The following is a 60,948-nucleotide window of genomic DNA, read 5'->3' as shown; positions in this document are numbered from 1 at the left end:
GTATCCAACAGGTATGAGTGTGGTACACACACATGTATGCATGTAAAAATTTCATATACATGAAGAAATATAATCTTTAATAAATTATTTATGTATGAGTGTTCTATCTGCATATACACCTTCCTGCCAGAAGAGGGCATCAGATTCCACTACAAATGGTTGTGAGCCACCAAGTGGTTGCTGGGAATTAACTCTTGAGAGCTCTCTCCAACCAAAAAATGAATAAATTTTAAAAGAAAAGAAAGAACCTTGTGCTTTTGAAGATGAAGCCTTCTGACTTTGGCCAAGACCTCTGTGGTATCATCCTTTCTGCCCAGTGCCTGTGACATGGAAATTAATAGCCACGAGGCCGCTCTCGAGTTGCCCTGAATATCCGGTGGCCCAGCTGCAGAGTTGGCATGTTGTGTAAGAGTTTCCTCCTAGATTGAAATGTTCCATCCTGTCGGAAGCTTCTAGCCAGGAAGCTAAACAATTCAAAATAGCTTCAGGAAGTCCCTGAAACTGAACACATTCACCAGACCCCTTCCTGACCAGACCCAGAATAAGCAATAAAAGCTAAGGGAGTCCTTCTCAGGTGAGCCAAGCTGCAAAGACTTGAGACAAGTTGAGCTGCTTACAAGAGACTTAAACCAAATGAGTCACTTTCTAACCTGCTGAGCTGCCTTCAAGACTGTGCAGCGTGCTCCAGGCTCCCCAGCTTTTGTGAACAGTCATCTGTGCTGGTGTTGACTTTGGTGATGCGGCTCTCTGTGAGGCATTTCTGCTCCTGTAAATAACCCCTTCCACACAGTCCTGTAAGTAGTCCCAGCAAAGCTCATTGGTTCACTAAGCTGGACTTTGGTGGTATCTGTACTTGGTGGTCTGTCTGTCATGAGTAGATGTGCATGTTGTGTCTCCCCAGGAAGTTCTGTCACACAACATGGTGTAAAGACCATTACCTTCTGGAAGTGAGACAGGGGGCTGAGTTGGGACTGCTGAAGATGAGCCCCAGAGAACCCAGGCCACCCTGAGAGGTATCTCCATCTTGTTTTGCTGACTTGGGGACTTCGCCTATGGTGAGAGAGTTGCTGCTGGTGGGGTATGACCCAGGATCTCCCGCAGGAATATTTTGGATGGGTATTGGCTCAGGACACAAGACCGAGTTCTCAACATAAAGGAAATTATTTGCCCCAAAGGGACAAAAAACAAGGAATAAGAGACAAAGACAGGAGATAGGGGACGAACAAGGGAGAAGGGAAGGGTTATTTGTTCCAGGGGTGGATGTGGGAGGAGACAGATGCAGGCCATAGGGAAATGGCGGTTTATAATGGTAAAAGGGGGAACCCCGTGCTAGGATGAGGTGTTTAATTTTAATTGGGCATGTTAGTTACGGTAGCCAAAGGAGACTCTTGTTGTTGGACTCAATACTTTGGTAGCTGGAGCTCGGTAGTCAGCCTCAGGATGGGGAAATGACCAATAAAGGACCAGACCTTGGGGGCTAGCTTCAGGAATGTAATCTAACGGTTTTTCACAAGAGCAAGGCCTGCCAGAGCCATGTTTGCCATGCTGGGGCCGTCTAGTGTTCCTACAGCGTCACCCCATCTCCAGGGACCAGCACGCCCCTGAGGCCCGTCCCCATGCAGGAACAAACCTCAGATGTTGGGGCCAGGTCTTAGATAATGACTGGGTGGCCGTCGGCATGTCCCCAGAACTCTAGAACTATGGGCTACAGAAGTCACGCTTTCAGGGATGCCTGACTAGTGCCCTGTCAGAGCAACCTAGAGTGTGGTCTTGCTGCAGATGGCGGGGCTATGCCTGGACAGCACTGAGTCCCTACCCACTTCCCTGCCATGCTCCTTCCAGGGAACAAGGAGTGCCCTGTGTATTCCAGGAGCAAAGCCATATCCCAGTCTTTGTCCCGAACCTTATTTACTTATTTATTTTTGAACACCTAGAGGAATTTTTCTCTTTTTTCCCCCGGAGTACTTTTTGAATGAGAGGGCTATCTGTTTTTGCAAGTGGGGCTGTAGGTGGAAGGAACGCTGAGTCCTTTAGCACCACCTACTGGCATCATTGGGAGTTGCAGCTGGAGAGGACCTTCATCAGAATTGTTACCTGGAGAGTCCTAGGAGCAGGGAACGGAAGTCGGGCTAATAGCTTCCACACATTAGCACCAAAGCTAAAAGTTCAAGTGTCATGGCCTTGGGAAAAATGTAAGTTTTTTACTTCAAAGATCCAGCACGTGCAGAGTCAAAGTGGCAGTGTTTAGATGGAGCCTGAGTCCAGCCACTTGTTGCCCCAACATCCTCCTGTCACTGCCCCCAGAGATGCCCACTCCAGCTACAAAAGTGGCTTTGCAGGCTCTGAGTTTGGTATTATCACACCCGGGAGTCTTGGGATCTTGGGCACGTGTGTCTGTCTACCCTCCTTGAAGGTTCCCAGGCTGCTCTCCAGGCCTGGTTGTTCTGTCCAGTCTGCCTAAACCCACAGTTCAGAAGCTGTGGGTTAGCAATCTGGGGGTCCAGCAGGGTCCGGCAGCAGCTGCTGCTGCTGGAGGCAGGGTCTGAGGGTGTCTGCAGCGGGGAGCATGCAGGGGCCAGGAGCTGAGTCAACATCAAAACCCGGGGGAAGCTCTGGACCAGGATGAAGTACATCACCACAGCCTTGGGGTGGGGAGCAGTGGGGTGTGCACAGCCCCTTCCTTTATCTCTCTTCAGGGGCTAATGGCGTTGAGAGCCCCAGGTGTAAAGCTCCACCCACACTCCACCCACAATCCCGCCTGGCCCAGCAGCACAGATAAGGCCCCTCCCTGACACTGAGTCTCCCAGGTGCTGTGCAGGGATTTGCGGGGAGGAGTCAGGGTTTCTCTGGCAACCTGTGTACAGGTCTGCCTCCCTCCCTGACTCAGCCCTGGGCTCCTAGACTCTTGGCCCTTTCTGGCTGGGCTTCCAGTGAGTGAGTACCTGGGAGGGGATCCTAGCAGATCCATGTCCAGTCCCCATTCTCTAGGGGAGGGTCCGGGAAAGGGTGGTATGGCAGAGGCGGGCAGGAGGAGACTTGGGTTTCTCAGCTTCCTCAGCCTGAAGTATTCTTGCCCCTCCATTCTGCAGGTTTGCTCTTCACTGGGCTCAGGCCCCACTGTTGGGGACCCCCCCCCATTGTCATGTCAGTTGGAGGGCTCTTGGCACTACAGCTTGGCTGAAAGTCCTGCTTGAATGCCCTCAAGAGGGCGGGGTTCTGTGTGTTGAAAGCTAAGGGAGCACTGGATGGAACCCCAGAGCTGTGCCTCCCAGACCCCTGTTCTGGCCCTTTCAGGGAGGGTCGCCCACAGGCTCCTTTCATAGTATGCTCCCTGGCCAGGACCTGGCATAGTCAAGCCGCTAGGAGCAGAGCTCTGAGGGTTGCCATTCCAGGAAGTGGTATGGAAAGTGGATCACGGCTAAAAGCGAGGAGCCAGAGCCTGGTGACATGCAGGAATAAGTCTGAGTGCCCCAGTAGTGGCCTGCTGAAGAAGTGTGGTCAACAGTAGCCCTGGTCAGCAGGGGCTACTGCTGTGGGCTATGAAGGTGGGGCAGAGGAAGGGAGGGTACCAGTACTGGAGGGGCCAGCAGGCCTGTACTTCCTGTGGAGCAGGCTTGTGCTGGTGTGGGTTGGGGTTTCTTCTTGTTGCCTTCTTCACTCTTGTCGACATGGGTCCCCAGTCATCTCTCTCCTTGGTGGGGCAGGGATAGCGTCTCCCGAGCTTTAGCGGGGCTGCTGTGTCACGGTTGCTAAGCAGAGGGGCTTCACGGGAGCTGGGCTCTAGGGGTGGGGGGATAGAGGAGCATTCCTGGCATCTGTGCCTGCATCTTCTGCCAGCCACCTCCTCTGAGGAGAGGACAGCCATGTGTCCACTCCACTTGTCTGCTGCATCTCCATCCTTTCAGCGCCTCCTCCTGCCTGTTTAAACGGCAGCATCCTTCCCAAGTCATCGCTATTGTTCTGGCTCCTTTCCACCCTTGCAGCTGCCACCTCTGTGTGGCCTTTGTCTCCTGGGGCTCAGATCAGACTGAGGCGTCAGCTGACTTCCCTGGAGAGCAGTCGGTGTTGTAACAGGCTGGGGGTGGGGGAGCTAGAAAGATAGGCTCGCCAGATTTAGTGCACCCAAATCAGACACCCACACCCCATCCCAAGCCATGGAGCAGGCTAACCCTCGTGTGTGTGTGTATGTGTGTGTGTGTGTACGTGCATGCATCTGTGTGCTATGTGTATGTTGTGTGTCATGAAAGAGAATTGTGTTTATACACAGGGTGCCCCTACCATCTGCCTGTTATTCCCAGCTGTGACCTGCTTTGGCCTGCAGAAAGAGTAAGATGATTTTGTTAGAAGCCTGAGGCTCCACTCCTTTTCCTGGCCTTCAGCACTCTAGTGTGTTCAGGGTAGGGCTGTGGCAGCCGGAGGTGTTGATCGGGCTGTAGTCCAGGCGGTCATGTTGGCAGTTGGGTGCCATGCCAACGTGAGGACGCCAGACTTGAGTCAATGTTGCTGCAGAGTGCGCTGAGGTATCAAGCCCTAGGGGCCCCCAGGGTGGTGGGTGTGGTGCTCTACTCCCCTCCACAGTTCACTGGCTGCCCCCAGACTGCGCTGGGTTTTGCTCTTCCAGGGAGGAGGCGGTGAGAAATAAACAATGGGACTAATTAGAGTCGTTGCAGGTTTCCAGAAGAAAGCCCCTCCCCACCCGCTGCCACCTGCCCACCCAGACTGTAGCCTAAGCATAGCATATGCTGCGGGCTGAAGCTTGTGTACTTTTCGCAGTCGCAGGGGACGGAGGGGAGGTGTCTCTTGGGCTATGCTGCCGAGTAGCTGTCACGCTTAGCTGTACCTGTGTGGTTCATGGAGAAACCGGACAGCGAACTGGGTCTGGGCCAGCATTCTAGGTCCTGGCATGTTTTCAATTATTATCCTATGCCCAGCCAGGTGAGCACCTTCTAATCTGTGCACTTCTGACCTCACAGGAGCTCTTCTAAGGCTCGGCCCACTCTACTGAGGAGCATACTTAGACTGAGAGCTCTGAATGACTTGTTTGAGGTCACTGGACAAAAGATTGTTCTGCTGGATGTTCCTATCCCTTCCCTGACAAGAAGCTGCTCCTCAGGTGAAGTTCTACATGGTCCCGAGAACCCTACAGGTGGCTGCTGCTGCTGCTGCTGCTGCTGGCCGCGAGGGCGTGGTGGGTGGATTGTGGGAAGGATTTAGTATTCTGGACTATGGCCCAGCCAGGACCTTAGAAATGTGACCTGGTCCCTCCGGTACAGTGAGCTTCACAAGGGCGTCAAAGTATGACGCAAGGTCAAACTCACCAGTGGCTAGCAAAGCGCCTCACAGGGGACTCTGGGAATGCTGTAAAAGGACCTAGACAGTCTGCCTGCTAGCCAGGCTGTGCTCATCCCTAAGGGGGCCCTGCCCTTTGAGGGAGGCAGAAGGGGATGTGGTCAGTAGGATGGCAGGGGACCGCCCTCCCAGAGAGCTGAGGGAGGATGCAGGAAGGATGGGGATGTATGGCCTCTGAGACTACACTTGTACTTCACAAGGATGGCGGCAAAGTGAATGAGAAGTGCCAGGAGCCCAAGAGCAGGTCCTGAGGTTCAGACCTCCAGGCCTTGCGATGTGTTTCCAGGTTGGCTGGGATGCTGCTGGCACTAAGAGCAGGCGTGGCCTGGGGGGGGGGCATTGCCAACCTTTTCCTGGGCGATGGTTTGCCCAGAGGCCACAGTGCCTTACAACTAGTTACCCTATGGCAGACACAGTGCAGTTCTGTCCGGTCAGCTGCTGGAGCAGTCCTGGGGCCGGACGGGCAATCTATGGATTTTATCCTGCCATGGACTGGATATCGGCAGAGGGCACCATGACTTTGACCTTGGCCTCGGGGTGAACCTGGTCTGTGAGAATGACTTGGTGGCGGCCTCCACTGAGCTGTTTGCCAAGGCTGAGGGAGACAAGGGAGGGCAGAGTGCCAAACCCGTGGGGTGGCATGGGAGACAGAGAGGGATAGGAGCTCCCACGGTGGGTGGGAGCCAGCCTGCAGGGGCTGCTGCTGCTTTTGTTCACTAGATTTTATTTTTCTGCTCAACAGGGTTTTGCTTTAATAACTGCAATAGTTGGAAGCAGCAGTCAAGTACTTGCTATGGCTAATCAGCTGTGTTTACGGTGTGGTTTCTTCCAGACAAGTTGAACCCCAATTAGTGGAAACAGCTCAGCCCCAAGGCAGCTTTATGTGGGTGGGAAGTAGGGATGCTAGTCCAGCGAGAAAATACAGGCTCAGAATCACCCTGTTCCTCTGCCTCTAGAAGAACACAACAGGACCTCATGGGCTCCCTGGTGCCAAAGGTAACCATGATTCAAGGGTGTTGTGTGTCAGATCTTTTCCTTGGGAGACGCAACACTCACCCCTGGTAGGGAGCCCACGACAAACCAAAGTAGGGATGTCACCCAAGTCCAGCTTGAGGAAACAAGGAGTTTTACTGGGGTTGCTTTCAGGAATACGGGTGAGGGGTCACTTACAGGAGCAGAAATGACTCAAAGACAGCTAAATCACCAAGGCCCACCTCAGCATAGCTGACAGCTCACACAAGCTGGGAACCTGGAACACACTGCACAGTCTGGAGGCAGCACAACAGGCTGGAGAGCATCCTTTCCAAGTGACTCTTGTCTAAAACTCTTCTAGGCTTCTTGGCTGGTTTCTGCTTCTCCCAGGCAGCTGTGCTTTGAAGTTTGGCTACTCTGAGAGAAGTCTTTTATTGCTTACTCTGGCATAAGGGGCCTGGTAAATCTGGAAGGTTTCAGGTATTTCCTGAATTTATTTTGAGTTGTTTGCCTTCCTGCCTAGAGAGCTTCAATATTGGTTACAACTGTTACATAAACCTGGTTTGTTGGTGGTGGCACATGCCTTTAATCCCAGAACTCTGGAGGCAGAGGCAGGCAGATATCTGTGAGTTTGAAGCCAGCCTTGTCTACAAGAGCTAGTTCCAGGACAGGCTCCAAAAACTGCAGAGAGGGGCTGGAGAGATGGCTCAGAGGTTAAGAGCATCGCCTGCTCTTCCAAAGGTCCTGAGTTCAATTCCCAGCAACCACTTGGTGGCTCACAACCATCTGTAATGGGGTCTGGTGCCCTCTTCTGGCCTGCAGGCATACACACAGACAGAATATTGTATACATAATAAATAAATAAATAAATAAATAAATAAATATTTTTTAAAAACTGCAGCGAAACTCTGTCTTGAAAAACCAGAAAGACAAAAACAAAAACAAAGAAAGCTATTACATAACATAGTTCCAAGCCCCTGGAGATTTGATAGCCCTAGTGCTTCAGGGCTGCCCCCCCCCCCCAGTCTTACAGGCAGCAAGGTTGGAGACAGGATAGTAAGGCTGCAGAGGCCCTTCTGGGAAGGCTCTCTGGAGCAGAGAAGGCTAAAGCAGACTTCTCTGAACCCCAAGGGTGGTGTGGTCATTCCCTGTTATTTTGCTTCCTCATGGCCTGGCTTGGGCTAGCATGCCCCAGTCTGGCATAATCCTAGCTGGCTCTCCAGTCAGAAGTACATGCCACCTCTTGGAGCATGTTTGAAAAAGCCTAGAAGGCTTACATGTTTTCCAAACATCTAAAAATACCTGATACCACCCCGTAGTTTGCTCATAGAGACCACTGATCTCTTAAAATGTTATCTGGAACACATGAATGGGGTTTGCTCCAGGTCTGCCCATGGGAGCAGATGAGATCAGGCTGGATGACTCTAGGTCAGCAGTCAAGTCAGAACCATGTAGTTACTACTGCCAAGAGGAACACTTGACTGTACTAGTAGACCTGGGCCCCCAGGTGGCAGGGCTCACCCACCACATCCACTTGCCTCTGTCCCAAAGCAATGTTAGACCCCTGTCATGGGTATGCTGCTCTCCTCACTAAGGGTATCACACCCACAAACCTTTCTAGAAACAGCCAGCTGGAATGCCTCTTCTCCCTCAGTCTTGGGAAAGCAGTAGATGGAGAAGCTGGCACCAGATCTGTCCAGGGCCCTGGGACTCAACTCTGGGTCCCATCTTTTCTGTGCCAGAGTGTCCTGGCTATGAGGGAGAGCCTAGGAGCTGGTGGGATACAGGTAGCCTCCGCTCACAATCAGGCAGTCTGTTTTTGGACTGCTGTCTTCGGGGGTTTGTGTCCCTTTCCCTAGATCAGACCCATTAGTAACAGTCTCAGGGATGGAGTATAGCACAGAGGTAGAGGCTCACCCAACATATGCAAGCCCTGTAAACCATCTCCTGCACCGTTAAGGAACAGAAACATCAAGTCTTGGATATTTTTCGTGCTGTAGCCTTCTGTTCTCTGGGAACTCTTAGGAAGAAAAGCCCCAAGTCCGGTGGGATTCCTGATTCTGTCCGCACCTTCCTTCCCCAGCCAACAGGGAGGAGGAGATAGGCAACAAAGGGCCTATGAGGTGCCCACAGTCCTCTGGGTAGGGCGTGGTCCCTGGTGTCCAAGGTTATCCTGCTTAGAGCTGGGCTTTGAGTTCTTTGTTTTTGGAACTGTGCTAAGCACAGGGATTACCAACCCCAGAACCCAATCCTTCCCACCATATTGACTTTCAGAAATCTCTGTTGAATGTGTGCTCCCCAGAATGTCAGGGGCAGCTGGATGCTGGCTAGAGCCACATGTAGGGGTTGATGCCCAGGCCGTCACTCAGTGACACGGGGTTATTATGCTGTCATGGGTCACCTGGAATTCTCTCCCACCCCATGAGAAGCAGCCCTTCAGGAAGTCCCACAGCCATTGTCTAACCAGGGCTAATACTCATTGTCCCTACCCATCTCTAATGACTGTTCTGAGGGCCAGAGGACCCAGACTGGACCGAACCCAGAGCAAGGCAGTAGCCAGTCCATGATGGGCACTGGGTGGTAGACCTACCGGCTACCATGTGACTATACCGTTAGACCTGGGCCCCCAGGTGGTGTGGCTCATCATCCATACCTTCCTGCCTTGGTGCAATGCCAACACCACCCATGGGTGTGTTGCCCACCTTCCGAAGGGTAACCTGGCAGACCTGCCCCAGGCACAGCCAGCAAGAAGGTCTCTACTCCCCCAAGGCCTCAGGGAGAATGGCCAATCGGAAGGCCACCATCAAGCCCAGGTAGTGTTTGTGCGGACATGGACAAAACTATCAGCACTGGTACTAGTCCTGGGTCACCTTCCCCCAGGGGCGGCGTCTTTGTGGGAGGTGGGAAGATGCGGAGATGTGGGTCTCTGATCAAAACCTGCTTGTGCCGTTGGGCTTGGCCTGGCTCCTCCTAACCTCAGTATTTTTAATCCATAATTTGAATTTATCATGGTATCAACCTTAAAAGGTTGTGGTTAGTGTCTGAGAATGTCAGGGTGTGTCCACGTGGTGGTGGCGTTTTTGGTCTCCCCAGTCTTTCTCAGGCTTGAGGTAGAGATAGGGAGAAAGGGGTGCTGGGGATTCCAGGACTCCACCTGAGATCTTCCTCTGACTGGTTGTGCTGTCACTCTCTCCAAGGGAAGAAGAGCTCCATCCTCATGCAGCCAAGGACAGCTTTCTGAGGTGGCCTATGCTTTCCCAGAAGCTGGGGCCTCCTGGGGCAGCTCCCTCTGTGGCCTGGTCTGATTGTATCAAGGAGCCAAGCCCCTACATGAAGACCTGCAGCCTGCCCGTGTGGTCGCCGTGCTTGGACACCAGGGATGCGAACAGCTCAGTGTCATCTGGCCGACTCTCTGGCTCCTCAGGGGGACATGATTCATGCGCACTTTTCCATGGGCCCTGGAAAGAAAGGCCACCCCTGGTGTTGGGGCCCCAGCGTCAGCCCAGGAAGACTAACCCTCGTCTGGAGCAGTTGAGGGACAAGATCCGGGCCCAGGCACAGTGGCAGGCTAGTTGCGCCTCCTTGGGCACCTCTGTCCCCTCTAGTGCCTCGTGCCTCTACAAGACCTCAGCAGGGCTCCGGAGGAAGACCCCGAGGATGACCAATGACCTTCCGGTGGCTGCTTGCCCAGGTCAGTGGCTGCTTTGCCCAGCGGGTGTGGACCGCAGACTGTGAGAAAAGGGGAGGGCTGGTTCCAGGAAGGTAGTGTTTCAGACTAGACTATGGTGGTGACCGAGGCACACGGGACAGACAACCCTTAAGACAGACACCTGGGAGCTACATGTCGTGTGGGAGGGATGGAGCCTTGGAAGACAGAGACCCAGAGGGGCTGTGGGAGATGAAGAAGGGACCTAGTTTCCTGGGAGTGGGATCTTTGTTTTGTCTCTGCAGCCTCGGGGGCTGTTTAAACAGACCTGGGTGCCATCAGGTGCAACCAGCAAAGACCACCTGCTACCCACAGCAAGACAGGCTGTGTTTTCTGGAGCGGGAAAGGCGGGTGGCAGTTAAATACCTCAAGAGCTTCCTGAAGGAGACACTGGAAGCCAGGCAGCTGCTTAGGGGTTTCTCTGGGGAGAGAAGGATCTCTTTTCTAAGGCAGCAGGTTTGTTTTCAAAAACTGTGGTAAAGTACAGAACATAAAATTAGTCATGTTACTGTTTTAAAAAATCATTACATTTATTTATTTGCGTGTATATGTATATGTGTGTGGGAGCATTGCCACGGCCCAGCTGTGGAGGTCAAGAACGGCTTACAGGAGTCAGGGGCTCTCCTTCTATCATCCATGCTGGGAATGGAACTTAAGATGTGGGCCTTCACAGCAAGCACCTTCACCTGCTGAGTCATCCATCGCACCAGTCCTGTCTTTACCATTTAAGAGTGTTCTGTTCACTGTAGGCACCTGCTTCTTGTTATGTAGCCGTCACCATCATCCTTCTCTAGAATGACCCACTCTCCATTCCAACCCCAACAGCCCTATCCCCTCCCCAGCCCCTGGCACCTGCCTCCTGCTTCCCGTCTCTATGGGTTTGATGACTCTGGGCACCTCATAGAAATGGGAGCCCAAAGGACTTGTCCTTCTGTGACTTTCTTTCAAGGAGTTCTTTTTTTTGGAAAGTACAGTTAAGTACAGAGGAAGTAACAAAGTTCGTCACAGTCATCATGTACCTAACCCCCATGACTGCCCTGCTCTGCTCTCTGAGATGCGTCTTAGTATACACTGTGATAAAATATTGGGGAATAAAAGAATCTAGAAGAGGAGGATTTTCTTTGGCCTGTGTTTCAGAGGGCTCTGTCCACGGTCATCTATTGTTTCTGGGCTTGCTATAAGGCAGAGCATCATGGTGCAAGGGCATGGCGGAGACACCCTGCACGCATGGTGCGAGGGCGTGGCGGAGACACCCTGCACACATGGTGCGAGGGCGTGGCAGAGACAGCCAGTATGCGTGGTGTGAGGGCGTGGCAGAGACAGCTTGTGTGCGTGGTGTGAGGGTGTGGCAGAGAGAGCCTGCACACCACACAGTGAACTTGAAGCAGAGACAGAGATAAGGACCCAGGGATAAAATGTACCCTGCAAAGACACACTCTGTCCTCCTATCAAGCTCCCCTAGCCTATTTGGCTAGAAACCCATCAGTGGATTAACTAATTCCTAGAATTAGCATTTGGTCACCTCAGATGCTGTCACCATTTGGGATCAAGACTTCAACACAGTAGCTTTTGAAACCTTTTAATATCAAAACCATACCATTCTGCCCTGGACTCTGAGGTCTTACCTCAGAGCAAAAATCCACTTAGCCCATCTCCCAAGAAGCTCAAAGGTTCTAGAATTGCTAAAAGATCCAATCAAATTTTCCTCTGAGACTCAAGGCAGAAAGTTTTGTTTTTTTAAGATAACAATGATATGGGCCAAATATGTCCATTTCAAAGAAAACAAAGAAATATCAAGGAGGTCTTAGGCCAAACTGAGATTGAAACTATCAGGAAAATATTATATCCTATAGCTTAAATTTTTTTAAACATATGTAATGTTTTGCCTTTGTGTCTGTGTGCACTACATGTGTGCCTGGTGCCCATGGATGCCAGAAGATGAGCTCATATAAACACATCAGTATGAGCTGCCTGTAGTGGGTGCTGGGAGCCAAACCAGTATCTTCTGCAATAACAGCAAGTGTGCTTACTCACTGAGCCATCCGTCCAGCCCCTGTAGTATGTAGTTCATGTCCAGCATTTAGGGTGCACGGGAACATGGTGTGAGCTCCAAAGGGCTTGGCCAGTCCCACCTCTAAGCCCTACTTGCTGCAGCTCCTGCATTCTCTCTCCTGGGCTGGTTGTGCTGCTGCTGGCAGCTTTCCTCAGCACGTCTACTGCCCTGGAAGCTTTAACGTCCTGGGGTCTCTTTTGCAGCTTAGGTTTCACCTTCGGAGCTTCAGACTCCATTCTTCCAAGGGCAAACAATTTGCAGGACTCTTGACCTTGCCTCCCAAGACTTTGCTTTGAAATCTCATCAGGAACCTCCCCAAGTTCATTATCTCTGTATTCTCTGTGCCTCAAAACTAAGATCACATGGACAACGCTAAGGTCTGCCACCAGCCTAGCTGTAAGTGGGCCCACTTGGACTTTGGCTTCAGTGGCCTTTGAGTGCCTAGGTGGCCCTCTGCAAGCAGGCTGCCCCAGCAGCTCTCTCCTGGAATTAGTCTTCATGCAGATCATCCTCGGCTCCAACTTGGCGAAAGGCTCTTTTCGGGTCAAACCGAAGGCTTTTCAAATCCTTCTCTGCTTCTTGCTTCTGATTTTCACTGCAAACCTGGCTAAAAGCCAGCGATACCCATGCTATAGCCTGAACACTGGGTTGCTTAGATTTTTTTCCTCTGAAATTAAATAATTCATCACCTTTAAACTCATTCTCATACACAGTCTCAGAGAGAAAGCAAAGTGGAGAGTTCTCTGCTACCATACAATACACGAGGTCTCAAATCTAACTCCTTGCAGAACCCAGACTCTCAAGGGCACAGGCTCTATTGTTTGCATTGCTGTCAGTACTGTGGCCTCTGTGTTTATGCCAAAGTCACCTCATGCGATGACTAATCTCACTTGTCAGTTTGATGAGCTGTAGAATCACCTGGGCAATAGGTTTATGGGAGATAAACTTTAAAAAAAAATCCTTGGGGCTGGAGAAATGGCTCAGCAGTTAAGAGCATTGCCTGCTCTTCCAAAAGTCCTGAGTTCAATTCCCAGCAACCACATGGTGGCTCACAACCATCTGTAATGAGGTCCGGTGCCCTCTTCTGGCCTTCAGGCATACACACAGAAAGAATTATTATTGTATACATAATAAATAAATATTAAAAAAAATCTTAAAAAAATTCCTTGGGTAGGAGAGATGGCACAGTGGTTAAGAGCCCTGGGTGCTCTTCCAGAGATCCTGAGTTCAATTCCCAGCAACCACATGGTGGTCCAAAACCATCTATAATGAAATCCAGTGCCCTCCTCTGGCCTGCAAGCATATTTGCAGGCAGAACACTGTATACATAATAAATAAATCTAAATAAATAAATAAATGGTCCTGCCGGATGGCGGTAACACATGCCTTTAGTCCCAGCTCTTGGGAGGCAGGGGCAAGTAGATGTCTGTGAGATCAAGACCAGTCTGGTCTACAGAGGGAGTTCCAGAACAGCCAAGACTGTTACACAGAGAGGCCCTGTCCTGAAAAAACCAAACCAAACCAAAATAAAACAAAGCAAAATCCTCTCTGTGTGCCTGATGTGTGTGTGTGGAGGTATGTGTTCCATGGCAAGCGTGGGAAGGCCAGAGGGCAACTTCGTGGCATTGGTTCTCTCCTTCCATCGTTATGAGAGCTACGCGGATTGAACTCAGGCTTGCCATGGATATGTGGTTTTACCCCCTGAACCATCTTGCTGGCCCTAGGATTATCTCAGTGGTATTGAGTTGTCCGTGATGGGTTGCACCATTCTCTGGGTTTGGGTTCTAGACTGTGTCAAAAGAAGAAAGTTTGCCCGTTAGATGGCTCTGCTCATAGTTAGCCTGAGAAAGCTTCCAGAACAAGATGTTTATGCTGGCTTTGATGAGACTTCTGTGTGACTTCTTAGCTGGTCACCATGGTATGTGGCCAGATGGCCTTGTGGGATGTGTTTTTCAGCCTGAGGTGTCGAGCAGAGAAACAATTCAAAGGCTTCCAGGGGCTCTAAACTGGAACTCCATTCTGGAAGTTACTTTGTTCTGATCTCTTCTTTCCATTCTCCTGGCTCAGGCATTCTTCGTGCAGCTGAACACAGAAGCAAAGACCGGGCACCTCTCAGCCTGAGACGGGGGCTCTCAAGGATTCCCCAGCACCATGCTTCAGGTGAGTGGCCCTAGGTTGGACCCTGAGACTAACAAGGATACTTGTGGTTAGAAAGGACTCTGGTTAGAAGGGGTCAGCCAGGGAGTTAGCGACATCCCACTATGCTTAGGAGCCTGGGTTCTTACTCTCTGCCTCTCCAGCAGAGGAGTCATGGTAGGAATGGAAGCAGGTGCTGTCTTCCAGCAAAGACATCTTTTGTGCAGAAAAGGGCCAGGTCCTTCCCACAGCCTTGTAGGCCCTCCCCGTTCTGAACCCACACCTTGAGATCCCTTCTAACTGTGAGGCTTGCTATTCCATTTTGTCGCTGGAAGGCAGTGCTCAAGATGACCTTGCCTGGCCCTGGGAGGTACTGAAGGATGGGTGGTGGGGCTGAAGACTTTTACATCCCGACAGCTATGGTTTTGCTCCACACTTCTGATCAACAAAAAAGGAGCCTGGATGGAGAGATAGCCAGGAGCCTCAACCCTGTCTGAGGATGTTGGGCCCAGGGGCTGCTGGTTAGACTTCATGTTAGACTCTGTGTAGATATTTAGGAGGTTTTGTAGATGCAAGGGAGGGGATGGGGAGGGAGGGGCATAAGTGATAGCTAGGGTAAAGGCTGGTCAGTATTCAGCTGGCACCTGTTGGACAGCAGGCACAGGTGTATTGGGGCGCGCCCTGCCTTGTGGTTGCGGGTCAATGGTGAATGTGGGCAGGGTCCCAAACTGGCTGAGGGACAGGTCAGACAGGACCTTTTTGAGCCTTGCCCTATCTTCTCTTCTGCCTTCCACAAAATCCTGTTCTATCAATTGTCAGATAAGCCATCTTTTCTTCCATACCATGAGTGTAGACCTGCTGGGCTACAGGGCACGTACAGAATGCAGAAGTCACAGCCCTCCCAGGCCCACTGGTCCCCAGCTCTTGACTGTCACACTTTCCTTTCCTTTTCCTCTGAAAGCTACATATGCAGGAAAGCCTCAGACCTACTATTCTGCTTCCTATCTCTGTAGCTCTGATGACGCTGGGCATGTCACATGACAGGAATCCCACAGGACATGTCCTCCTCCTCCTCCCTCTTCCTCCTCCTGCTTCTCTTTTCCTCTTTCTCCTCCTCTTAGTGCTCTTCCTCTTTCCTGTTTAGACAGGACCTCACTAGTAGCTTAGGTTGGCCTTGAACTTGTCTCCTGCTTCAGCCTCCCAAATGAACAAGTTCACCCTAGTTGGCCACTGAACTTACTGTGGAGCTTTGAAGAGGCTCTTCCCCATCAAAGTGATGTCAACATGTCTGTCAATCATAGTGGACTCTTCATTTCCAGCCTCCATCTTTCTTCCCTGGTAGTGGTCCTGTCCAGGGCAAAGATGCTATACCTGGATTTCCTTGGGGCTTGGTTCCTTCAATCATTCATTCACTCAGCAAACACTAACCCAGGCCCTGGGGTCAAGGTGAGCGTGTTGCCTGCTTGCAGGTTGTCTGATTAAGGTTTCCTGCTCCCTCTCTCCCCTTCTCTTCTCTCAGTTCCAAGGACAAACATTAAAAGGATCAGAAGTGCTTCTTACAAAAGAGAGACTCCAAAGTCATCTGTCCCCCGCAGAACTGTCAAAGGCAGAGGTGAGATTTGCTACTTGGGACCACAGAGTCTGTGATTCTAGCTGGTGAGGGTGACACCAGGCTCTTGATTCTGTGTTGGGGACATGGCTGCCAACTCTACCACATGCAAGGAAGCTTGGGAGTCTTGGGATCTGAGCATTCCTTGTTGTGAAGCAGAAGTCCACAACTCCCCAAGTGATGTGAGCTGTCCTTTAAGCTCCTGCAGATGGGAATGACATAAAGCCATTTGGCCACATGCCAAATGTCATCTTGTTGCTCTCTCAGTAACATGCTGGAAAGATGGGGAACGTGGAAGCCCTGGCTCTCCTCTTTGTCTGAGGTGTGTGAACACTCTGCTGTGTGCCTTCCCTGATTTGGGATCCGGGATTATAGGTGAAAGCATGTTTGGGCAGTGGGGGTGGGGAGGCTCTGTGAGCTGCCTGCAAGTGTTCCGCCCTGACCCATGTGGCTGTCAGTTTTATGGCAGGTCCTCAGGGGATCTAGATAGTAACCTGTAGGTGGCAGGTGAGCCAGGTGGGCTTCTATCTAGGGTACCTTCTTTATTGAACTTGGATCCTTTTTTGTTTGTTTGTTTGCTTTATGAGACGGGGTTTCTCTGTTTCAGTCCTGACTATCCTGGGACTCGTTCTATAGACCAGGCTGGCCTTGAATTCACAGGGATTTTCCTGCCTCTGCCTCCTGAATGCTAGAATTAAAGGAGTGTGTCACCACTGCCTGGCCTGAGCTTGGATCCTTATAGATACCCAGCCTCCCAGTCAGGGTGCTGCCTCTATAGCTTGTGGGGGTGAACTGATGGGCTCCCTCCATCTAGCTAGATCCATGAACCCCAAATAAAGGCCATATGTGAATGTGTTCAGATGTTGGGGGATCAGGAAGAATCTAGGATGTCTTTGAGACATGCTGAGAGAGAGGCAGCTTGGCTCCCATTTTGTAGATGTGGGAACTGAGACCCAGGGAGGTTTGGCAGCCTACTCAGGGTCACACGGGCGGAGACATGGGCTTGACCCATCTAGCTCCAGGCCTGTGTTCCCTGCTAGAGAGCCAGGTGTATTTAGAAACCATGCCCGAGCCCTTGTCGAGACCTCCTGCTCCAGCGATGGGCTCAGCAAAACCATTAAGACTTCCCAGGTTGTTGAGATCACTTCCCACCAGGGTTGAGGTCAGTTTGTCAGGACTAAACATGAAGGCCACACAGGGCCCGCAGAACTTTCTCCCTGCCTTCAGTTTCCCCCACCCCTATGAAGTCACCATTCTGGAGCCACCAGCATGGGTAGTATGGCCTCTGTGTACACCTCGATTTCAGCTCAGGATCCTGCCGCCTCTGCTCCCAAGCAAAGCTATGTCTTCCAGAATAACGAGTCCCTGCCTAGCCCACTGCGTCTTAGCAGAGGGTACACACAAGTCTTCTAGCTAGCCAGAGGTGATACAGGGTGGGGAGGACAAACACCTTTGGCACCCAAGTGTGAGAGATACGGACACTACAAGAAGGTTCTGGAAAGGTGCCCTGAAAATGCATAAAATACAACCACCTTCGCATCATCCTCTCCCCCCCCACCCTGCTTTCTGTTGTTTTGTTTTAATGGCTTGCTTGAAAAATGACCTGCCGTCTGCCTGACACAGGGTCAGAGGGCGTGCCACCGGCTGCATTCATCATCGTCGTCACCTTGTCACCCCGATCGTAGTGACCATTAGTTTCTGTCAGTGACGAAGCCACAGCCGGACTAAGGAGAGATGAGTTTGGGTTCAGGGGTCAGAGCCACAGGACTTGGGAATTGGATGAATTAGAAATTTGCTGTAGTTAACAAAAAATTAAATCACAATAGATATAAAATATTCATCCATCCGGGCCAAAGGAAAATGAAGCCCGATATTTAATTTCAGATTATATCACCTCGCTTTGCATTTTTTATCATAGATTAGGTCGGTCTGGAGCTTTGACAGGGCACTTGGGGACTCCATCCATTTCCACAGATTAAAAATCCTCCCGTAAAAAAATTAATTGCCATTAAACTGCTCAGCAGAAGAAAAAAATGTGCCCATCAGGACCCATTTATCGACCAGGACTCCTCGGGTGGGCTAATGGGGAGGCTGGATGACCGTGAGAAGCCAGTAGGGGACTCTGGCCCAGCGCCTGGCAGAGAGAGCACATGACCAGGTGGATGCGGCACATAAAGGCAGGACCGAGATGCTTCTTGGGAAGCTCAATCATCCCCCTCCCTACTGAAACCCGGGTGTGACCAGCCCGGCCAAACACCTCACCCTAAGACTGCAGAATTCGGCTCCTATTCTCACCTGCCTGTGAAGGCAGGAACTATGCTAGGCCCTGTCAGGTTCCTCTCTTATAGATGGAGAAGTCTAGGCACTAGCCCTATAGCCGTGGTTGATGGACAGCGGCTGGGATTTGCCTCAGGTCTGGACTAGGAGGCCCCAGGGTTAACCTTTCTTGGCCTGGTGTCCTGTTCTGCAGCAGCCTGTCTTAAACTGTCTCTGTTTAGTTATGCAAGCATCCGCTAAAACAAAAGCACATTTGCATGCTAATGGGATGCCTGTGCTTATTTATTTGCATATTTTGTATAAAGGATTAAATCTCTCCTGAATATTTGATAACGCAGGATGCGAAAGCATCCTCAAGGTTTTCAAACTTGATTGATTTTCCACATAAGTATGTGCCAGGAGTGTGCTTAGGGCTTTCTCAGAAATTGTTGGAAATTCTGTCCTAACCCGCAGTCAAAATCCACTTGACAGTTTTTTTTTTAAGTTTATATATGAGTGTTTTACCTGTCTGTATGTATATGCACCATATACATTCCTGGAGCCTCTGGAAGCTAGAAGAGCGTTGCCGGATCCCCTGGAACTGGAGTTACAGGTAGTTGTGAGCCACCATGTGGGTGCTGGGAATTTTACCCAGGACCTCTGGAAGAGCAGCCAGTGCTCTTAACCACTGAGTCATCTCTCCAGCCCCTTAAGGATTTTTTTTTAAAGTGAAACTCAAGTCAGCAATTCAAAGAGCAGTTTTTAAATTTTTTTTCAGTTTTATTGACCTATTTTTTTCTGCTCCCCTCCCTTTCTCTCCCCTCCCTTTCTACCTCTCTCGTGGTCCCCATGCTCCCAATTTACTCAGGAGATCTTGTCTTTTTCTACTTCCCATGTAGATTAGATCCATGTATGTCTCAGGGTCATCATTATTGTCTAGGTTCTCTGGGATTGTGAATTGTAGGCTGGTTTGCTTTATGTTTAAAAACCACTTATGAGTGAGTACATATGATAATTGTCTTTCTTTTTTCTTTCTTTTTTTTGTTTTGTTTTTTGTTTTTCAAGACAGGGTTTCTCTGTAGCTTTGGAGCCTGTCCTGGAGCTAGCTCTTATAGACTAGGTTGGCCTCGAACTCACAGAGATCCGCCTGCCTCTGCCTCCCGAGTGCTGGGATTAAAGGTGTGTGCCACTGATTTTTTTTTTGAGCTAATCTTGTTTCCTGCTACATAACTGAAGGTGTTTATGAGTTGTAGAAGTTCCTTGGTAGAATTTTTGTGACTGTTTATGTAAGCTATCATATCATCAGCAAATAGTGAGAATTTGACCTTTTCTTTACCGATTTGTATCCCCTTGATCTCCTTTTGTTGTCTTATTGCTCTAGCTAGGACCTCAAGAACTATATTGAATAGATATGGAGACAGTGGACAACCCTGTCTTGTTCATGGTTTCAGTTGGATCGCTTTGAGTGTTTCTCCATTTAGTTTGATGTTGGCTGTTGGCTTGCTGTATATTGTCTTTATTTTATGTTTAGGTATGTTCCTTGTATACCTGCTCTTTCCAAGACTCAAAGAGCAGTTTTAAAGATCAAATTCTCTATGGGGCAGTAGTGGCACACACCTTTAATCCTTGCACTTGGGAGGCAGAGATAGGCCGATCTCTGAGTTAAAGGGGAGTCTGGCCTACAGAGTGAGTTCCGGGATGACAGAGAGAAACCCTGTCTTCAAAAACGAAATCACTCTAACACAATATAATTCAGCTGTACTGATTTAAGACTCACATACTGATGAATGGTCATAGGGGAATACAATTTTATAATAAAACCACTTTGTCTCTAGAAAGACAAAATGTTTTGTGAGTATAGTAAAATCACGGTGGTTTCTGAGATGCAATGATCTGGGATCTAGTTGAGGTACTTCAGGTTGTATCTGTTGGAGTTGTTTTGTGAGTATAGTAAAATCACGGTGGTTTCTGAGATGCAATGATCTGGGATCTAGCTGAGGCACTTCAGGTTGTATCTGTTGGAGTTGTGTGGAATGATGGCACACACAGTGTGTCTGCCATGGGTTCACACACAGTGTGTCTGCCATGGCTTCAGAACTGAGGCTGCTGTGAATCTTTGTGATGTAACATGGGGGAGCACTGCCAGAAACATCCTGGATTCATGATGCATTGGATTTTTAAATTGATTTTGCATCAAATAGGGTTTCCATTGCTGTGAAGAGACACCATGACCATGCAGCTTTTATAAAGGAAAACATTTCATTGGAGCTGCCTTATAGTTTCAGAGATTTAGTCTATCATCATCATGGTTGGACACAGCGGCATGCAGGCAGACATGGTTCTGGGGAAGGAACTGAGAGTTCTCCATCTTGATCTGGAGGCAACAGGAAGTAAATTGTTACACTGGGTGTAACTTGAGCATAGGAGACCCACCCTCATAGTGACACACTTCCTCCAACAATACCGCACCTACTCCAACAAGGGCATTCCTTCTAATATTGCCATTCCCTAAGAGCTTATGGGGGCCAATTACATTCACACTACCATATTGCACTCCATGGTCTCCATAAGCTTGTAACAATATCATAATGCAAAATGCATTTAAAAGTTCAAAAGTCTAGCTTCAGAAGTCCCCATAGTCTATCACAGTCTTAACAATGTTTAAAAGTCCAAAGTCTCTTCTGAGATTCATCCAACCTCTTAACTATTATCCCCTATCAAATCAAATCAAATCAAAAACAGATCATATACTTCCAATGTATAATGACACAGGATATCCATTACCTTTCCAAAGGGGAATATAGTGAGGAAATACTAGACCAAAGCAAGAATAAAAAACAGCTGGGAAAACTCCAAACTCTGTATCTCCATGTTTGATGTCAAAACACTCTTTAGATCTATCTCCTTTCAGCTTTATTGACTGCAATGCACTTCTTCCTCTTGGGCTGTTCCATTCCCTGTTAGTAGCTTTCCTCAGCAAGTACCCCATGGTTCCAGCATCTCCAACATCTTGGGGTCTCCAAGGCAATCCAGGCTTCACCTTCATAGCTTCATGCAATGGCCTCTCTAGGCCACCCCTGACAACATATGCTTTGGCCTTGGGGCAAGATCCTGAGGTCACCACTCCCTTTATTCCATTTCCTAATCCGTTCATCTCCTTGAACACAGGATTTAGCTCCATTCCACTTCCTGGTGCCCCCTTTTCTCAATCTGTACATTTTGCTTATTTCCTTTCTCAGCTTCATTATAAATCTACATTAACGTTAACACTAGTAACCACACGACAGAGTCTCTGCTAGATGATTTTGAGATTCCTTTAGCTAATGCCACTAATCCAGAACTCTTCGCTTTCACCTCAGGTATATTTTAGGACAGGGCAAAAACATTCTGTAACTCTGGGCTCTCAGTGTGCTCTATGGATGTGTACTGCTCCATCCACAGTTTACAATAAGTTCACAGCCTTTTGACACAGGCTTCCACGGAGCATGTGGACCTGTGTATGTATGTGAGTCATGTGAAACTGAGCATTATAGCTTGTGAATGCCTAAGAATGAGCCTTGTAAAATATTACATGAATGACCTCTAGGCAACATACTAAAATTCTTCCCCTCTGAAACCTCTTGAGCTAGGCTTCCAGAGTTCATCCAATCACATTCAGTACCACTGTCTCCCATGTTCCTACTAGAATGGCCCATTAAGCAGCACTTAAATGGTTCAACTACCTTTCTAATTCATAGTCCCAAGGTCCATATTTCTTCTAACCAAAGCATGGTAAGGCCTCTCACAACAATACCTCAGTGCCTAGTACCAACTTCTGTCTTAAGGTTTCTATTGCTGTGAAGAGAGGTAACGACTACGGCAACTCATAAAGAAAAACATTGGGCTGGAGAGATGGATCAGAGGTTAAGAGAATTGGCTGCTCTTCCAGAGGGCCTGAGTTCAATTCCCAGCAACCACATGGTGGCTCACAACCATCTGTCATGAGATCTGGTGCCCTCTTCTGGCCTGCAGGGATACATGCTGGCAGAACACTGCATACATAATAAATAAATAAATAAATTTAAAAAAAAAGAAAAATACATTTAATTGGGGTGGCTTATAGTTTCAGAGGTTTCGTCCATTATCATCATGGCTGGTGGGACATGGCAGCATGCGGCAGACATGGGGCTGGGGGAAGAGCTCAGATGTCTACATCTTGATCTGTAGGCAACAGGAAGTGAACTGTCCCCTACATTGGGCATAGCTTGAGCATAGGAGACCTCAAAGCCCACCCTCACAGTGACACACTTCCTCCAACAAGACCGCACCTACTCCAACAAAGCCACACCTCTGAATAGTGCCACTCCCTATGATTTTATAAGGGTCCATTACATTCAAATTACCACGGATGCTGTGTGTTTAGAAACCTTTTACTGTAGCCATTGTTTTCTGCCCCCACATTTCAGTTTTGCAGTGCTAGCTGGACTGGGGGTGGTATGTCTGACTGTGAGTGTGCAGCCCCATATGGGACTAAGACCTACAGTTTAAGTAGCTGGGGCCTAGAGAAAGCATGGCCTGCAAGCCTTGTCCCCATGGACAGAAGAAGGTGTCAGCTTTTTGGGAACTGCAGTTAGTGAGCTGCCATGTGGGTGTTGGATCAAAGCCAGGAAGCAGCCAGTGCTCTTAACTGCTGAGCCGTCTCTCCAGTCCCCAATGGTTTAATTTTCTAAACTATGGCAGGTTGCTAATTCAGTTCCCAGCTGTCAGGTCGGTGGAGGAGGAGGTACTGAGAAGGACTTAACTCAGGTACGCTGCCCTCAGGGGTCAGTGCTCTGGATCGTCCAAGCTGTGATGTGCTAGCCATAGGAAACGGCAAGTCCTGCCTGAGTCCTCATGGAGATGTGATTCCAAGCCTCAGATAGTGTCACCTTGAGCAGGAGCGTGGGTGGAGTGGCTGGGAACACACCAGGTGTGATCTGAGTTTTGCAGAGCTGGTTGGACCCAAAGTAGCATGTCTGTGTCTGTGAGCATGTGTGTGTGAGAGCCTGTGTGTGCATGTGCATTGCACACATGTGAGTGTAAAAAGCGTGTGGATATGGTTGCTTGTGCCATTTGAGTGTGTGATCATGTCTGCGAATGGGTGAGTGCACGTTTGTGAGCATATGAGCATGTGGAAATATGTAATATGTGTGCTAGTGTGAATGAGCATATATGAATTACGTGATCCGGTATGTGAATGTGTGAGTATGTGGATTATCATGAGCTGGGAACCTGTGTGAATGTGTGAGTGTGTGCAAGCATGGGAACATACGAATGTGTGAGTCTGTGTGTGAGCCTTGTGTAAGCCCGTGTAAGAAAACTGTGAACTTACCGTGAACTATGGATGGGGCGGAGTGGAGGATGTTTGTCCCACGAGGTGGCCTTCTAGAAAGAATTGCATACATTTTCATAGTTGGATGCATTTTAAAGCAAGGACATGATGGGTGTACCCTGGCATGTCCACATTCTCTGGAGACAGAACGTTCTTGTTGTTGTTGTTTTGTTTGATTTCTCTGTGTAATCATCAGCCTGGCTGACCTGGAACTCACTCGGTAGATCAGGCTGGCCTCCAATTCACAGAACTCTGCCTGCTTCTGCCTCCCAAATCCTGGGATTAAAGGCGTGCGCTGCCACCACCCGGCAAGGAAGAACGTACTGTGGTGTGCCACATCCCTAATTTGCAGTAAGTTCACAGCTGTCTTGCACAGTTCACAACTGTCTTGCACAAGCTTCCACAGAGCATGTGAACCCGTGTGAACCTGTGCGTGAATGTGAGCCCGAGTAAAACCGAGCAGTATAGCTTGAGAGTGTGTCAGAACGAGCCTTGTGAGCAAGTGGGAAAGTGTATACAAGTGTGGGTGAAAGACCTGCTTCCTCCCTGTTTTTGTGGGGCCCTGTGACCGGGGTTGTCACGGTGGCCAGTCAGTGTTGGTATTGGTGGATGCAATCTGAGATCATGGAGTAAAACCTCGATTGGCTGTGTTTGTCATATGACGGTGTCTGTTAAGGGCAGCTCGGCCATGCCGGTCATTTATTTCCGACCGTTTAGGAGGCCTAACGCCATCTCTGATCCTGGCCCCATTGCTGTGACTCTGGCCAGCTTCAGAGCGTATTAATTTCTCAGCTAAGGTATGTGTCGTGGCCCTGGCAGGAGCCCCTGGCTGAGTGGCTGGTTGCAGGTGTCACCTGAGGCTGTGGCCTTGCCGTTGTTCCTGGTCAAGTGTGGGCTGTGTGCCTAGGCTGGTGGGGAGTGCTCATGGGGAGAGTTGTTGTTGGGGAGTCTTTATTACCCTCGCCACTGAACAGGATCCTGGGGTTCACCATCAGTTGCCCTGGGGTGCTCCTCACCCACGCTGGCTAGTGACTAAACATCTGGCTTTGTTCCCACAGGGGTTTGGATGTGAGGGGTTTCCCTGTGAGCCCTTGCGGGGTATGCCAAGTTGTCTCCAGAAGTGGTGTGAACCATTGCCAGTGGTCTGAGGGCCGTGGTCCGGCTGTGTGTTTTCTGTTTAAGATTCTGAGTTGACTGGTGTGTACGCCTGGAGGAAAGGACAAGCCCTGGTGAGGAGGCTGCTTGGGCCCCCTCCTGCCCTCTCCCGGCTCCAGAGCAAGGCCCCCGCCACGGAATTAGGTACCTCTTGCCTCAGCCTTAGCCTGCTGTGTGTTGCTGTGGCATTTGTGGGTGGGCACAGAGATTTCTGTGCTGCCCTTCCTCTCGGGGAGGGTGGTAACTGGGCAGCCTCTCGAGATTTCCCTGAGAGATGGACATTCGGGAATAATTACCTTCACAAACCTGAAGAGAGCTTTTCTCAGCTTTGAGAGCAGATGTGCTACTTGGGCTCTTGTGAGGAGAGCGGATGAAAATGACCACTCCTGTGGGGGACACCTGCTGCCCTTCCGTGTACTCCGCCAACACGCGCGGAGCTGGCGGCTCACTCGAAAGCAGCACTTGCCCTCCTTGTGCGCTGATCATGAGGGCGGAGACTGAGAGGGAGCTTGTGGGGCCAAGTCCAGGGTCTCCCTGGTCATGTCCTGAATGGAGGAGCAGGTCTGTTCTTTCCCCCAGCCCACAGACCCCAACACCCCTCCATTGCCCGTCTTTGCAGGCTCTGACAAGGAAGCAGGAACCGTCGGAGACACATCTGTCCACACCTGGTTCTCTAAGCCTCCCTGTGCCTGTGGTGACCAGCAGGTTTCTGAGCATACACCCAACCTGGCTTTCCATGATCAGTCAGGAACTATCCAGGGTGCCATGGAGATGCTACAAGACCTGCGCAAGCAAATCCAGACTGGTCTGGAGCTTGCCAGGCGCCCCAGGGCAGCAAGGAAGCTCTCATCATCAAAACCAAAGCCACAGAACCTGGCTGGGAAGAGCCAGCAGAGATCCCACAGCCCCTGGGACATTCAGGACTCCTCAAAGAGTACTTGGATTGCAACAGAAGGGAAGTGCTCTTCTTTGGGCAGGGCTGGAAATTTGCACAGCCAGCAACAATGGAAGAAAGCAGCGGCTGAGCGGGAGTCTTGTCCACAGAGAGCCTGGGCAGCACAGGGACAACACACCTCTTTCCAGAGGCCTGGAAGCACCCCAGAAAAGCCAGGTTCCTTCTCCCAGAGGCCCTGGAGTGCCCTGGCTTGGCAAACCAGTCCACAGAGGGCCTGGGAAAATCTAGGACAGGATCCCTCCTTCCAGAGGTCTGGAAGCCCCCCTAAAATGTCAAGCCCCTTCTCACAGCGACCCTGGAGCGCCCTGGCTGGCCAAGCTTGTTCACAGAGGACTTACACAGCTGGTACAGACTGGGAGGTTCCTGGGTACAGCCCATGGAGCTCCGTGGCGAGGCCACATCCTGTTCTCCAGCAGCCCTGGAGTAGTGCCTCTGTTAAGAGTCCCTACAGTAAGGACAAAAGTGCTGGCCCTCCTCCCTCAAAAGTCAAGCCAGCTTGGCCAGAGCCCGCCCAGGACTTCCATCAGAGCAAACTAGCAAAGGAGCAAGACAGACTGGGGACCCCACCCTGCCCAAGGCCACGGCAGTCTCTGGGCCGGCCGCGTAACTCTGAGTCCTTGCGTGACTTCATGCGTCAGAAGGCCCAGGCCCGGCGCCAACAGGCCATGGAGCAGAAGGCCTTGGCCACACACACTCTGGAACTGCGGAACCAGAGGCTGCAGGAGGTATATCGGAAACAGCGAGAGGCCATCTTTGGCAAGCCCGTCCCTGTGGTTTCCCAGAGGAGCCCTGGCATCGTCACCTTTGTTCCCAGTTCCGTACAGTCTGAGGTATGTGCTGGGTGGGTGACAAGAAGGGAATTAGCCAAGGCTTTGAGCCTGAGGCTCTTTGCTACCCTGCCTGCCTACTACCCATCAACAGGTGGGTGGTTGGGTGCCACTGGGCCCTGGGGGGTGAGATGGCATTGGCTCTGGGCAGCTTGAGGGAATACCTGGGATGGAGATAATGCTAAGGAGAAGAGGCTAAGCATGGGACATCTTTGTCCCTGGCTGGGATGGTGGCAATGTTGGGGAATGTTCCTAGCTGAACTTGGTTCCTGTTTGGTTGTTTGGGGGGAGTTCCTGCACAGTCCCCACAGATAGACAGGGCTAGAGGGACCTATTTGCCTTTTCACCCCTAATTCTTTGAAATGCCCTGAGAGTCCAGGCTGAACCCCTGGTAGAGGCTGGTGCCCAACTCTGACCTGAAATGAGGGTGTGGGTCTTATGTGTCCTCTCTGCTTTAGGACCTGGAAGCCACTGGGAGTCTCCGGTCACCACTGCAGAAGTGGAGCAAGGTGACATCTGGCATGGTGCTTGGGAACCAAGAGGCTCCAGACAGGTGGGTGGGGATGGCAGGGATGCCCTGCCTGGGCAAAAATACAGGGAGCTCAGAGTGGAGGAGGGGAGGATGGATGTTGGGGACTCTCAGGACATTGCTCATGACAGTGTGGCTCCTTGGGGACCGGCCGTGGCAACCCCAAGTGCTTTACAGAGCAGACACTGCTGTGTTTTTCTGAGGTGGGAAAGTCACTGTGAATAGAAGCAACACATTTGTGTAGATATGGGTGCATGCACGTGAATGGACTTTGTGTGTATACAGTTCCACATGTTTGTGTGTTTGTAGGCCAGAGGTTGACCTCAGATATTGGCAATCAGGAGTTATCAACCTTGGGTATTTGAGACAGGGTTTCTCCCTGGTACCTGTGTCTTGCTGATTAGGATAGACTGGCCAGCCAGTGAGCTCCAGGAATCTCCTGCCTCCGCTCCCCAAACATTGGGATTATAAAGATGGACTACCATGTCTGTTTGTTTTTGTTTTAATGTGGATTCTGGAAAGTAAATCCATGCTTATATGGCAGGCATGTTACTGACTGAGCTCTCTCTGCAAAACAGCCTTTTTGTTTGTTTCTTGTTTTTTTGTTTTCAAGACAGGATTTCTCTGTGTAACAGTCCTGGTTGTCTTAGAACTTGCTTTGTAGACCTGGCTGGCCTTGAACTCACAGAGATCTTCCTGCCATTGCCTCCCAAGTACTGGAAACCTCCCCCCTTTTTTATTTACTCTTTCATTTTATGACTGCATATAAGCCTATGTAAGGATGTTGTATCCTGGAACTGGAGTTAACAACAATTGTGAGCTGCTATGTGGGTGCTGGGATTTGAACCCAGATCCTTTGGAAGAGCAGCCAGTGTTCTTAAGCACTGAGCCATCTCTCCAGCCCACCTTTTTACAAATTTCTTTTCTCTCTTTCTTCCTTCCTTCCTTCCCTTCCTTCCTTCCTTCCTTCCTTCCTTCCTTCCTTCCTTCCTTCCTTCCTTTCTTTCTTTCTGTTTGTTTTTGTTTGGAGGTGTGTTTGTTTTTCAAGACAGGGTCTCTTGGTGTAGTTCTGGCTGTCCTAAAACTTGCTCTGTAGACCAGACTGGCTTAGAACTCACAGAGATTGCCTACCTCTACCTCCCGAGTGGTGGCTGCCCAGAACAACTTATTTTTAACATATAAAGTATTTAGTTATTATTGTGTGTGTATGGAGGTGAGGACATGCTGTATAGCTTGCCTGTGGAGGTCAGAGAATAACTTGGTGGAGGTGGCTCTCTCCTGCCATCTTCACATGAATTCCAAGGATTGAACTCAGGTTGCCTGGCTTATGTAGCAAGAGAGCCTTTACCCAATGAGACATCCTGCCTGTAGCAGCGGTCGGAGGAATTTGGAAATAACCAAAAAATAGTCCTTTTAGAATAAATCAGTTTTAATAAAAGGAGAATAGGGAACTTACAAAGCCAAGGCTCCAGCGAAGCAGAGGGTGACTCGGGGAAAAAACAGGGCCGGCTATCCCCAACCCAGTAAGCCTGTTTTTAAATGCACAGGATGAGAACACCGTGCTCTGCAAATGTTACCTGTCTGCTGCCTCCAGCTTCCCTATAGGAGATCCACACTGTATGCTGCCACCTCCAGTCCCCTACTTCACACTGTAAGGTGCCAGCCCTACCCCCAGCCCTCAAAAGGTAGCTTCTGACACTTTTTGGCAGTGGTGTCCTGAGTGTCCTTCCCTTGGCTCCCTGTTGGGAAAATGTAGATGCAGCTTTTGTAGCATGCTGGTACACCAGGGTCTCCTCACATTTCCTTTATCCAGTGCTGTGGACTCACGTTAGTCTCCCATTCAGCTACCCCAAGGATCCCTGCACTTGTTTGATTTCTGCCTTTGTTTTTCTTGATGCTTTCCCTGGTGTTCGTGCCATACAACAGTCCAGAACAGCAGACCCCTAAATGCCAAAATACCCAAAGGAAAACAGATTCCTTTCTTTACAAAGATTTATTTATTCATTTTGTAGACAGTGTTCTGGCATGTAGGGCATCAGATCTCATTACAGATGGTTGTGAGCCACCATGTGGTTGCTGGAAATTAAACTTAGGACCTCTGGAAGAGCAGCCAGTGCTCCTAACCTCTGAGCCATCTCTCCAGCCCCCAAAACAAATTTCTAACATTGAAAATTAAATTCTGGAAACACACAAAATTAAAGTCTTTAAGAGATATATTGACATTTCAAAGGGAGATTTACTTGAGAGATATAAACGTAGCAGAACATTTCAGAGGCCACTTTATACGTTATAATAGGCAAGCAGAACACAGGCACTTGTCATTAGTACTCAGGGACCCTCACAGTGAATATATGGTAGCTGTGGGCAGATAGGCCACACTCAGTAGGAGACAGGGCACTATCTGTGTGGCTGAGTACCCAGCCTTCTCATCTTAGTCATCTGGATAAGGGATAGATAAGCTATCCTCCAGGGAGAGATGCCACCCAAAGGAGTGGGTCCCAACAGTTTAGTCTTTCGCTGAAGTGGGTCTGTAGGAAGGACATCTCACAGGCCAAGGGAGCCTCGGTGTTTCCTGGGTGCACAGTTTTTGTACCCAAGCCAGTGTATGAACATGCTCTTTCCAGTGCCACACTGGCAGAAAGCACCAAGAAATGATTAATTAGAGCTCTCTAGACGTCTTTATGAATTTACATCTCCTGCCCTGTGAGGATGTGAGTAAAGAGAAAACACAAATGAAAGACAGCATTGACAAATCAGATGTGGGAAAAGAACCACACAGAATAAAATGAGGCAGAATGCGAAGGGTTTGTGACGAAGGCCACAGAGGCCACAGGGCGGACGTGGACAGCGTATACAGACCATCTCTGAGAGATGCTACCTGCCTGGCCTTGGGCTTGTTTGGGAGTCTTGGTCAGGGTGGGAAGCTTCTGTTTTTCTGTTAGGGACTTGCTTCTTGGGGACCATTTTCCCGTTCATTTCTTTTGAGGGTCTCCCAAATACTGGACTTTGGAGAATCCCTTGCAGGTACAAATATGTCCCCAGTATTTTAGGCATTCTTCGGGATGCAGGAGCCGAGGCCATGCAGAGAGCCGAAGGATCCCAGCCACAATGCCTGGCTTGCCACCCTCTCATGCAGGCTTTCCCCCCTAGGAACTGAGATTTTCCAGACACGAGCTCCCAGGGTTTGGGTTTCAATATTCAGAATTTTAATATTTCAGGACCAGGATTTTAAACTTATGAGAAATTTATTCTTTCAAGATTTCAATATTTGGGTTTGTGATTGGCACTGATTACCAGGAAGAGGACTTCACCTGTGTGTCCAGCTCCTAACCCATTACTCCTGTCCTGGGTAGCCCACCTGCTCCCATCACGGCAGGCTGGGAACACATGGCCCAGCTACAGGGACCCAGAGGTCCACTCCAGGATGATGTATGGGGTTTGTTGTGCAATGTGTTTCTCTATGGAGTTCTTTGAGGAATCTGCAAGCTGTTTGCCACCGTGGCTTTTGCATCTCCCAGCCCCACCAGCAACGTGTGCCCTTCTTTCTTTCCTCCTCCCCTCCCTCCTTCCCTCTCATTCCTTTCCCTCACCATTAAAAGCTCCTCCCCTCCTCCACCTCTGGATCCTGTCAGCCACTCCTTGGCCTGGTCTCATTCCGGCCACCTGCTAAAGTACTGTGGCCAGCACAGGAAGGCGAGGAGGAGGAGACACAAGAGATTGGCAGCTCCTCATAGGAAATGTCCTGCCCTAGGCTCACTAGGGACATTCGTAGGTATGTTTTTGGCATTAGTGTTTGGAGGAACTTTGAGATGGCCTCCTTGGTGCCTGCTCCTACCCCTCTGTATATACCTTTAGTCGGATGGGATGGATGCTCCTCCTCTTGACGCCTCTCCACAGCTCCCTCCTTTCTTCGGCCCAGTCTTTCCTTGGCTCTATCCTGAGATATCATGTCTGAAGCTCAGCCTAGATGCAGCCTCTATCTCAAACAGAGGAGGACTCAGGTCCAACCAGTTGCTGTACCCATGGGTAGCCCTCAGCAGCCTGCATAGCTCCTCCAGCGTCCTGTAGTTTTAGAGGGGGTGTCCCCATCACTGTAGGAAGCTGTAGACCTGTCTCTCTCTACTGCATGCATCCTGGCCCCCTTTTATTCCCACTTTCTAAAACTATACTAAAATACATATAACATTTACAACGATAACCATTTTTTAAATCCTCAATCCATCTGGATTTTGTTTTAAGTTTATGCTTAACTGATACATAAAAACATAAAAATTGTACATATGGATGGCTGGGGCACATGTGGTGTTTTGATACATGCACACATTGCATGATATTTAAATTAGGTTAAATGCATCCATCGCCAAACATTTATCATTTCTGTATGATAAAATATATTCAACATCCTTTTTTTCTAATCTTTTTTGGTATTGTACAGTATGTTATTATAAAGGGCGGTTAGAGTAACTTCAACTATAGCCCAGTTGATCGGCTTCTTTCTGCTGGTGTCTCACACACCTCCCCGGTCTTCTGTGTTGGGAACTGAACCCACATTTACACCTGTTAGACAAGCCTTCTATCACTGAGCTATATTCCTCACTTTTGTATATTTATTTATTTGAGGCCCTGGCTGTCCTCAAACTCACCAAGATCCACCTGCCTCTGTCTCCTGAGTGCTGGGACTAAAGGTAAATACCCCCTTCCCAGCCTTTAAAACCACAACAAAACAAACAAAAACAGCCTTTTATTAAGTTGTATTAAGTTGCCCAGGCAGGCATTAAATTCTTCCTGCTTCGGTTGCCTAGGAAACTGGCTTTTTCAGGCCTGTGCCGACACCTAACTTCTTTTGTTGTTTGTTTTGATTAGCCTTTTTTTTAATTATTATTTGTTTGGAGACAGGGTCTCGTTGTGCAGCTCTGGCTGGTCTAGAGCTCATAGAGATGCTCTTCCCCCTGCTGGGAGGGGTTAAAGGCTTATACCATCACATTGTGCAGCTCTGAATGGTCTAGACGAGATGCTCCTCCCCCTACCACATCAGCATTTGCTCTGTGTTTTAGGTGAGGGTCTCACTGTGCAGTTTTAAGTTCACAGACCCGCTACTTCGGCCTCTCAGAGTGCTGAGGTTGCAGACATACACCACCATGCCTGGTTTAACTTTTAGGGGCCCAGCCAGGGGCATCAGTTCGTATTACTGTGCAGTCATTACCATCAGCCATCCTCAGAACTTTCTCCTCTCCCCCCCATGGGTCCTCTGTCCCATTAACCCCAACCCAGAAGCCCTTGCCAGTCCCTGGCATCATCGTCTGTTGATCTGATGGCCTACGTGAACTCAGACATGCGGAATCCTGTGGGACTTGTCCTTTCGTGACCAATGTCGCTCAGTTTGATGCCGCTGAGGTTCATCCCTAGTGTATAGCAGGGACCATTCCCTCTTCTTTCTTAAAGCTGAGAAACATCCCATTGTGGTGCACAATTAATAAAAACCCAGAGACAGATAGTGGGGTTCAACCTAAAGGTCAGAAAAGCAAAACAGCCAGCCACTGACTCTGACCACTGTCTCAGTCCAAAATGGTGATCCTCCCTCCAGGAATCTCAGAATGAGACTGTGCGTAAGAGCTGTGTCCTCACATTTTATATTCCTCTCTAAGGTTGGGATTAAAGACATTCATTCACTGCCTGGTTTCTGTGGCAAACTAGCGTGGCTACCGGGAGTAAAGATGTACGTCACTACTGCCTGGTCTGTAAGGCTGTCCAGTGGGGCTGTTTTACTTTTGATCTTCAGGCAAGCTTTATTTATTAAGGTACAAATGAAATATCACTACACCATTGTGTGGATGGGCCTCGTGTTGCCAAACCATCATCTGCTCATGGACCTCGTTTGTTTGTTTGTTGTTTAGCATTGTCTGTTGGGAGCTTGCTGCTGGAAGCGTGGTGTGCAGACATCTGTTCACACCCTGGCTTCTGGTACTTTTACCCAGAAAGAGAATTGCCGGCAGTTGTGTTAATTTGTTGTTTGGTATCTGAAGATTCACCAGACTATTTCCCAGGGACAGTGGAGTCTGACATTCCTGCCAGCATGTGTCTCTATACCTCATCCACACTTGGTCCCCATTCCACTGAGCCACGTGTGATATGATATGTGGTGTCCTAGCCTTGACCTCTGGTCTGTGGTGAACCCTGACTCTCTCACAGATGGCCTTATTGTCTCTCCTTGCTGCACATGTGTGTTTTGCACATACTGTTCAACGTCGTGTTGCTGGGGATGAGGGTCCAACCACTCTTCTCTCTCTGCAGCTTCTGTCTGTGTTTGAACAAACCATGGAACTGTGCTGAGACCCAGAACACTGGATGCCCCCGGGAAGGCGTGAGTGTTGCCCCTCTGCTAGCATCTACTGATTCCTCCCCTGACCCCATAAAGTTCCAGGACCTGCCCGGGGGGCTATGCGTCTACCTGGACCCCCAGGACACTGAGCATCTGGGCCCATTGGGCCTCCCACACTTCCAGTACAAGCAGGCCCGGCTGCAGGCACTGGAGACGATGGCCGATGTCCTCAAGCAGCGTATTGACATCTTAACCACCAAGTTACACAAGCCGACATCGCCGGACACACCTGGTGACCTGGCCTCCGACATTCCGCCCTTGGGCCCCAGCACAGCACCTACCACCCCCACTCTCACGCCTCCCTCTTACCTCAGAAGTTTAGTGTCTGACGGGAGCAGAGGAACTCCCCAGGACTGGGTGGACATGCAGGGCAAGCCCCTTCTCCCCAGCACTTACTTCCAGGACAGTGAGGTGCTGCCATGGAGCCCCAGCTGGAAGCCTCAGAGCTCAAACCTGGGGACTCACATTGAGAGCCAGCCCCAAGGTGGGACTGGGCAGTGGGCATCATGCCTATTGGCTGATCCTTGGGCTGGGAGCAACGGGGCCCCATTCCTTTTCCTGTCTGGGGAGCAGGATGGGAGTTGCCCAAGACAATGGGAGTAGCGACAATAGCTGATGCTCCCTGAGTGACATATAGCAAGACCATGTTGGGGGAGGGAGGAGGTTCTTCCAAAGCCTGCTGCCTATCTGCCCTACCTTCCCAAGGGGCAAGAAGGCCAGCAAGGCCTTGATGCTCTGCAGGTCCTGTATCCAGCACCCTTGCCTCAGTGTCTCAGGTTCAACCTTGCTTTGCTGGCTCATCAAGTCGTGGTGCCCTTTCCAAAGGTGCCATAGAGGAGAGACACCGGGAGCTGGAAAAGAAGCTGAAGAGAGAGATGGCTACTCTCCAGGCCCTCGGTGCCTGCATGAGGAGGTGAGTCCTATTTGCTGTGCTGTGGCCATTGAGTCTCTACCCCTCACATCCCTGTGGAGGTTCCTCGTGTTAGCCTAAGGCCCAGAGCCAGAGTCTGGGTGCATCGAGCCGGTGAAGAGGGACACGGGTTGTACTGATTCTGACACTGGCCCACCTCACACATCTGGTTTACCCCTGGCCTGAGCCACTCTGGTCAGGGAGACATACACACCGACAGACATTCCTTTGTGCTGGCCCATAGTGGGAGATGCGTTTATCCTGACTTTTCCTCGTTGATTGCTAGCAGGGTGACCGTGTCTGAGGACGCTGACACAGGGTTCGTCAGCCTGTCTGGGTTCACTGTTCCAGGAGTTCTTAGGGCTTTTCCCTGTATCTTCTTTCCGCTGTGTCCCCATCCCTGGCCCCAGCCTTTTCTCAGTGTGGGCCACACAGGAGCATAAGATGTCCCTTCTGTGGTCTTCATGGCCTCACACCATCTCACCCCTGTTTCCCTCCCGTTCCTGGAAAGGCCTGTTCTGCCCCACCACACTCAGCCCTCAGTGACCCCATTGAATCCAAGGTTAGAGAGGACCCAGGGGGATTTTCCCTGTAGGAATCAGCAGTTGCCCACCAGAAAGCTAATGGTTCCTCATCTGCAGCTGTGATTTCTGTCCTCTCCAGAACTTGGGAGTATGTTTGGTCACTCTCTAGAAAACATCCTCTGCCTCCAATATTTCCCAGCACCTGCCTACTGTCCTTCCGCCTGGGCCTTACCCAGGGCCTCCTGCAGCATTAGAAGATCTGTGGTCCCCAACACCCACCCACCCCTGCCTCCTTCTTAGAACTCTTTGTACCATGTGCTACCCACCAGAGGGACAACCTATGCCCTTCTCACTTTGCCGTCCTTAGACAGCAGCACCCTCAACAGGTAACTCCAGCTTCTCGGCAGAGCTGTGGCCAAAGCAGAGGTGCACAGTCTGGGGGAGACCGGGAGGTCCCTGTGTCCACAGAGCTCAGCTGGCCCTGTGTCTGTGCTTGACAGAGTTCACCAGAATATCCTGTGACCTCATCTTGGTTCCCGGGCACAGGGACTATGTTATGCTATGTAGTTATGCTAACTACAGCCTGAGCTGCCTTCCACTTGGAAGCTGGTTCGTTATCTTTGAGGATGGCCCCTCTCATGCAAGTAGATACTCTCATGCCAGGGGTGAGAGTGGAAGCCACATACGCTGAGCAGGAGGAACAGACTGTGAAGGGGGCTGTGGTTAAGGCAGCTGCTGCGTGGAAGCTTCTCCACTTCTGGCCCAATGCTGGGGAGGGCGTTTATGTCAAATCTCACTCAGCTGTGTGTTTACCTTGATTGAACTCATACTTTCCTCTCCAGGTGAGGTCGCTGAGCTCATCTACCTATGTGATCTCCCCAACCCCCACCCCTGCTCTTCCTGAATCTGGAACACTTCCTTCCAGCCACCACTTCACTAGGAAACCCACCCCTCCTCTAACGAACCTCTTGATATATCTGGTGTTTCCCGGATGGTAGAGCCTGTGTCATCCTTGATGCGTAATGGCCATTAGGGGGCAGCATTGTGCTGAGGGTTTCCTCAGCTAATGCGACAACCCCATAGACTGGTCCAGAAATTGGAAAGATTTAATATCAGTATCCCAGGTTCTTTCAGGCTAGGTGACCCCAATGTCCCAGACCCAGGCCCAGAAGGTCCTGGTGCCGACATTCCTGCTACAAAGCCACAGGGGTTGTGGCTTCCCCTCTAGGGGTAACCCACTTGTGAAAGCCTCTGGGCCGCTTTATCATCTCCACAGTTCACCCTAAGAGCCACCAATAGAGTTTCTTAAATGCTAAAATATAGCTGTCCTGGGGGCACACACTGTCTGTGGGCTGAGGCTGGACATACCTGTGCCATCTTCCACTGTGTTTCTGCCCCAGATGAGCACACCTGTGTGGGTCACAGAGTTCTACAGGACCAGTACAAAGAAGCCCAATAGCCAGGAGAGACCAGAAGAGACAGAAATCATACTCAAGTTCTGTTTCCCAGAAAGGTGGGGCCCGGGAGAGCAGGGAGGTCACTTGCTGGTCTCAGCCAGGTGGCCCTGCGTGTTTCTTTTGAGGATCAAAGTCAGCCTTCCTGCGTTCCAGGCTGTTTCCCCTTCTGTTGCCCTCAGCTGCACGATCAGGCTGAGTTTGCAGAGGTGGGACCCTCTCCCCCACCCCACAGGCACTTGGAGATGGGTGAGGGCCCGGTCTGTCACCATCTCCTCACAGTTAAGGACACTAGGGGTCTAGCGAGCTCTCCACGGGACTTGGTCCTGCTTATCCTCACACTTAGCTCTATCCCGTTGCTCCTGCTTTCTGGAAATTCTTTCCATGTCTGTGTTCCCATAGTGCCTTGTAGCCTTAACATATGTCCATATGTTCAGAAAGAGACCTTAACTCCAGGCAGGGGTTGAGTATGGTCATGCCATACCATAGCCTTGCACAGCACCTGACCCGAAGAGGGCCAGAGACAGAGGCCTGTGGGCCTCAGGGGCTGCTGGACACGGGCATGGGTGACATGTTTGGTGATTCAGGTGGAGTCCAGGTCGCTATGTGCTAGGGAGAGATGGCGCCTCAGGGAGAGTGAGCTGAGGCTGTGTTCACCGCCCACACCAGCCAATTTACATACTCATCCTCTGTGTTCCAGAGCCTTCTAATCCCTGCACCTGCTGCAGGCCCACCTGGACCAGACAGCTTGCCGCCCACTGTGGCTGCTTTGACCTGGGTAAAAGCCATAGCCTTTCCCATCTGAGGAGGGCAGCTGCCTGAGACCATGCAAAGGAAAGAATTAGGGTCCTTCGTCATGGCTGTACCTCTCCCCAAGGGCCCAACACTATATCACAAGCACAGTGATAGGGCAGAGCCACAACACTAGCCGTGAGGTCTCTCCTCATTCCAGACAGCCTTGTGGGTGTGTCCTTATCAGCCAACAGGGATGAACAGGATAACTGCATTGACACACTGGGCTGTGATCCCACCTGCCGAGCTGGTAGTGATGGAGCTAACACTGCACACTGGTTAGGCCGCTACACACACACACACACACACACACACACACACACACACACATACACACACACACTGTGACCATACTTGACTGATGGACCAGACCTTAAGCCCTGATGTCTGGCTCTAGACACACTGCCTGGGTCCTAGAACTGCTGGCGGCCATAGGAGCCCAGATTCTTGCTGAGTTAGGGTACTTGTGCTCATCCTCTTCCCCCATCCTGATCCTGACTTTACTCATCATTGTCTTCTAGCTCACTTGGGTTACCAGCTGCACCAGACCCCACCTGTGGCTCCCTTTGGCAGGAGGAGAAACTAGAAACCAAAAAAGCAGGCTTGGTAACACCCTGGACCACCCAGAGCTGCGGTAAGGGCGAGCCTGAAGACAGGCCCTGGGCTGGCTGGTCGGGTGGCCAGGGGGGCCTCCCATGGGCCTCTTCCACTGCCTAGTTTGAGCTTGATCTCACAGGGTAGAGACCTCGTTCTATGTGGACGGCAGCCTCATGTCCATATTAAAGTGTTTTGAGGCTCTCCAGCCCCCACCGCCGACTCTGCTCCTGCTGCGCCTGTCATGATGTATGTCATCACTGGTCTCCAGAATAGCCACACTCCTGCAGCCCGAGAGTGCCACCCTTCTTTCCTTCCTTATGACTATCACCCAGGTTATTTCTTTTGCTTGGTACCTAAGTGTCCTTGTTCCTAGATTTCAGCTGAAGGAACTCGGGACTGAAGAGCTGGCACCTGGAAGGGCTATGAGGCATTCTCTTACTGACCACAGTAGCCACAGAATCCTGGGGGAGCCTACCTGCCCTCTGGGTGCATCCGGCTAGTGGTCTATAGGCTGCAGGGGGAGTCTTCCTGCACAGAACGGCCAGGAGATGGGTGCCAGGTTTGAACAAGCCTGAGACTCCTGTTCACTTCTTTCGTTACTATCTGCTTATTTTCTGCAGAAAACAGGTTTTGCATATGGTAGTAAGATATCCCGTAAGCCCAACCCTTAGGAGACTGAGGGAAGAGGATCACAAATGTAAGGCCAGCCTGGGTAATACAGAGTTCCAGGCCAGCCTGGGATGCATAGTGAGACCTAACAACCAAACAAGTAACAACAGGGCAAACACACACACACACACACACACACACACACACACACACACTAGATAAACGGCGCTGGAGATACAGCTCAAGCATCAAGTGCTTGCCTAGCATGTATGATGCCATGGATTCAGTTCCCAGTACTGCACAATGAAACCAAAGCAAACAGCAACAACAAAAGTGATCATGCCTGTCTTAAAGAAACATTAAATGTGACCCTTAGCTCTGCCCAGACTCATCAATCAGACAGAGTAACCCTAGGAAATTGTAGGATAGGCATCAAGGCCTGAGAAAGGTGCCAGGCTTACCCTCCAAGGTAGAGTGGCAGCAGGGTGGGTGAGGAGTTTCTCATATTAGGTTCAGAGCTATGGACATAGCTGGTAGGTGTGAGTCAACTCATGTGTGAGCTGAGTGTGTGTGTGTGTGTGTGTGTGTGTGTGTGTGTGTGTTGAGGGGCTACCAGCTCTACACAATGTGAGAACCAGCAGGTGGAGTCTTCTGGCCCCTGGACCCAGGGGACTCTCTCTCTTAGGGTAGGATATCTGGGGGTCTTCAGGCAAGAGCTGGCAACCCTTCTAGGCTCCAGAGCTACAGTAAAACCTCAGAGGTCCACAGACTTATTGCTCCTGCCACACTGACTGAGCATGACATCACACCTGACACTGATCAGAGCTCAAGATTCTATCCCAGCAAAATCTACATTTTGGGGGCACCAGGAGATGGCAGGTGAGACTTCTGGGTCAGGAGAGGCAGGAAGGGCATTTGTGGAGATCCTCAGCCAGAGAAAGGCCTTGTTGACTTTTCTTTAGTTACTTGCCTCATCGCTGTGACAAAATGCCTGACCGGAATTAAACCCAAGGGGAAAAAAGTTATCAAAGGTAGAGACTGTCTTAGCGGCAGGAGCTCGAAGAAGCCGGTCACATAGCATTAGCAGTTAGGAAGCAGAGATGGCGGATGCCCGTGCTTGGGACCCACAGTCAAGGTGGGTCTCTCACCTCAGTTGGCCTGCTCTGGATAGACCCCCAGATTTGCTGAGACTTGTCTCCTGAATGACTCCAGAGCCTGCCCAGTTGACAGTGTTACTTGGATCTCCAGCCTGTTTCTGGGCGGCTACTCTAACAAGCTGGACTTTCGATGAACAGGGAAGTGTGGGCTCACGGTTCAGAAGGTGGGAAGTTAAGAGCACTGCTGTGGGCTCGCAGCAGAAGGCCACAGAGCTAAACCCTCCCTTTGGTACTCATTTCTTTTTTTTTTTGACATAGGGTAGCCTTTATTTAACCCACTGTGTATCCACGGGTAACCTTAAACTTCTGATTCTGTTGCTTCTATTTCCCAAGAGATGGGGTAACAGACATGTGCAACCAGACTCTGTTTATGGGGTACTGAAGATGGAACCCAAGGCAAACACCTAAAGCTCTACCCTCACACACCAGCCCTCCCCTTTATAATCAGTCCATTCCTGACTTTAGTGTAAGGCTTCACCACCTTATAGATAAGGCTTCATCATTTATTAATCGTTTGTTACCATGGCTACTAAAGGTTTACATAAATTTGAAAAGGAGCATTTAAACTAGGGGAAAACCGTAACTTTCGACGGAAAGTGTAGTCCAGAGAATCAGTGAGATTTTCAGAATACCCTGGGCTCTGCCCACCCGGGCTGGGTTTATACACTCTCCTCCTCCAGACTGACTGACCTTACCGGGGTGTGTGGGGGGGAGGTAGCCTGCTGTATCCCTCAGCCTCATTTGCCGTTCCCTGAGCAGAAGTGCTGGTCAGTCACGGGAACGGCAACGAGAGTTCCAGCCTTTAGTATATACAAGCAGCGGTTGTCCGTGGGAGGCTTTCCTGAACTTCAACACCCGGACATCCCTGCTCGATGGGATGTCTGTTGATGGGGGTAGTGTGGTGGCTGTCAGACATGTGGCTGTCAAGACCTGGAACTGTGAAGAGATGGGACAGGAAATGTTACGTTTTATGGGGAGAGAGAGAGAGGGAGGGAGGGAGGGAGGGAGGGAGGGAGGGAAGAGGAGAGAGAGAACATGCTCACATGCATATGTAGAGGCCAGAAGACAACCTGGGGTAATAATTCCTCAGACACCCCCAGCTTGGTTTTTAAGACAGAGTATCTCGCTGGCTGGAACTCGCCACACAGGCTAACCTGACTGTCTGGTGAGCCCAGGCTCTGCTTTTGCTCATCTCTGAAACATTGGGATTACACGTGCAGGTCACCACACCCAGGCTTTGTTTTCTTCCTTTCTTCCTTTAATACACAGGTTTTGAAGTTAAATTTGGGGCCCCATTTTCCCCCCTAAATGTACCAAGATAAACGCCATCTGTGCCTTTCGCTGCTTCTCTGGGGGCAAAGCTCTACCCTCAGGCTCAGCGGCTCCGCCCCGGGGCAGAGGAACCACTTGCTGTCACTGTCCTTCCTGCTATCAACTGGCTGCCGTGGGTGCTGGGCACTCATGAGGCCATCTTACTGGGTCCCACAGTACTGGCTTTAGGAGGTCCTGAATTCTGGGGGCTTCTCCCTAACTGTCTTTTGAGGGGAGCTAGGGATTAAGGCACATGGTGATCTCAGCTGGGGGCTGACCTAGTTTTTTTCTGGGTCACAGGTCAGTGCTCAGGGACATGCAGTCTGTGGCCCGTGGGGTGCTGGTATGACCCAAGAAGACCAGGAGATACCCCTTCAGATGCATGGCTTAGAGGCTTTGGGCTTCAGTCTTTAGGTCTGTGGAAGGGTGATAGAGTTGGGCACCTGCTCTGGCCTTAGACTCTTCAAGGGCCTGGACATAGTAGCGAAACCTCTTCTCCAAAGGAACTGGAACTCAGTCAACCCAAGAGTTGTGCCCAATTACACAGGGGTCCTCCAAGAGTCCTCGAGTGCTCGTTGTATGTCTTGTGGTTGCACCCTGCTACCCCCTGATCTTTTCTGTCATTGGTAATGCCCAGGGACCGTGTAGCTGTTGTTCACAGCATTTCTTTTGCTTCTTCTCTGTCCATGATGGCATGCAGTTTGCCAGGGAAGATGGTTCTCCTTGGGCAGAGGATTGGGATTCTCTCTGTAGCCCTCCCTGTATCATGACTAGCCAATGACTGAAGGTCGTCAGGAAGGCCTTCTCATCCAGGCCAGAGGGTTCCATCAACCATCCTCTGAACGCTCCCCTAACAGCTAACTCTTAGCACAAATGAGGCTGAGGGTAAGGATAAGGTCAGGAGGAGACAGAGCCAACCCCTGAACTCAGCTCTTCTCCAGAGCTCCCCTGGTGGAACACTCTACAGGGTAGTGAACACCAGCAGTGTGTAGAGCCTTGGCCATGGGGGGGCATCAGAAAGAAAAGAAGCCTACTCTGCTACCTTGGAGACTTTGTAATCTAAGGGGGAACACCCTGAAATTCCAAGGAGCACCCTGAACTCACCTCTGTAGCACATACCCACCTGAGCACCACTGTCAACCACCGTGACTTTCGGGCCCTGTTAAGCTACTGTGAAATCCTTACATGGGTAAGCTGCATCCCCCCACACACAAAGGCTCTGTTTGGCCAGTGATCTAGGGTCCTCTAGAAAGTGCAGGACGGAGTGAAGACTGGTACCTAGGTCTGTCTGGTGGCTCCTGTCACCTATGCTAACTCGATTCTTGCTTCTGAAATGAATGGTGGGAAGAAGGAGGCTCAGCGAGCTTGAGAGAGGGAATACAGCCACATGGCAGCCACGCCGTCTCGAAGGGCTGCAGGGAAGGGGCCTTTCTTGAAGTGCTGGCTACCAGTGCAGTCCTTGCGTTGTGTGGGCTTTCCCTCCCGGCCTCTGGCCTCAGTTTCCTTGCAGGCCAAGAAGCTGTGAGTGCTGAGGCTCAACCAGGAGAGAGGCTCAGAGCGTACCTGCCACTCAGGTGCCCTCCTCCGTGGTCCGCAGGTCAACAGGAGCCCAAGGGGCCACGTTCTGGAGGGCACCTGACCAGTTTCCAGCTGAAATCCTTGCACTTTCTCCAGTCACTGAAGGTATGTCCTGCCCCATGATACCAGGCCAGTGACAGCTGTGTCCCCTTTAGGCGTCTTCTGTTTGGAGATTAGCTGTGAGCAGCCTTTGCCTAAGGCTGAGTAGAAGGCTCCAAAACACAGAACTGAGGGTTTAGAAGCAGCCCCCACCCCTGGCACTCAACCCAGCTAGGGAAGTCCCAGGTAGAAAGAGTAGTCATTTGCTATGAGGGGCAGGCCCTGCCCAGGCATGGGATCTACCAAGGCGATCCTCATAGTATGTCGCCAGCAAGGCACAGGTGAACCCTGGGGTATGCGTTCTCATGACAGCTGGACCAGCAGAAGCAGGAGCAGGCGCTGGCCCTTCTGCGACAGCGGGCAGAGCAGGAGGTATGGGAGACGCAGATGGCGCTAGATGAACTTGTCTTCAAACACCAGCTGAAGGTCAGTGGGATGCCCCTTCTGTAGCTTTAGCTGGTGTGCTACGCCTCCCAATGTCCCTTCTACCCCACCCCACCCAGTCTGAGGTCCTTCTAAAGTGGGTACCATCGCATGGATACCGAAAGGCATCACTAGTCTAGGAGGGGGCACAGAGCCACATGAATTGGGGGCCGTGGACTTGTTTGAAGGGATCGGAAACTTTGGCCAATAATGTCCTGGGAACACCCACACTGGGGTGCTCATGGCTGGTTCCAGACCTGGGTCACAGATAGGGGCTGTTGCCTCCCACTCATCCCAGTCTGGGGTCTGTTAGGTCCGGAGCAGCGAGGTCTCTGTTGGAGCTCAGAGTTTATGACCTGTCGTGTGTGTGATATACAAACCCCAGTATGCCTCTCATGCCGGATTCTGGGATCCAGCCTGGCCTGCCTGGCTGTGAAACCTCTCTCTCACTCTGCAACATCAGACTCTTTCCTTGCAGAAGCAGATGGAGAAACCCCTAGTCCCGCAAAAGCCAGAAGAGACTTTGAAGCTGGAACAGCAGCAGATGTGTGGTGGCCTAGAGCCGAGCACACCATCTCTCGACACAGTGACAAGCAGATCTAGGTGAGGCCAAGGCTGGGACCAGACGCCACTCCACAGGGTAGAGGAGGGCAAGGGCGGGCTTAAATTCAGGTTTCAGGTGCTGGCAATGACAGTGACCTTTGGTGGTTTCCTGACCCTTCAGATCCCCACCCTTCCCACATAGAGACGCGGAGTCCTTGAAGCATCCTGAGGAGGCAAGGGCAGTTTCTGCAGGTGAGTGTCCTGTGTGATGTGTACTGGCAGGTAAGGGGCAGAATAGGGCTAAGAACCTTGTAAAACCTCCCAGATGAGCTTTGAGCCTCGAGGAGCTAGGTAAGCCAGCCTACAGCTTCACCCCCTCAGCCTGACACGGCCACTTCCCTGGAAAGCTTGGCCCCTCTGCTCATTTCTGGTGGCCATAAAGTACATTTGTAGACTTTTGATGATCTCCAAACTCGGACTTTTGCTGGGATATGCCATGCTCTCTGTTGGGTGGAACATTCTGCAATGCTAGGTTAGACCAGTTGATGACAGAATTGCTCAGATCTACCTCATGTTCTTTGTTTCTACCTGCTTTTGGCTGGGAGACACACTACGGAACCTTCAGATTGTAAGGTTGTCTAGACCTCTGGGCAGTTCGATTAGTGCTATAGCACGTAAACGTTTAGGATTCTGAGGAGCTCTTGATGAACTGACCCTTTTGATATGGGGACACTTATGCAGTGTGCTTTGCCCTAGAGTCCACTTTGTATGTAAGTTTAGTTGTGGTTTTTTGTTTTTGTTGTTGCTTTTGTTTGTTTGTTTGTTTGTTTTGCGGGCAGGGGAATACTATGCTTGCATCTCACCTTGGGTCTCCTAGTCTGGCCTGGAACTCACTGTAACCGAAGATTACCTTAAATTTCTGACCCTCCTGCCTCTGCCTTCCAAGTGCTGGGGTTATAAATGTGCATTATTATGCCGGATGTGGTGGCGCACACCTTTAATCCCAGCACTCAGGAGACAGAGGTAGGCGGATCTTTTTGAGTTCAAGTCCAGTCTGATCTACAGATGCCAGGACATCCAGGGATGTTACACAGACAAACCCTGTCTCAGAGGGTGAAGGTGAGGGGCACCTACTCTATGAAACTCACTATAGCAGTGTGGTAGGCAGGGGTCAGCAGCAAAGGAGCTGGGTTAGCAGGGAGTCTGGGCTCTGTGTGTCCCTGTGCCAACTTAGTGCTATTCTCAGGACATTCTTCCCCTCTGGCCTCAGTTTCTCCTTCTGTGTGTGAGAGCAAGGGCTGTTATTCTGAGAACCTTGTATTTGGTCTGGTCCTGTGTACAATTGTGGGTTCCATTTCAGAGTTTCAGTTTAGGAAGCAAGTTTAGGAAGCAAGAGGCCACCAGTTTCTTCCAGCATTGCCTTGAGATCTGGTGTGTCAGAGGTTGTGTGTAGACGCATGAAGTATGTTCTTGCCTCAGACATACTTCATTTGGGAGGCCCTCCTTAGGAAAGGCCTTAAGCACATGTTAATGGTTCCCTCAGGACCCCACCAAGATCTGCTTTCTCTCTCCGAGCTGGTGCAGCAGCACCCATCCCCCTCCCAGCTGGCTCTAACCAAGTCCTTCCCTTCAGACAGAACCTACTACAAGGTACAAAAAATGGGACATGACATTAAGGCTATATGATACTGGTGGTGGGTAGTGGGTCCCCACTGGCTCTGATCTGGGGGGGGGTTACCCCATCATCCCATTGTCCATCCTTGCAGCTGGTAGCTACCCCAACTCTTCCTCTAGCCCTGGGTGATAGCTGAGGACCTGCATGACAACAGGGTGCTTTGGACGGGGCAGTGCATAGGCCGGCCTGCCTTGCTAAAACCCTGCAGAGCATCAACAAATGTTGATGGGCGTGAGTCCAGGATGATGAGAACCCTGCCTGCCCTCTGGGAGCTTACAGTCAGGAAGGGGTGCCTTGCCAGGAAGGGAACAATATAAGGGAGATAAGCTGGTGGGCATTTAAGGAGGACTTCTTGGAGTCTGTGGCATCTTCCTGAGAGTTGGGACCACTCCCAGCCCTTGATAGGATCTAGTAGTGACAAGACTGGGTTGGTCTGTCTCTCTGCAGTGGAACATAGAGAGACCAGAGCCAGGAACAGAAAGGTCCAGAACCTTCCACCGCTTCACTATTGCGATGCTGGAGCAGAGTCTGAGAGACGAAGAGCTGCGTGCCCAGCACCAGGCTGCAGTTCTCCGACTGCGTGAGATGGCGCTGGAGGAAAAAGCCCGTGCGGAGCTGGCCTGCCTGGAGCATCAGATAGGGTGAGATCAATGTGTGGCTGGTTCTGCCCACCCCGTCCATGTGCCCACCCCCGTCCATGTGCCCACCCCGTCCATGTGCCCACCCCCGTCCATGTGCCCACCCCGTCCATGTGCCCACCCCATCCATGTGCCCACCCCCGTCCATGTGCCCACCCCGTCCATGTGCCCACCCCCGTCCATGTGCCCACCCCGTCCATGTGCCCACCCCTGTCCATGTGCCCACCCCGTCCATGTGCACACCCCCGTCCATGTGCCCACCCCGTCCATGTGCACACCCCCGTCCATGTGCCCACCCCCGTCCATGTGCACACCCCCGTCCATGTGCCCACCCTCCCACCCATTCACACAGACACAGACACAGACACAGACACAGAAAGATGGCTGCAGTGATCCAGGCAGGGATAGGCATTTGGAGAAATTTAGGGAAGATAGTAAGTGTCCTTAAAAGACTAAACGAACAGCCATGGTCCCTGTCTCTGTAGTGTCTGCGGTATTTCCAGAGTGTTCCATAGTGTTGCTGGGGGCTTAGGCTTCACATGCTGCTGCATGCCAGGAAGCCTCACATCACCACATACGTGCCAGCACATGGGCATTGCAGGTCATCAGCATTCCCTTGGCCCGTCTCTAATTACAGACCTTTTCTGTGTAGCCAACGTTTTGCTATTATGACTACCGAGAAACTTTTTCCTTAGAGTGATTTCTTATACATAGGACTTTCATATATAAATGAAACGAATCCCGAATCCTCTGGCCTTGCTGAGGCAGGCCTCTGGGGGTTCCTCTATTCACAGCCCACCACCCCCCTGGGCATGACATGCTGAGGGTGGATTAGTCCTTAGTATCAGTGGAGAACCCCTTGCCTGGATGTAGTCTGCAGGTGGGAGACTCCGTTACCTCAGGTCTTCACACCCTGGACCATGAGATAGTCATCAACATGCTGGGAGGGAAAAGTGACAGCCCAGGCTGAGGCCCCTGGGGCTCCTGGTGTACCTGGCTGCTGGAGCTGTCTGGTCCTGCTTTGTGGATCTCCAAATCTGGAGAGACACTCAAGACTGCCTGTGGCTTTTTCCCTTCCCTAGGTGTCTGGGGCTCATGGGGCGTGGAGCGGCACAGTCCACTTTGTGGGAAAAGCAACAACAAGCCCTCAGCAGGCTTGAGAAGGAACGGGTAGGCACGGGCAAGGAACGGTCACACAGAAGCAGGCCTGCAGCCCTCCCAGTGGGGGCACCAGAATGCCCTTGTGTCACAGAACGTCCTTGAACTCTTGCCACCCTCCAATAATGCTTACAACTGTATGGAGCCTGGAAGAGCCCATGTTCAGACTGCAAATCTAAGTGGCACATGGCTTTACGTCCCTGAGTCTAAACCAAGCTTAACCTCCTGCTAACTGTGGCCTGCGACGAGTCGCTTAGCCTCTGGGAACTTGAAGTTCCCACTGTAGACCAGTGTCTGTTTCCGAAGTCTTGCGAGGCTTTTATAATAAAGTCGTGGTACAGAGACAAGGCAAGTAGCCAACACCTGGGGGGAGGGGAGGAAGGGGAGGAGGGAGGAGGAGAGAGGACTCCATATGGAAGTCGATTGGTGCATGAGTACCCCGGCTTTCATGAGTTCCCTCCTGCCCAGACCAAACCCAGAGGAGAGCAAAAGCTAAGAGGCTGAACAGGGAGGGCCAGGCAAAAGGCTTGGGAGGGGGAGAGGTGGGTCAGGCAGCATGGGAGACAGAGGCTCCTGGACGTCCCCTCCCTGCCCCGGTGGTCCTAACTTAAATTTTCTCCTCCGACTTCAGAGGGAAATCCAGTACCTGAAGAAGGTGTACGCGTCCCTGCACCGTGACAGAAAGCAGCTTCTGCAGCACCAGCAGTCTATCCTCGATGTGCAGAGGTCCGTGGCTCACTTGCGGCAGGGAGCTCCAGGGCCCGGACCCAGCTGCTGCAGGTGGGCGCTCCCAGCGTCTTCGCCTGGTCCCTTTGTGTCCCACCTCGCTGCTCTTGTGGAAAAGGGTCTGGGGGCAGGGATGATGGTGCTGAGGGAGAAGATGCCTAGCTGGGCGCCCTGTGGGAGATAGAGCCGACTTCCAAGCTGTGGCAGTTATTATAGACCAGGGGGGAGAAAGGCCTTGTGGGAGGAGGGAGAGCCATGGTGGGGGTGGGGGTGGAGGGGTAATGATCTAGCTCAAGGAGGCCAGGTACCACTCAGATGGGCCAGCGGTAGCAATGGGGACCTCTGTGTCCCTAGCAGGCCTAGGGTGTGCTGGAGAGGCCAGCCACTCAGACAAAGCATCCACTGTGTCTGTGGAGCTGAGTCCCCGCTCCTCTCACCCAGATAAGAGCATGAGAGGGTATACAGATGAGGGCAAGGGACCTTTGGGCACTCTGTGTTCCCCTAACTCTGTAAGCAGGAAGACAGTGGCCTCATCTCTGAAGCACCTGCCACAGGCCAACCTTCAGGAGAGGGGGCTCTGGACTACCTGATTCTAGAGTTCTCTATGCCTCTGGGCAACTATGAGCAGAAAAGCAAGCTCTGTCTTCTGTCTGCACCTATCAGCAGGCGTATAGGCCTGGTAAGGGACGGGGCAGCTTGTCCCAGCTGGTGCCCACTCCATCTACAGTGCTAAGGGTGTCCTGTGGTGGCCACTGCCATGTGCTCCTGCCCCCCGCTTCTCTGCAGAGGGCACCAGCTGAAGGTGGCCATCCCAGGCTTGCCCTGTGCTTTTCTTCCCAGAGTTCCAGCTCCAGCATCAAGGTCGCCTGGGAAGGGGTCTCTGACACAAGTCCAGAAACAGAGAAACACAGACCTGGAAGCCCCCACAAGTCACAACCCCCAGGAACTCTCAGACTGCTTGTGAAAGTTTCAGAGTGAGGTGGGGGAGGGTGGGAGTGAGGGAGACTGGGCCCTGGCACATGCCGTGACAAGCCTTTCGTGTAAATTTGCTTCTTCTGCCTGGCTGCATGGTTCCATTTCACTCAGCTGCTCCCAGAAGGATGGGAGTGTAGAAGGGGCATGGGAGGACCAGACCTGCCTAACTCCTCCAGGAGGATGGGGGAAAGGGCATGGGAGGACCAGACCTGCCTGAACTCCTCCAGGAGATGGGGGGGTGAAGGGCATGGGAGGACCAGACCTGCCCTAACTCCAGGAGGATTGGGGGGAAGGGGGAGAAGGGCATGGGAGGACAAGACCAAGCCCTGAACTCCAGAGGATGAGGGTGGGAAGGGTACGGGAGGGCCCGACCTGCCCTGACTCCAGGACAGATCAAACAGCCGCCACAGTTACTGGCTCTGTGGTTGAGGGATTATAGGCACATGAGCTCCCTAGAGCACTTCTGTGGGGGCATAGGGGTGACAGAGCACACAGACAGCCTGGCTTGGGGCAGCAGAGAGCATGTGCGTGACCACTCCAAGCCTCTGGGACTGCTATAGGAGTTGTTCTGTGGCCAAAAGCAGATGGAATTTTCTTTGAGGCCTGGCCATTTGCAGCAAAAGGGGGCGAGGTTCCTGCTTGTGTTCAGAGGAGGGACACGAGGAGCGTCCCTTGACCACAGATGGGTGAAAGGAGGCAGCAGGCCTTCCCCCATAGGACCTTTCTGGCTTCCCCATGCTAGGAAACTTAGCAGGCTTTCTCAGACCACACAGCCCACAAAGCAGGACACAGAAATATTATTAATGAATGCTTGCCTTATCTTATGCTCATCCCAACTAGCTCTTAGAACTTAATTTAACCTGCTTCTCTTCGTCTACGTTTTGCCTTGGGGCTTTTAATAAACCTTTCTTTCATTCTATATGTCTTACTTTCACTGCTTCCTCCTGGCTGGCAGCTGCCTGGCTGGCCCCAGGTCTCTCCCTCTCCCTCTCCCTCTCCCTCTCCCTCTCCCTCTCCCTCTCCCTCTCCCTCTCCCTCTCCCTCTCCCTCTCTCTCTCCCTCTCCCTCTCTCTCTCCCTCTCCCTCTCTCTCTCCCTCTCTCTCTCTCTCTCTCTCTCTCTCTCTCTCTCTCTCTCTCTCTCTCTCTCTCTCTCTCGTCTGTCTGCCAGCCCCTCCTACCCCTCCACTGCCTTGCTATTGGCAGTTCAGCTTTTTATTAGACCAATCAAGTAATCAAGTTCCTTAGGTAGGCAAAGCAACACATCTTTAAATGAACAGATGCAGCACGGAGAAAAGCAGCATATCTTTACAACATTAAACAGACGCAGGGTAAACAAACGTAACAGCCTGTACATAGTTAAAGTGCTAGTCCGCAGCAGGAAACACTCTGCTCCACCCTGCCAAGCAGCACAGTCAGGGCGGAATGATCTGTAGATGGTTCTCATCCTGGCAGTCTCCTCTTCCCCAGGCACCCACTGCCAGTCCTGGGAAGTCTATCACCACCCAGGCCTTAGCGATTAGTTCCTGGGCTTCCTCCCTCCACCTTGAGGGTGGGGTTGGGGATGGAATGAGCCCACCTCTATGAATCACCTCCCTCAGGCTGGCCTGCAAGAGAGAGGATCTTCTAGAGCTTTCTCTGGTACCTCTCAACAGCCTTGGCAAGAACAGTCGCTCTGGACCCTCCTCTCTGCGCCTTGTCCGCAGAGTACAGACTGGGCCAGGATAGCATGCCTGTTCCAGGCCATGAATGGACCTACAGCACTTGATGCTGGTGAAACTGCCAGACCCAGAAGCTGCCCCCAGGCAGAGCCTTTCTTTTTGAACCTCTAGAGTGTCCCCAGGGCCCTAAGAGGCAGGCTGACTGGTACCCACATGATGGTGGGCCCAGGCAACAAGGAAAAGGATCAGAGGCTTCTAGGCCGCCATCCGTGTCCCATAGCAGCTGCTCCATCTAAGACCCAGGCCCTGCTTGGGAAGCTGCTGAGTGAAGAGGGACCAGGAGCCTGTCTTCTGCTTGGCCACTGGTCACAGTTGCCCCTGGATGTAGCTCAAGGTGGTTCTAGGGACAAGGATTTGCTGAGTCTTGTGGTCAGGGATGGGCACCCTGGCTGGAGTGCTGGAGGTCCACTCACATCTAGTCTGCTGTGTGTCCTGTCCTACAGCCTTTCTCCAGAGCAGAAGGAAGTGGCACCTCCCCAGACAGCTTCAGCTGCAGATAAGCTCCTGCAGCCTTGGAGGCTGAAGTGGGCAGATGTCACACCGGGGACTGAAAGCCCATCTGTGGAGAGTGGACATGACAGCCAAGGTAGTCCAGGGCAGTGGCAGTGACCAGCCAAGAACAGATAATTGCTCAATCTGTCTGCGCCAGCCTTCTGTGGGGGAACATTAAGCTTGGGGCGAAACAGTCTTACGTACCAGGCCACCAGACCAGTGTGGGACCTGGGCTACCCAGGCCTCCCTGGGCACATCTGAGTTGCAGCAGAGTGCCCATTGGACTACCCCTCAACCCTCAAAGACACAGAGCATGGGGTGTCACAGGAAACTGCCCAGGCAGGCTGTCCTGCTGCAGAGGGTTCCTGGCAGGAGCAGCTACTCAGAGCTAATGTGGCCGGCCATCACTGCAGGCCTGGGGCTGTCAGAACACAAACCTGCTAGAGCATCAAGGCCTGGCCATGTCCCCCTGCTGCCAGGCAAGGACTGAGGCTGAGCCATGTCCCCCTGCTGCCAGGCAAGGACTGAGGCTGAGCATGCCCTTTCCTGGCATAAAGGGAGTCCATTTTCCTGGTTCAGGGCAGAAACATAGTAGGACGCAGTCTAACATGATTCCTGGCTGTCCCTCCCCATCTTGCCATCGCCTGGTAGATTTGCTCTCCCCCCCCCCCAGGAAGAATCCAGGAAAATGAGGGTGCTGCCTCCAGCACTCTCTGCCTTCATCAGTCCACGGGCTGCTGGTGTGACCACTTGGCCTGTGCCCCATTCTGCCCCCACCATGTTCCTCCCTCCCTGACCTCAGTCTCTTCCTTATGATGAGATTAATGTTGCATCCCTTTTTGGAGGCTGCCACACAGAGTTCCACAAACAGAATGACTCCAGCAAATGTGTGCTCTCGCATTCTGGAGACCAGAAGGGGAAAATTTATGTTCCCTCCAAAGGCTCCAGGACAAGGTCCTTCTAGCTCCTTTTGGCTCCAAATGTTCCCCAGATCTAAGGTTGTCTCCAGACTCTGTTTCCCTGGGCCTGTCTCTTTTCTCCTATGTCCATTTCCTCTCCCATTTCTTTTAGAGTCAGTACCTGCCCGACTCTAAGATGAGCTTGTCTAGAGATTCTTTTTTAAAAATATTTATTTATTTTGTATACAACATTCTGTTTGTGTGTACATCTGCAGGCCAGAAGAGGGCACCAAACCTCATTACAGATGATTGTGAGCCACCGTGTGGTTGCCGGGAATTGAACTCAGGACCTTTGGAAGAGCAAGCAATGCTCTTAACCACTGAGCCATCTTTCCAGCCCCCTAGAGATTCTTAATTTTATCTGCAAAGGCCCTCTTACAAATAAGGTCTTGTTCCCAGGTTTGCAGCTTATGAGTTGAGCACAATGTTTTTAGACCCCAGAATACTTAACACACAGTCTGGGGGACACAGGATGGAGCTACCCACCCCCAGACACTAGCAGACACTGTGGTCAGTGATGCTGAAGAGGTTTGGGCACAGGGGCAGAGATCTAGACAACATTATGACAGGAATATGAGGCAGGTGTGGAGGGGAGGGCGTTGAAAGCAGCAGCGGGAGCCCTAGGCGACATAGAACTCTGGCTCTTAGAGACGGGAAAGCAGTAGAGAGCCTCATCTAGCCTCCAAAGCAGCAAGCCGTGTGGTGAATCTTAAGTCCGGGGTTCTACGCAGACTGATCGGCGTGAGTGACCCCAGGAATTGTGTTTTTCAGGGTCTGGAAAAGAGCCTTATGTCTCTCCCCCTGGTCTGCTGCACTTGAGCTCCCTGGACTCCAAACATGAGAAACACTCAGCCTTTCCTGTATGTAACCCTCAGGAAGACCCTCTCCCAGCCCTGCTGGTTTGGGGCACCTCCCGTACCAGTCTCCCAGTCTATAGCTTGATCCTGGGTGTCCATGAGCTAGCGCCCTTGGTGCTGGTGGCCCTGATCGTCCCAGTCCTTGGAGTTCTGTCCCCAGGTGGCTCCTGGACTCTTGTCATGTCTCTCCTTCTATCTTGTTGACACAGGTCATCGAGAAAGATGGTAACCCGGTCTCTCAACTGAAGCCACAGGAGGCCAAGGAACTGCCTCCTCCAGGTAATGCCCCTGGAAACTGTCTGTGGGCCATCCCTGTGTGGATCTTTCCAGGAGCTTCCCCCACATCCAGTGGACCCTGTCCAAGGCTGGTGTCCGGCGGTCAAGCAGAGACAGGGAGGTCCCCAGGGACAGCCGAAGAGGACGGATGCTCATGGCCCCTTCCTGAGACCACAGACTCTTTCATGGCTAGAAGACTGGCCAACTCCATTGCCTATGGGAGGTGACTTGGCTACTCCTCTGGGGACATTAAAGACAATACTTGGTCTGGCTGTTTCAGCTGTAGCTTGGTTTATCTAGATGTTTCCAAGAGCTTAGAAACCAGCACCGCCAGAAGCATCCTCATTAGCGGACACAGGTTGTATCCATATCAGATTCTTTACTGTCTGAACCATGCACTTGGCCCTGAGGCCTCCCTGAGGGCAGAACTCCTGATCTTCAGGGGGTAGGAGAGTCGACTTCTCACTCTGAGGGTTGCCCTGGGGCTGACATTGAAGGACTGGCACGGCTTGGCTGCCTCTCTGTGAGTTGATTCCACCTGAGTTCCCCCACCATTGCAGCCCTAGGTTCAGAAGCTCCACCCCTCCACCCACTACTCAGCATGGATCCTCAGAAGCCAAATCTTGTCAGACTGTGCGGCACCAAGGCACTCTTTGCATCTGGGGCTGGAAAGAGTGAATTCCAAGTCAGTTAGGATAGAAAGAAGCAAGCCCTTCCCAGTGCATTAGGATTATCCAGGAGGGTGGGGGCAGATGGGGTTTCCCAGGGGTTCACAGGTGAGCAGGGGACAGAGGACATTTCCATGGCCTTCCTGTCTGCTGAAGCCACACCTCTGTTGGCTGTTGTTCAGGGCTCTGCGGACATTTGTTAGGCCTGGTGCCCCTCGCCGTTCACGTCACTGGCTTCTGCCCTGTGGCCATGTGTAGGCTAGCTGTCATGTACTGAAGCCAACCAGTACTTACACCACACCCAGGGAGCCAGTTGTCTCTTGAGGTGAGCACACTCATTACCCACCCTGCAGGAGAAGAGACTGAGAACTGGAAGCACCTGGACCATGATGGTGAGCTTGTTAGTGATGATCCAGGATGCACCTGTCTGACCGGTGCTAGCTGCTCTCTAGTCAGAAGATGGCTCCTGCAAGGTTCTCGGGAGCACCGCAGTATGGCCATTAGAGAGTCCAGGGTCCTACCTGCAATGACCCTGCCACCTCAGCCTCCGTCCCAGGCTCTGGATGAGAGTTTTAAGGCAACATAGCTCGGGTACCATAGGCCAGTGGCCTTGGGCCTCGGGATCCCAAAAGTCTACCATGGTCTAGGCAGGACTCAGATCTAGGAATACAGAGGTCTAGCCTGACTCTGCTGTGCCCTGCTTTGTGCCCACTTGGCTGGTCTTTTAGATTGCTATGGAAGATCATGCCATGTCTAAGGCCTACCCTTGCCTGAGTGCCCATGCCCCTCACAGCGCTAAAGGGCCTCAGCACAGTGCTGAGACAGGAGAGGAACAGCCCTGGCAAGGGTTCCCAGCCACCTGTGGGAGGTCCCCAAAGGCGGGAAAGAGGGATGTACAGTTCTTGTTTGTTTTCTGAGACAAGGGTCTCACTATATAAACCAGGTTGGCCTGGAACTCATAGTGATCAGCCTGCCTCTGCCTCCCAAGTTCTTGCCACCAACCGGATTTAAATATAAAATGATTTTTCTATGTGCTTTACTTCACCCTAGGGCTTCATATCACTAACTATCTTACAAGACAATTTGGGGAACACATGATCACATCTTTTAGGTACTCACACTAATCAAATGCCACAGTCCAGTCTTGCATCCATTTTGAATTTTCAGATATTTTTCCTGGGAGTCAATGCCCCCTCCCCGAGATCTGTACATGCCAGCATTCACTGTCTGTTTGTCCCACAGGCGACCTACAGACCAAGTCCAGTGCAGCCTGGGTAGTAGAGAGACAGCCTATGGACAGCCATGCTTGGAGCTCGCATGGACCGTGTGGACAGTCCCTAAGTGAAGATGGTCCTTGTCTCGAGGAAGCCAGAGTGAGTCAGGGTGTGGCCATGTGCTGTCAGCAGGCTCTGGGGGCATTGGCCTGCTGTGTGGCCTCCGGAGGCTGCCTCGTACGCCACACGAGGCTGTCATGGGATGAGGGCTCAGAGGATATTCCAGATGCTCTATATGGTTCTGCAAATTGCAGCTTTCATGGGTTTCACCTCACACTCAACGCTTGAGCAGAAAGTCTTCCCAGGGTGGAAGGAGGTGTTTGATGATTGGGATCTTTGGGGCCCTCTTCAAGGACCCCTTTTGTCTCTGGAAGTACACACAGCCTTTGATCCCTAGCAGTGGAGGTGGGGGAGGCCCTAATGGGTATTGTACTTTTCCAATGTGTTTCTTGCAGGTGGGTGAAAAGAGAACAAGTCAAGGCCTGGATGTTTCCAGAAGCCCAAAGGGGGAACCCCAGGAAGAGGCACACTGGAAGTCAGAGCGGCAAAGGTGTGGAACGTGGGTAGGGTAAGGAAGGCACCGAGGCGTGGAGAGAGACAGTCTCGGTCAGCATTTGGGACCTCTTAGTGCCTAGACCCCACCCCCATCCCTCCTGAACTGGGCCCAGCTGTTCGCCACTGGTTCTGACTCCCTCTTGGTATCAAAGTTGTTGTCCAGTGAAAGCCCAAAACACAGCTGGGGGATCAAGGTAGTCAGATGTCCCCCACCCCCTCACACACACACTCCCACTGCCCTCACCCTCCATACCCCTCCCAGGTAACCCTGTGTGGCAATGGTTGTTTCCAATGGTGGGTGATTGGCAGGGTTGTTCATAAGAGTGTGTCATGGGGGTCACTGACTGTGAGCCCTGGGGCAAAGGCAATGGGAAGGCAAAACTCCTTCCCTAGTGCCAGGACTTCACCGTGTGTTTGCAGGAGAGAAACCTGTCAACAGGAGAACCCAGACATCCCCTCCACCCACCTGGAAGCTGACCAGGAGGCTCCTTCCCCAGGTGAGGATCTTTAGGACCCTCACCCCCACCCCTGGACTATCCAGAGACCTTTAAGTCTTCACTTAGAGGCTATTCAAAACCAGTTCTTAGATCAAAGTAAGGCTTTTCTATACTGCCTGGGGTGGGATGGGGGAACCCTGCTGACCCCACCCCTGCCCCGCCCCAGGGGCTATAGTCTGAGTCTAAAACTTCAAAACAAGCCAAACAGAGCCAACCACCAGATCTAGCAACAGCTGAGGTGGTATAGGCTGAATCCAGACACTCAGGGATCGGTACATGATGACCCACAAGTAGGGAAGGGGCTGGGACAATTACCTAGGGGTTATCAAAGGACTGAGCACATTAGCACGGACTGTAACTTGTACCAGCCGCCCTTGTTAGTGTATTCTGTTGGACCATCTTTTCGGTTGGGGACTGCTTCTGGGATAGTCTACTATGTGGGGTATGGCAACTGTGAGCCACTCCCTAATTCAGTTCCTCTCAGCAGCTCCTGTGGCCAGCGAAGAGGAGGCACAGCCTGCCTGGCACCTAGACAGCCCTCCATCCCAGCCTGCTGCCATCTTGGACACGTGTTCTGAGTCTGCTTCTAGAAGCTGCTCAGGGTCTTCGGAAGCCCCTGCCTTATCCCTCACCCCCTCAGCGGACTCAGCAAGTAGCCTTTCCTGTTCATCTCTCCAGGAGTTCCAGAAAGCCACGGCCACCCTCGTCCATCTTTCTAACAGCTCCACATCCCTGTCTAGCTTGGAAGCTGATGATACCCTGCATGCAGACCCCAGCTGGTCTAGGGAGCTTTCTGCTCATGATTCCTGGGAAGAACCTGGCCTGCCTTCCTTCTGGGGCAAGCAGGGACTTCCTCAGCTGGAGGGAGCTCCTGGGGATGTAGGTCCAGTGACCCTGCAAAAACTGGAAGGCAGGGAGACCAGACTCCTGAGTGGCTTCTCTAAGGAGGCAGCTGTGGCAGGAGACTTAGAGACAGGGTACAACTTACTTCAGGCAGGCTGGCCATTGTTATTCCCACGTGCCCCTTCTCCAAGACTGGGGTCCGAGTTGTCAGAGTCCTCCAGCCAAATTTGGGATGAGAACAATGAGGAGAACCTTGAAGACCCTAGCCCTGGTGTTGAGCCACCTTCAGGGAGCTCCTTGCCTGCACGTGGTTCCCTGGACATAGAAGGCAGTGGAGGGTCCTATGCAGCTCATACCTCCCCCAGATCTGGGGAGGAACAAGAAGCTTCCAGAATCTGTAGAAGCCCAACTGGGACATCGAATACAGGGAAAACCAAGCAGATATCTCCTGTGGCCACCTTCACAGTGTTCCCACATCAGACCCCTTTTACTAATGACTCGACTCTGCCACTGGCCTTCTGTTTGGACACGTCCCCCTCGGAACAAACAGATCCCAGTAAAGAAAACATGCCTCCTGAGGCCTCTGTCAGCCACCAGAAGGAACCACAGGATGCTGACACTGGTCCATCCATACAAAAGAAGACCCTACAGGCCTGCCTGATCCTAGGCCACCATGACCCCGAAGGCTCCTTCTGAGGACAAAGCTCCCCTTGTCACAGAAGTAGCCAGTCCCTCATTTGTAGAAGGATTCTTGACTGAAATACTGTCACCGTGGATGAGGAGCTATCTTATGGCAGTGGGGACCTTCCATCCATCCATCCACAGGGACGCTCATCTCCCTCCGCCTCCTCTAACTCCCAAGCGAAGAGTGGCATAAATGAGCCCAACCCCAGCTCAGAGAAGATTTCCCACCCCTGCCTGAGGAGGCCATATTTCCAGGTGACTCACTGGACACCCTAGGAGAGGATACATCCATTACTGCTGAGGATATGTCCTCCTTATCTGAGGAGGCTCTGGAGGAAGCCCTTTTCAGGGTCCCCAGAAGTCAAGGCACTGCCTGGGAAGCATCTGGGCACGGTGGTAGCCTGGATGACTCAAGTTCAATACCTCCCTTGAGTAATTGGGTGGTTGGTGCCCCCTGAGATGTCCCCAAGACTGTCAGCTCAGCCCTGAGTCCATCCCCATGGCTGGTGCGGCCAGAGAGAATCTTTCAGAGGCCTCAGGCAGTCGGGGTAGACCCTGCGAAACAGTGCAGTGTTCTGAGGGTGCAGAGCACCAGCAAGGACTAGAACACCTCTTAGACAGAAAGGCAGCCACATCTTCACCCTCCTGGTTTGGACCCTCTGAAAGCCCGCCCTCAGGCCCAGCACCCTCGGTGGTCAGTGGCCAGGCTGAGTCCCTTAAACACACTAGTGCAAAGACAGAAGGCCAGAGCTGCTGGACAGAGAACCAGCCCATGTTCCAGGATTTGTTGGACAGACAGCAGCTCCATAGGAGAGACTGGGCTTTTGACCCTGCCTCTGGTGCCTGTGTTGATTTTCCAGGGACAGGAGATGCTGGGCCAGTGGATGTGGTGTCCACCCAGCTCAGCAGGAGGATCTTATGTGACTCTCTGGCTGCACTGTCAGGGCTGGCCGCTGGAGACAGTCCCTAGGCGATAGGAACTCATAGACATCTGACATGCGACTATGATTGTGTGTGTGTGTGTGTGTGTGTGTGTGTGTGTCTGTCTGTCTGTCTGTCTGCTGTCTGTCTGTCTGCTGTCTGTCTGTCTATCCTTTCTATACAAGAACCTGACTTGAGGGACCAGGTCTCCCCATTGTGGACTGTCATACAGAATGTTCACACTGCCTCTGGCTGCCAGGATGGTTACCTGAAGCAGTCAGCGTCATGGGTAGATTCTCTCATGCCCATTCCAGGTGGCTCTGTCTGTATTGCCCTGGGCAGACTGTCCACACTTTCTATCAGGCTCTGAGGGGTCCAAACCTCAAAGATTGAGGCATGTCATCAAAGGCTACATTGGGTGGTGTCCAATGGCTGACCAAGGAAAGCCCAGGAGGTCAGAGCTCCAGCTAGAATTAGGCAGGTGGGAGTCAGTGAGGCCAATAGGGAAAAGTAGTGGTTGGGGGCCTCGGGGAGCAGGGAGTGACCAGAGTGTGTGAGGAACTGTCCTGGGCTTTGCCTCAGCCTGTGAATGTCCAGTGTTCAACCTACCTTAACATGTGTGTGTTTGTGTGTGTGTGTGTATGTATCTGCTACATGTGTGCAGATGTACTTGGATCCCAGAAGAGGGTGTCAAGAAGTCCAGAAATGGATATGGGTGCCAGGAACTGAGCTTAGTTCTTCTGGAAGAGCAGGGGTGTGTGTGTGTGTGTGTGTGTGTGTGTGTGTGGTGTTTGGGTGTGTGTGTGGTTTGTGTGTGTGTGTGTGAGCACATGCCATAGTTCCTGTGTGGAGTTTAGACGACGACTTTGGGAATTTTGTTCCTTCTGATTTTGATCTAGGATCAAACTCAGCTCAGTGAGGCTTGCATGGCAAGGGGCTTTACAGGGCTGAGCAGTCTGTGTCCAGTTTGTTTGTTTTATAAACACTGGTTCAGGGAACTGAATGTAGGGCCTCATACTTGCAGGGCAAGTCTCCTATCAACTGAACCATCTCTCAGTCCCATCTCGAGCTTGTTGTCTCATGTTTCCAACAGATTGCTTGGTGACTAGGGGACATTTGTTTTATCCCATGGAGATGGGGAGCAGATACCTGGTCACCCTTGACAGACAAGGCCTAGAGCTTGTCCCCAGGGCTGGCTGAGGGTCTCTCTGCTCTTGATTTTTTTTTGTTCTCATGGGGCTTTCTGAGACAATAATTTTCTCAGGAACACAGTGACTGGGCCCGAAAAGACGTCTTGTCCGCTTATAGGCCTGGCTGACTAGACAAGGGCCTAGACTGCCATCCTTTATTGCCTGGGGCCTTTCCAGGACAGAATGACCAGAATGTGATTGGGAGTGTGGGCAAGTGACCACCGGTGGCTCTGGTATAAGGAGCAGTGGCCTATCTTCCACAAGAATGCCAGCTTTCCCTCAGGACACACATCCAGGACTTGTTGATCCAACCCCGCAGGATTTGCTGTGTGGAAAAAAAAAAGCCACCGGCTTAATCAAGAGAGGAGGAAATCTGTTTCAGTGCCCAGGGCTTCATCCAGCTGGGGTTGGGCTCACCAGGAGGTCTAGGGTAGCAGATCTCTACAGGAAGTGGAACGGCCCTAGGTGGGCTACTTTAGGTCAGTCCCCTAGAAGAACAGAACAATTTGGGGGCATGTATAGAGGTGAAGACAGGCCACTAAAGCAGTGACTTCTGTCAGGGAAAACTTCACCTCCCTCAGTGGTTTCTGCTGTGTTCCTGAGGGAGAACAGGTGCCTGACACTTACTCCTAGCAGTCCCATAGCCAAGTGCTGTCCCAACCAACTGTAGTTGCTGGGTGCATACAGCCTCAGACAACAGTGGAAACCTCTCTGCTTTTTTAGTTCCTCGGAGGCTTTTCTGGGACTCAGAGAGTGATTAGAGGCACGGGCTTGTCTTTAGGGATTCTAGGATCTCGTACTGGAAACCCCCGTATACTCCTCCGCCTGGATGCCCATGCAGGTGAGGGGTGTCCTGGTACATCTTATTCATGCGGCTTTGTCTCTTGTTTTCAGTACCCTGGGGAAGTGGCACTGTGTGTATGTGTTTGTATATGGACTGGGTTTGCTCTATAACCCAGGTTAGCTTCAAATTTCAGTAAATCGTTCTGCCTCAGCCTCCCAGGTACTAGGATTATGGGCATGAGTTGCCACACACCCCAAAGGAAGTGGCTTTTACACAAACCCAGAAGTCTTTTAGAAGAGCAGCTTTTGACTCTGTGTTCTGCATCAGGGTTGAGCAAGATTTCGTGGGATGGGGCTCACATACATGGTCGGACTCTAGAGGTTACTTTTCCATGTCTTAAATCAGCATGTGCGTGCATATGTATGTGTACGTGTGTGCATGTTTGTATATACATGAGTGTGCATATCTATTCATCTATCATCCCTCATTTACTAAATTTTGTTTTAATTCACTGTTTATTGATGTTTGCTTGATCTCATAAAGGTATTGTTTTCCCAAGTGCATCATGTACTTCGACAACATTCAATCCTTTTGCCTCTGATCTCCTACCTCCCCCACTCCCCTTCTGTCCCTCAGCCTCGCTCACGTCTTACTTTAATCCTAACAACTGTGCTTAGGAGTAATCTGTGTCGATGACATTGGTTTATGCTCCATGAAAAGGCTGGGTCACTCAGCTGGCGCTCAGTTCATGACCATGGGAACTGAGTTCTCTGATCATGAGAAA

At 51.4% G+C, this 60,948-nt stretch overlaps 1 protein-coding gene across 1 annotated transcript; it reads left to right on the top strand.

The window, feature by feature from the left end:
• Positions 1 to 7,289: 7,289 nt before the first annotated feature.
• On the top strand, positions 7,290 to 57,733 carry Ccdc187 (coiled-coil domain containing 187). Its single transcript, XM_042055389.1, is given in 34 exon segments — positions 7,290 to 9,134; positions 9,519 to 10,012; positions 14,148 to 14,240; positions 15,736 to 15,828; positions 24,614 to 24,730; positions 25,206 to 26,371; positions 26,827 to 26,921; positions 33,189 to 33,258; positions 33,400 to 33,760; positions 34,018 to 34,189; positions 37,478 to 37,655; positions 38,848 to 39,041; positions 40,079 to 40,279; positions 41,968 to 42,313; positions 42,620 to 42,733; positions 43,209 to 43,333; positions 43,455 to 43,525; positions 44,817 to 44,923; positions 45,396 to 45,589; positions 46,669 to 46,756; positions 47,376 to 47,609; positions 47,988 to 48,149; positions 48,257 to 48,444; positions 50,287 to 50,750; positions 52,387 to 52,475; positions 52,682 to 52,751; positions 54,659 to 54,789; positions 55,146 to 55,240; positions 55,666 to 55,742; positions 56,227 to 57,270; positions 57,329 to 57,355; positions 57,358 to 57,398; positions 57,400 to 57,511; positions 57,549 to 57,733. Coding segments are annotated over 34 exon segments (7,335 nt in total). The 5' UTR covers positions 7,290 to 8,991; the 3' UTR covers positions 57,728 to 57,733.
• The last annotated feature ends 3,215 nt before the right edge of the window (positions 57,734 to 60,948 follow it).

The sequence above is a fragment of the Arvicola amphibius genome, chromosome 7 (assembly GCF_903992535.2).
Source record: "Arvicola amphibius chromosome 7, mArvAmp1.2, whole genome shotgun sequence".
NCBI classification, from domain to species: Eukaryota; Metazoa; Chordata; class Mammalia; order Rodentia; family Cricetidae; genus Arvicola; species Arvicola amphibius.
This window is presented reverse-complemented; position numbering and strand designations above follow the sequence as displayed.